Below are 72,089 nucleotides of genomic sequence, written 5' to 3'. Positions count from 1 at the left end.
CCTTCGGGTCCATAGTTAGTAGCTAGATGGCTTCTTCTCTCTTTTTGGATCTCAATACAAAGTTCTCCCCCTCTCTTGTGGAGATCTATTCGATTTAATCTTCTTTTTGCGGTGTGTTTGTTGAGACCGATGAATTGTGGGTTTATGATCAAGTCTATCTATGAATAATATTTGAATCTTCTCTGGATTATTTTATGTATGATTGGTTATCTTTGCAAGTCTCTTCTAATTATCCGTTTGGTTTGGCCAACTAGATTGGTAGTTCTTGCCATGGGAGAAGTGCTTAGCTTTGGGTTCGATCTTGCGGTGTCATTTCCCAGTGACAGAAGGGGCAGCAAGGCACGTATTGTATCGTTGCCATCGAGGATAACAAGATGGGGTTTATTTCATATTGCATGAATTTATCTCTCTACATCATGTCATCTTTCTTAAGGCGTTACTCTGTTTTTAACTTAATACTCTAGATGCATGCTGGATAGCGGTCGATGAGTGGAGTAATAGTAGTAGATGCAGAATCGTTTCGGTCTACTTGTCACGAACGTGATGCCTATATACATGATCATGCCTAGATATTCTCATAACTATGCTCAATTCTGTCAATTGCTCAACAGTAATTTGTTCACCCACCGTAGAATACTTATGCTCTTGAGAGAAGCCACTAGTGAAACCTATGGCCCCCGGGTCTATTCTCATCATATCAATCTCCATCACTTTAATCTTGCTTTGCTTTTTTACTTTGCCTTTACTTTTTACTTTGCATTTTTATACCAAAAATACCAAAAATATTATATCTATCAGATCTCACTCTTGTAAGTGACCGTGAAGGGATTGACAACCCCTAATCGTGTTGGTTGCGAGTAGCTATCGTTTTGTGCAGGTACGAGGGACTTGAGTGTGGCCTCCTACTGGATTGATACCTTGGTTCTCAAAAACTGAGGGAAATACTTACGCTACTCTGCTGCATCATCCCTTCCTCTTCGGGGAAAACCAATGCAAGCTCAAGACGTAGCAGTGCTCGCAATACCCTAACTTTGGAGTAATAAACAGAGACCCACGGCACTCGGACCACAGACCGGTTGTGGTACACACAGAGCAAGGAGATGAAGAAGGGATGGTTCGGGATACCGGTTTTCGGTTTGAGGCCTGGTGGATGCAGGAGGAGGGATATGATTAAGTAATAAAGCAGGCATGGGAGGAGAGCTGGACGAAGGGAGGAGGGGAGGTGTCTAGGGCATTGGCAAGAGTGGCGAGGAGGTTGACGAAGTGGAATAAGGAGGTCGTGGGACAGTTGGGGACAAGGTTGAAGAAGGCAAACTGTGAACTGGAGAAGTGGAGATGTAGAGACATCATAGAAGAGAAGGTAAAAGAGGAGGCATGGTGGAGAGGGGAGGTAGCAAGGCTGGAAGAACTAATGCATATTAAGTGGAGGCAAAGAGCACATGTCTGGTGGCTCAAGGAGTGGGGGAGGAATATGAAATTTCTGCACAAGTGCGCTACAGCAAGAAAGAAGAATAACAAGATAAAGGAGTTGAGGAGAGAGGATGACTCGGTGGTGAAGGAGGGACATGAGATGACTAATTACGTATGTTCGTTTTTTCAGGATTTGTTCACCACCAAACAAAGTAGAAGGATGGAGGAACTAGCACAAAAAGTCCAGGCACGGGTTACACCACAAATGAATGAGTTCCTGGAGAGGGAATTCACACGTGAGGAGGTCAAAGCTGCTCTGGATCACATTGGCAACTTGAAGGCACCAGGGCCGGATGGCATGCCATCGTTGGTGTATAAAAAACATTGGTGCATGATGGGAGATAAGATTGCTGATGAGGTGCTGCACGTGCTCAATGGTGGACCGATGCCGGAGGGCTGGAATGATACTTATGTGGTCTTGATACCGAAGGTGAAAAACCCAAACAGAATAAAAGATCAAAGGCCCATAAGCATGTGTAATGTGTTGTACAAACTTGTCTCCAAGGTGCTGGCCAACAGGCTGAAACTTATCTTGCTTGAAGTGATCTCAGAGAACCAAAGCGCATTTGTACCCGGACGCTTGATCACAGATAATGTCTTGATTGTGTATGAGCTCTCACACATGCTGCTGAACAAGAAGAAGGGGAAGGAGAGCTATGCAGCGATCAAAGCGGACATGAGCAAAGCATATGATAGGGTGGAATGGGGCTTCCTCAAGGTGATGCTGGAGAGGTTGGGGTTCTCTGATGCTTGGGTTGGACTGCTAATGAAGTGTGTCACTACCGTACGTTATCAGATAAAGGTCAATGGTGTTCTTACGGAGCAGTTTATACCGACCTGGGGCTTACGGCAAGGGGATCCACTCTCGCCGTACCTATTTGTTATCTGTGCCGAGGGGCTATCAGCGCTGCTGCATGCTTCTGAGAGGGAGGGGAGGCTCTCGGGTGTCCGAGTGTGCCAAGGGGCACCCACTATCACCCACCTCTTCTTCGCAGATGACTCTGTCCTAATGATCAAAGCAGATAGTGGTGAAGCCGGTGAGCTGAAGAGAATTCTGGACCTATATGAGGAATGCTCTGGACAATGCATTAAGAAAGAGAATAGTGCAATAATTTTCAGTGCCAATACCCGGGCGGAGCAGAAGGAAATTGTGAAACAAGGTACGGGAATCTCATGTGAAACATGGAATGAACGATACCTTGGACTACCTGTGTATGTGGGAAGATCGCGCAAACAGATTTTTGCATATATCAAAGACGCCATCTGGCGACGTATGCAAGGCTGGAAGGAGAGACTCCTAGACAAGGTTGGGAAGGAAGTGCTTGTTAAGGCAGTAGCACAAGCCATCCCGACATATGCCATGGCATGCTTCTATCTCACAAAAACTCTATGTGAGGAGATAAGATCACTCATTGCAAAATTTTGGTGGAGCCAGCAGGATAATGAGTCCAAGATACATTGGATTGGTTGGCCAAAACTGACACAGTCTGAGGTGCATGGAAGTTTAGGGTTTAGAGATATCCACTCCTTCAACATTGCGATGCTGTCACGACAGATATGGCGTCTGATCCAAAGGTCGGAGAGCCTATGTGCACAGTTGCTGAAGGCCAAGTACTATCCCGGCGGCAATATATTGAACGCAGCACCGAAGGACGGCATCTCTTACACTTGGAGGAGCTTGCTCCATGGACTAGAGTTGGTAAAATAAGGCTATATATGGCGCATTGGTGATGGGCAACAAGTTAACATATGGGAGGACCCTTGGCTGCCTAGAGCTTGGTCGCGCCAAGTCCAAACACCGAGGAACGGGATCCTACTAGACAAGGTTCATGAGCTCATAAACCCTCTAACTGGGCAATGGGATGAAGACCTGGTTAGGGACATCTTCGTTCCCCAAGATGCAAGCATGATCCTTGGGATTCCGTTGAGAGACGGCATGCAAGATTTCATCGCATAACATTTTGACGAGAAGGGTGTGCATTCAGTGAAACAGGCATATAAACTGCATGTCAAAATGAATGAGATCACGAGTGAGCTGGAGGCCGGTAGGAGCGGAGATGTGCATGGGTCGCTTGATGCTTCTGAAAGCACGTATTGGAGCCGAATTTGGAAGATGTCGTGCCAAAGCAAGATCAAAGTGTTCACATGGCGGCTAGCACACAACTCGCTTGCTATGCGTACCAACCTTGCGGTGAGGGGGATGGAGATTGAGGGCACTAGTTGTCCTCTATGTGCCAGGAACGCCGAGGATGGTGGGCACCTGTTTATAAGATGAAAAGAAGTGAAAAAGGTCTGCCGTGCAATGGGCATGGAAGCTGTGAGAAGTGACTTAGAAAGATACAACGCAGTGGGAGATGTCATGGATCACATATGGACGCTCAAAATGGAGGACAAAGTGCAGATTTTGTACTTCTGGTGGGAGTGGTGGAATGAGCGGAACAGGGCTAGGACGAATGAGAAGAGAATGCGGCTAGAGGACTTCGTGCACCGGACCAAGCTTGCCACCATGGAATATTGGGATATTGTGGGAAAGCAGAAACAACAAAGTCCTAAAGAGAAGGTTAAATGGTGGGTACCAGATGATGGGATCCTCAAGTTCAATATTGATGGAGCACACATGCCGAGGAGCACCTATTCTGCCTGGGGGTCATTGCCCGTGACCATACAGGGGACGTGGCAGCTTGCATGGCTGGGAAGAGCGAGCATGTCTATGATGCCTTCGCAGCTCAACTGCAAGCAGCCGCGGCTGCGATGGAGCTCGCCACACATCTTGGAGCGATCAAGATCTGTATAGAAACGGACTCACAACTATCGCAGGCGGCACTCATGCATAAGGAGTCAAGCTTCACGGCGTATGCATCCGTCCTGGAAGACCTGAAGATCCAAATGAGGCTATGGTTCTCAAGATGTGAAGTTATTGCATGTAGAAGAGAGGCCAACTGTGTTGCGCATGAACTACCTAAACTTGGCTATGAATCTAATGTGAATGAACCTACTGTGTGGGAGGTTGATGTCCCGCCATCTGTGGCTGGTCCTGTACTAGGCGATTTGCCTAACATGGTTGAGTAATAAAGCAATTGCTTTGACCCTCAAAAAAAAAAAGCTTTGCGATTGTTAAGAACTAGACGATACCTCACATATTATAATAGAATTAAATATTTGATTTCTAAATGTTGTATAGAATATAAGTTTAATCCCTAAGATTCTAAATATGTGAGATTCTTTCCCAGAAATATAAAGACAAAATCTTAACTGAAAAGGTTAAACATATCACAATTAAGTATGATGGGATTTAAAATCCATTTACAACACAACCGTGCATGTTGCATGGTAGGTAGACACTTGTAATTATTTTAAAAATCAAACAGCATTTTTTTTCAAAAATAATTATAATAACTTTGATGATGTGAAAAAAACAAAAATACAGTAAAATACCTATTTGATGGTTATATATAGACCTGCTCACGAAAGATGCCCTGCAACTAGCACTACGTGTCTTCTCTCAAGAAAGAAAGAAAAAAACTAGCACTATTTGTACGTCACTGGCTCATTGGTCAGTGGTCACTAGAAGCATATGCAAGGGTGGCAGCCTATATTACTACAGTAGCAATATGCTCTTCACACTAGTATTGTTGAATGCATGCACGGAAGCATTCTTATTTTTCCCAAAAAAATTAGTGCACTGTAAAAAGTGTACGCATGGTAATATTGCTGTTTGTTGAGAGAAATATTCAAACAACCAGTAGAAAATTTACCTACAAAAAGATAGTAGAACATTTAGATTTAGATTTTACTTTATTTTTCTTAACAGGGCGATAAGTTTTTTAAAACATTGTGCGGTCCAAAACACACAAATGACATAGAATTTTTAAGAAAACGCCGACTTAAAGGTTTCGAGAGGTGAAAATTATAATATCAAACTAACTTTATCTGTATTTCAAGTTTGATTTAAAAAAAACTAGAAGATTTCCCAAACACGTCAATAACATTTCATTTGGAATAAAAGTATATGATTTTTCTAATGCATTCTTCATATAGAAATTCATTGCGCTGCCATGGTTTGATACAAATAGTAGAAAAAGTTCCACAAGTTCTCACTAGAAATGTTTCGCAAAAAGAAAAGGAAAAAGTTCCCACTAGAAAGTCGAATGTACTTTTGAAAATTACATGATAATTTTATTATAACATAGGATATGTACTTTTAATTTAAACGATTTAGTATTGTAATCGCACTCACACATAAAAATCTAACGTGCAAAGCACATAGAAATTACTGGTACAGTAAAATACCTATTTGATGGTTATATATAAACTTGCTCACCAAAGATGCCCTGCAACTAGCACTACGTGTCTTCTCTCAAGAAAGAAAGAAATAAACTAGCACTATGTATCACTGACGAGACTTGCCTGCTTCCTCAGTGTGCGCCCATCCGTGCTCCCGCATACGTGACATGATTTGATTAAAACAAAATAAGGCCCGGCCCCATCCTTTTAAAATCAGGGGGAAGATGATTAGATTAGAAAGAAAAAAAAGAAAAATACAGTCGTAGGATGAAGTGAGAGCACGGATGGAAACATGAGAAGGGAGTAGGCAAGCCGGATCCATGTATCATCCGTATCCGTATGCATGTAACACGTCAGTGGCTCACTGGTCGTGGTCACTACGGCTAGACTGATCAATACATGCATGCATGCATGTCATCCCTGGTCCAGCTGCATTAGTGTGTAGTGCGAGCTAGGTTCAGCGCAACGAGATTGCGGTTGGATCTTCGGTGTAACTGCTCGCCCGCTGCTCATCTGAAGCCGGCCTACATCAAATCCGTATGTATGCAGCTGGCAGAAGCACGAGGAGAGGAATCAGTTGAGCTCAAGGACACGCAACCTAGGTGCTTGCTTCATGTTAAACAAACTTTAGGCATGTAATCTTCATGCTTGGTCATTTGCATAATGAAAGCGTGTGAATAGCTTATATGTTGGGCCCTATAAATTGAGCTGGTGTCCAACCTCAGGCCCAAGATAAGCTTTGTCTTTTGCAAAAAAAAAAAGGTGAGCTTTGTCCGTGGAGTGATATAGAAAATGACATGTTTTATATGTGTCATCTTCTGTATGAGTTGGGATGTTAGAGGATAACTGATATGTCACACCAAGTCCACACGTACACCTTTGAACATATTACTCCTCCATCGGGTTACTGTTGTGATGGGTGTGTCTCTATCACCCCTAAGGCCGGCCAACGAGCCACCAAAGAAATAGCTCATGACATATGTGTTGAAGTCGCCATCGTCGGTGAAGTGTGATGTGAGGCGTCAGGAGAAATTATTATCACCGAGCTTAGAAACCAATGATAGCGCACGTGTACCAAGCCCGATAACGCCGGACATGCCCCTGACCGGCCCGACAACGTCAAACGCGCTTCCAAGGTCATGTAGGTAGATGTATTCGGTCTCTGTGATGCACCCAATGTGGATGATTGCGTTCGCCGTGCCGAACATGAGTACATCGACTCCAAGTGAACTGGCTAACTTCTCTGATTCTGAGGCTACCAACTAAGTCTTCAACCACGCCTAGCACTCTCGAGTGGCGCTTTGCTTTTTTTTTGAGGATCAACGCTGCTGCATGTTTATTTAACCAGCGTAGCTGGGAATGTCGTCAGCGATTACAGGTAGAACAAAGTCAGGGGGAGACCCCAGCCACACCTTACACAACTCATCACCCACACCTACCTTAGCAAGCTTATGCGCAGCAACATTTGCAGAACGACGAACCCAGTCGACACGATACTCCAAGCGGGTATTGAGCAAAGCTTTTATGTCTTGAATCCACGGCCCCACAACGCTCAAGCACCTCTCAGGTTTCAATAGCTGCTGGACAACAGCTTGGCAGTCGAGCTCAAGATGAACACGTTGAATACCTAGCTCAACAGCGAGCTGCACACCCCGTTGGCAAGCAAGGATTTCAGATACTGCAGGATCCGCCGTGTTGGGGAAAAAGTGGCATACCCCAGCCCTGAAAGCACCATCATGGTCCCGGAGGACAGCGCCGCCGCCACCTGAATTTCTCAGCTTGGAAACAGCCCCGTCAGAGTTCACTTTTACCCACCCTTGCGCTGGCGGTTCCCAGGCCTGAACATGTGGAAACTTCGGAGCTTTGGCCACTGCAGCATTGATGTCGCGCCACTCCACCAAGTGCGCATGGACCCTATCGACCACCTCCCTGGGGTGAGCGATCTTAACGCCCTCACGAGCTTCATTATGGGCAAGCCACAAGCCGTAGGTAGCATGAATGAAAGCTTGTTTCTCCTCCTCAACAGCGTTTGCGAAGAAGCTCAGAAGCCAGGCTGACAATGCCTTCTGGGAGTCAATGGGAACCGGTGGTACTGCCACCGCGACGCCCTTCTCTGAAGACAGGATTTGCCAAAACTGAGAGGAGTGGGGACACAGCCAGAACCTGTGAAGAACTGTTTCCTCCCTCCCGCAAGCAGTACAAAAAATACCAGGCTTGATCCGGCGACGATGAAGCTCATGACCGACCGCCAAACCATTCTGAATCATCCTCCAAACGTGGATCTTAGCCTTCCCCGGCGCATTTGAACTCCATAAACCAAGATATCCCTTATGATCATGAACCGAAGACGATGAGGCCGGCTGTCCGGACCTCACTCTTCCTAGAGAAACAGCCAAGTGATATGCCGATCGCACACTAAACACGCCATTCTTGGTGCCATTCCAAGCCAAGTACTCATCAGTTCCTACACCCCCACTGCAACTTGCTTGATATCCTCAGCATCAGAAGGAGTGAACATGGCCCCAACCTTGTGCAAATCCCAGCTAGACCCTTCCTCATCCAGCAGATCAACTACCTTAGTAATCCCCGGCAGATATGTTTGGCCCAGTGGCCGTAAAGAGCCCTGCCGTGGGATCCAATTATCATGATGAATATTGACACTGCTGCCATCCCCAATACGCCATATCAACCCCTCTTTCAGGAGATTTCGACCATGCAAAATACTTCTAAAAGTGAATGGCGCATTAGAAGGACATGTAGCGGACAAGATAGAACATTCCTTGAAATATCTGGCCTTCAGAACACTTGCCACCAAGCTGTTTGGAGCAGTCAAGAGGTGCCAAGCTTGTTTCTCCAAGAGAGCTTGGTTGAACTTTTCAGGGTCCCGGAAACCCATTCCACCCGTACGCTTCGAGTCACACATCTTCTCCCACGAGACCCAATGCACCTTCCTTTCACCATTTATCACACCCCACCAGAATTTGGAAGAATTCCGGCATGTTTTCTTTGTGAGGTGGAAACAACTCATAGTGAAAGTTGGAGTAGCTTGGAGTCCTGATTTGACAAGGACCTCTCTGGCCTTCTTTGACATGCCTTGCCCTTTCCAGCCCGTAACCTTGCCCTTTGAGCACTCGGTGACATATTTGAAGGTACCTTCCTTGGATCTTCCCACCTGAGTAGGAAGCCCAAGATATCTCTCACTCAAGGCTTCATAAGAAATCCCAATCTCATCCTTGAGCACAGTCTTGAGCTGCTCCCCACATCCCTTGCCAAAGTAGATGGAGGACTTCTGCATATTCACCTGTTGGCACGACGCCTTCTCATATTTCAGCAGGATCGCCCATAACGTGTGCATGTTCTCGCTCGACCCCTCCAGAAAAACAATGCTATCATCGGCAAAAAGAAGATGTGTAACATGGGGGCCAGTGCTCCCAAACGTAACACCCTTGATCTTCCCCTCCCCTTGAGCTCGCTGTAGCATGGCAGAAAAACCCTCCACACAAAAAAGGAACAAGTAGGGGGAGAGAGGGTCACCCTGTCGAAGGCCTCGAGAGGGAAGGAAAACCCTGGACCGACCACCATTGAGCTTGACACAAAACTTGGTAGATTTGACACATCTCATGATTATCTGCACCCACTGGTCAGCAAAACCAACTTTGTGTAACATTTGCTCCAGAAAACACCACTCCACCCTGTCGTAGGCTTTCATCATATCCAATTTAACCGCACGGAGAGGTTTCTTGCGCTTCCTGGTACGGATCGCATGCACGCACTCGTAGGCCACAAGAACATTATCAGTAATCAGCCAGCCCGACACAAAAGCACTTTGTTCCTCTGAGATAAGTAAAGGCAGAATGTTCTTGAGCCTATTTGCCAAGACCTTGGTAGCTATCTTGTACAGCACGTTACAGAGGCTTATGGGCCTAAACTGAGAGAGAAGCTCCGGTGAGCTAATCTTAGGAATCATAACAATAACAGTGTCATTAAAAGCATCCGGCGTGGCTGCCCCTGCCAGGAACTCTTTAACCGCACGACACACATCCTCCTTAATCAGAGCCCAGTGGCGCTGATAGAAGAGGGCCGGAAGGCCATCGGGGCCCGGGGCCTTGGTCGGACCCATCTGGAATAGGGCCGCCTGTATCTCCTCATCTGTGATCACTGAAGTTAGCCTCTCATTCATCGCCCCATCCACCACCGAAACAATATTGTCCAGAATATCGTTAGCCCCTTGAGAGCCATCCGACGTGAATAGCCGCTCATAAAAGGAAGAGGCTAGTTCCCTCATCTCATCGTTAACAGTACATCTGGAACCATCCTCCCGCCTCAGAGCTTTAACAGTGCTCTTCCTCTTCCGATGAGTTGCCCGGTTTTGGAAAAACTTTATGTTCGAATCCCCCGCTTTGAGCTAGTCCACATGCGAGCGTTGTCTGTACATGATCTCCTCCTGCTCGTAAAGCTCCCGAAGCTGCGACTCAATATCCTGGACCTCCAGTGAGTGTCCGGGCATGCCGCCCCTCGCCTTTGCCTCCACCAGCTGAGATTTTAGCTTGGAAATCTTCCTTCGAATGGATCCAAAGACCTCCCGCGCCCATTTTTGCATACTACCCGAGAGGTCACCAAGTTTCTTCCACACCCCCATAAGACTCTGGTCTCCCGAGCTCACCGCCAACCAAGCCGTCTCCACCATGCCTTCGTATTGATCATGCCTCGTCCAGGCCTCCTCATATTGGAATGGCCTCAGGCCCCTTACATTCTGGCCCGGATCAGTCTTCAAAGCACGCACCACAATAGCTTGGTGGTCGGACTCCTCCGTCATCACATGCTCAACTTCTGTAGCTGGGAAAAGATTCAGAAACTCACCGGTGCAAGTAGCTCTATCAAGACGCACCTGGATGTTCTCGGCACCATCCCTCTTATTGTCCCACGTAAATGGGTAGCCCGAGAAGCCCAAATCTGCCAGACCACATTCTGTTAAACAATCCCGAAAATCCTCCATTTGAGAGAAGTTGCGAGGGTTCCCTCCTTTCTGGTCGGAATGGAAGAGGGCCTCATTGAAATCACCCAAGCAAATTCATGGTAGATCATCCTGAGCACAGAGAAAACGAATTGCATCCCATGACTTCTTTCGGTTGTCCGTTTTTGGTTCCCCATAGAATCCAGTGACTCTATAGGATTTTCCTTGCCACATCATTTTAGTATCTATGAAGTATTGGCACCATGGTCTGATAGTCACCTGAACATCGTCCCTCCACCACATAGCCATCCCACCACTCCTCCCCACACAGTCTACCGCAACACCATGCTTGAAACCCAAGCTGCATTTCAATCTATCCATAGCTCTAGCCGTTTTGAGAGTCTCACATAAAAACACAACGGCGGGATTGTAGGATCGGATGAGATTCCTAAGCTCGCCTACTGTCGAGGTCAATCCCAACCCCCGACAGTTCCAGGCCAAGAGATTCATGGCGTCCGGCGGCCCCGCCTCGCATGGTCCGCCGATGTGTCATCACGGTCAGAGATGCGTTCAAACACACTAACCGTCTTCCGCCTAGTATTGCGAATGAAACCATCCCGGGAAGCAAACCTGTCCATATCCTCCTTAGCAAACCAAACCTGCTTAGGGCCTCGCTTCTTACTGCCATCTTCAGCTCGCTGGTATGAACCACCCCGCAGCACTTCCTCATGGTCTTGCCTTAATTTTCTGACATAAGTACCCTGCCTCCTCTCCCTCCTATCACCCCAAAACCCTCTGCGCCCATCTGAGGCCCAATCTTGCTCAGCACAGCTTCTGCATGGCCCATGCACATCGGCCTTTCCCTTCCGTTCCCAGTCCTTCTGTCGCTGCCGATGTTCTTCGGCTTCATAGCGCTGTTTAAGGAGACTATCCCGCTTCTCCCGCTCTCTGCGGCTTTCAAGTCCCTGGCGCAAATCCACATCCCTCCTCGGTTCCATGCCCCCAGTGCGCGCCCCTGGGCTGTTGACTTCTACCGCGCTCAACCGTTGACCCACACCAGTGTGCAAGCCCGCAGACCTCGAGAACTCAGAATTCAAGTTGTGCCGGGTATGGGGGTCACTCCTGCCAGAGGACCCCAGTCGGCCAGCTTCGAAAACACCAACACGGCCAGTGCCTGAAAAACTGTTACTGCTCGCCGTAGCCCCCTTCGAGTGCTCTTTCCCCAAATTGTTCCTGCCGGGAGATGCCCGAAGCCAATCCCCCATTGAGAGGGTGGGCCTGGTGGGGGGTCACAGACACCTCCGACATGAGCCAGCCGACCACATTCGAAGTAGAAATGGGGTATCTTCTCATAAAAGAAGTCAAACCAGTCCCCTACCTTATCCTCCAGGGAGGTTTTGAGGTAGAAACCCCGCACAAGAGGCCCAAACACAGATATCTTTGTTCTAACTCGCAGGCAATTACCACGGGCAAAGCCATCCCTGTCCACATCCACCCTCACCGTCGACCCCAACCAGTTGCCAAGAGCCTTACCAAATTCCTCATTCCTCTTGTCCGGAGGGAGATCGGTGACCCGGACCCAGATATCCACCCTGTCAAAGATCATCTCAGATGGCCTAATATCTCCCTCATACTCCTTAATGATGATCACATTCAAATCAAACTACCAAGGTCCACTGAACATTGCCTGTTTCCAATCTCCCTCGCTTCCAAAGTGAACCACAAAAATATTGTCACCCATATTCTTGAACTGGGCTTCCTTGTGCAATCCCCATGCCCTCCTCATAGCACGTTCCATGGAAGAGTAGTTCATCGGGCGGGGAGAGCAAACCTTACCAGCTATTGACCACTTTAGGTTTTGTGTCATCGGCTTCTTCGAATCCAGGAAGAGAAAACCTTCTGCCTCCTTATCCATCAGAGCCATTCCGCCCAACCTCACCGAGAGGCTCGCGGTAGGGTCCAGCGTCTTGCATCCAGCCGGTGACCGGGCCGCACCCCCCGCAGCCTGAGAACTTGTCTTCGGCGGAGGAGAAACCACCGCCGTCTGCACCCCAGCCTCGGGCCGCGGCGTCCCCTTTGAGTTGACCCCGGCTGCCGCAGAAGAAGCCGGGTGGCCCTCAGACCTTGACGCAGCCGCCGCCCCTCTCTCAGATGCGATCTTGTTGATTAATTTCCGTTCTGGCAAATTTCAGGCGCTCAATATGTCCTGTTTTAGCAAAGGTCATGCCGGAATTTTCCGTGAATTTTGGCATGACCTGTGCTAGAATATGTAGGAAATATCGAGTGGCCTGGATAGTCAACCCGTGATGAATAATGAAACCGTGATGAATAATGAACAAGCTGAGAGTTTTAATTGTACAAGTTTAATCTTTGAATTATGAACATAGGAAATGCCGTCGGACGAAGAATGTCCCGGGGAGTGCTCCTGGTGCGGCGACAACCGGGGTTTCTGCGACAGGCCTCACCTGGACGAAGGTCGGCGCTTCAGCATTAAGCTCAAGGAGGCCTTCGATTGTGATACGGTAAGCTACGACGCAAAGTGTTTTTTCATAATTAAGCTCACTTCTACTACTTCAACGTTTAATTTTCGTCTTTTACAATTCGACTAGCTTATCCCATGCCATGCAAGATGCTATGTATTGAAGAGGATGGGTTTTGAAGATCATGAGAGGAATGAAACAAAGAAAATTAACCTAAGGACCCATCATGGTATGTATTTTGAGGTAAATCTATACAATTCTGAGAGCGTATCCCATTTTGGTTGCCCGGGTTGGGAAGCACTTTGCAAGATGTATGATTTTCAAGAGGGTATGTTTGTCACCATGGATCTTGGTGATCCTGACATCGACCAAGACAATTTGGACATTTGGGTCCTTGTTGATACGTTTCCAATTCTACCGATATGTGAGTTCCTCAAACATAGTTATTAAGTAATTTATATTGTTTATTTCAAAATAGTTGACAACTTATTTCCATTGATACTTACTTTCATTCTTCAAAGAATGTGCGGAAGATGGTAGACAAAACCAACCACACCGATGGCTCTGAGTTAACTTATCAGGAGAAAAGTCATCTGGTCGCATATTGTACTGATCTTGAGAATTACAATGCCTTTTATCGAACTCCTCCAAATTATGGTCAATACGTGCCACTAGTGCACGTGTTGAACCACGATAACTTCCATGGAGATATCCTAGTAAGATTTTTTATTATTACGACATCTGTGCATCTTTTGCATACTTCTAAAACTGAACTACATTGCTAACTATGAAGTTATTACTATGTTTTTCAACAGAAAATCCCGATGGATTGTGTGCCTCATTTGATGTATCAGAATGGTTGCCTTGATGTTTTGAACATACAGCCAGGTCGTCCTACGAATCTCACATGTCCATACCGTATTTCTAAAACCGGTTTACACATGATAATCAAAGAATGGAAAAAAGTATGGACAGTCGTAAGGAGGTTCTTGGAAGCAACATTGTGTGAAAGGCAAGAATTGGAGACAGGATAATCTCCATTCTCCATAATGGAGAGTCAGGGGCTATCTTGTTTTATGCTATTTCACCTAAGATAATATAGTAGGTCCTAAGAGAATGTAGTAGGTCCTATGAGGTACAATATGTTCATGAGAGTTGATGATGATGAGTAGTTGTGATTATGTCTAGTGACCAACTTGTAGGTGATGTCTCATTGATGAAAATGATGATCATGAGGAGGTGTTATATGACAATGATTTATTATGATGATAAGTTGTTAATGATATGATGATGATGATGATATATTATATCATTGGGTGAAAGAACCGCGGATTAGTTTCAAGTGGATGTCCATCCACTTGAAACTAGTCCACGGTTCTTTCTCCCAGTGATGTAATAACTCATTATGATGTAAAATCATTCTCTAAATTGCTGCGCTATGAAAACTTGTATAAAGGTGTATGAATACAACATGCAATAAAAAAGAATTACGGAATAATAGTAGTAGCGCGTGCTAGGAGAAGCGCTACTACTAATTACCAGTAGCGCTTATAGTACAAAGAGCTGCTACTAAGTCGATATAGCAGTAGCGTGGTCCAAACCACACTACTGCTAACCTTTAGCTGTAGCGCCTTACTAGTAGCGCTGCACCCCGCGCTACTGATAGGCTTTAGACACGCGCTACTGCTAGCGTTTTCCCTAGTAGTAAGGCATGATCATGGTAGCGTCATAAACAATCATTAGGTTTTGTGATAATGCCATCAACCACGCCCTAAAATTTATGATCGTTTTACGTCGTCTGATGTTTGGCATGTTCAAAATTTTAATTTTAATTTGAACTATGTCATTTGCAAAGGGAATTTTAGAATGTTGTTAGAATTATTTATCTTTGCATTATCGTGGTGGCAATGTAATTATAAAGTATATTAACATTGTAGAGCATGTACTAGAAAAGAGAATAATGGAAAAATGGGGTGACAGGCTTCCATTGGATACTCTCGCGGTTTACCCATCCAACACGCACGCACGCGCGCACACACATACACACATTATTTTTTGGGAGACTCACAAATGAGGGAGTTGACCTTACACCGAGGGTGCGTTCTAGTCAATGCTTCCCTCGCGCTACCACATCGTTGGCAAGACCACGCTCATGTGAAGCACATTGCTTGACCATAGTAAAAGCTGATCCAAGCCAGTTTCGACCTTGGTCTGGACGCAGTACACTAGTTGCCCCTTGCTACCGTCGGAACTTGTCCTACTACAATTCATGCAGCCGCGCACCGCCCACGACGTGCCGTGCAACTACTGTAGCTTGTGAGCCACCGATCACATCAACCGTGCCATCTATGAGTTAAGGATATTAGAGGACAACTGATATGTTACTCCCTGCTCGCATGTGACATCAACAAAGTTACAAATATGTTTGATGTGCCCAGTCGTGGTAGAACCATGAATCCACATACTGGTTCTTATGCAATAGGGCATCTCATGAGGTACAATCCACATGCTGATCAACATACCGGTGACGTCGCGGTGCTTCAAACATGTCTGGCGTACGCAAACGGCGTCGCTATCAGCACCGACCTAACGCATCTCATTGTCGCGTATACGGGGTCGTACAAGCTGCTAAGGCATTGGATCAAAGGGTCCAAGGCAGGGAAGTCCGAGCCTTTTGTATAGATCTCCCTGGCTAGACATGTGGCAATAAGTGAACAGTAATTGTACTTATTAACTAAGTATGAACTAGCACATATGCTTGTGCGTTGCAACGGGAGAGATATTTTTTTACGAGAAGTATCGGAGAGATAATTGATGTGTCCATCAAAACGGTCTTCATAATGATGGGGCTACAGAGCGAGGAGCTGCGATGTTCTCACGGGTCATGTTTGGCCCACGAGATCTTAATAGTGATGGGGTTGGTCGGAGTGGTGGCCACCACTCAACTTGTGCCTTTTTTTTTCTTTGTGTCCGCCACCGTGTCTAGGTTGTGGTTGCCTCCTCATTTTGTGGCAGCACGGCGACCTTCAGGGCATAGTTGCTTTGACCACTCTCTCCTACAATGGCGTAACAGATATAGTACAAATTGCAGTGAATCCCGTTTCATTGGTATAATCAACACATAACCAGGTAGTCCCTACTTTACCAGGGTTTATACTCTGTAATTGTTTCAGCAATCACTTGCCCAAATATTTTTAGTCAGAGCCAAACCAACATATCATCTTTTATTGCCATGTGTCCACAATTTCTTCTAATTATATTCAACAAAAATATTCTTTTTTATTGTCAAATAGCACGTCGGATGCACAACAGCTCAAGTCTGGTCATGCAAGTGGCAGGCATCAAAACGACATGTGTTTGTAAGGCGCGAACGAAAATCCAAAACAACCACTGAGTTGAAGGATCAAACTCACGACCTCAAAAACTCGACCACGTGCTGCTAGCCACTCGAACAAACAACTCCTGCTAACAAATGGCCAGTGCGAATATTTAATAATATACTGTAGCGTACCATTCAAAACATTTTTTCTCATCTTATTGAACTTATCAAAAAATAAATTAATAATTATGATATCTCGAATATTCTTCGAAACATGAAAATTTATTGAAATTCACAAAATTTTTAAAAATATGAACCTTTTATAAGAAAACGACCAACTTTTGAATATGTGAACAATTTTTGAAAATTAAATATGTTTTCAACATTGAAACAATTTTGAAAAACATGTTTTCTAACACAAGCATTACTTTGAATTTGTGAATGTTTCAACAAAAATGAATATTTTTTTAATTTGTATCATTTTCAAAATGCAATTTATTTTGAAAATATCGAACAATTTTTGAAAACATAAAAAACAATTAAAATGCAAAAAAATTCTATAGTTTTCAATAAAGCCTGGAATGGGAATAAAAATCAAAAATTTGGAAAAAAAATTCAAAATGGTAAAAATATAATAAATTCTGGAATTTTACGAAAATTAATCAAAAACTGAAATTCTGAAAAATTGAATTTATGAAAAAAGGAAAAAACAAAAAGAAACTTGGAAGAGAAAAAAGAAAAAGGAAAGATAAAAAAAGGGAAAAAGAAGCAGAACAGAGGAAAAATAAAAACGGGCCGTCCCAATACTGGGCGCCATATGCGAAACTTCGTCCATTTTGTACCCAGTACGGTAAATAATGGTTCTTAGCTGCATGGACAGGAAATAAATGGGCTGTGCCTCAGCGCGCGCGGCCACGTACGAAATTTTGGATAAAACTGTTTCTTTTATGGCAGATGGACATACAAAAAATTAGTACCACTTTGGATAAAACAAAAAAAATCGGTGGTGAACAGATGAAAAAATCAAGGAAACGCACCTTGCTTTATTAGTAGGTATAGATATTCAACAAAAATATTCTTTTTATCGTCAAATAGCACATTGGATGCACAGTAGCTCAAATCTGGCCAGGCAAGTGGCAGGCACCCAAACGACATGTGTTTGTAAGGCGCGAACGAAAATCCAAAACAACCACTGAGTTGAAGGATCAAACTCACGACCTCAAAAACTTGACCACGTGCTGCTAGCCACTTGAACAAACAACTCCTGCTAACAAATGACGAGCGCGAATGTTTAATAATATACTATAGCATACCATTCAAAACATTTTTTTCTCATCTTATTAAACTTATCAAAAAATAAATTAATAATTATGATATCTCAAATATTCTTTGAAACATGAAAATTTATTGAAATTCACCAAAAAATAAAATAAAAATATGAACCTTTTATAAGAAAACGACCATTTTTTGAATATGTGAACAATTTTTGAAAATTAAATATGTTTTCAACATTGAAACAATTTGGAAAACATGTTTTCTAACACAAGCATTACTTTGAATTTGTGAACGTTTCAATAAAAATGAATATTTTTTAATTTGTATCATTTTCAAAATGCAATTTATTTTGAAAATATCGAATAATTTTTGAAAACATAAAAGACAATTAAAATGCGAAAGTTTTCTATAGTTTTCAATAAATTCTGGAATGGGAATAAAAATCTAAAATTTAGAGAAAAAATTTCCAAATGGTAAAAATATAATAAATTCTGGAGATTTTACGAAAATTAATCAAAAACTAAAATTCTAAAAAATTGAATTTATGAAAAAAGGAAAAAACAAAAAGAAACTTAGAAGAGAAAAAAGAAAAAGGAAAGATAAAATAAAAGGGAAAAAGAAAAAGGAAAAAGAAGCAGAAACAGAGAAAAACTAAAAACGGGCCGTCCAAATACTGGGCGCCATATGCGAAACTTCATCTATTTTGTGCCCAGTGCGGTAAATAATGGTTCTCAGCTGCATGGGCAGGAAATAAATGGGCTGGGCCTCAGCGCGCGCGGCCATGTACGAAATTTTGGATAAAACTGTTTCTTTTATGGCAGATGGACATACAAAAAATTAGTACCACCTTGGATAGAACAAAAAAATCGGTGGTGAACGGATGAAAAAATCGACAAAACGCATCTTGCTTTATTAGTAGGTATAGATAGTGATCTCATGTGAACAGTAATCTTTCCCATGAACATTACTATGGGTGAACAGTGCTCTACCTGACAAGTGTTTCTAGAAAATACAAACACACTTTCTTTCTTGAGCAAATGCAGATACACTTACAAAATGATGGACGTGCGCGCTCGTTGCCTTCCTCACTATCATAGCAGACGATGTGCGCGCTCGATGCCTTCCTCACTATCATGGGGCAGCATGTTAGGTTGAACGTCGACGAGCTCGATGGCGTGGGCTGATGGACGGGGGTCACTTGCGAGGACACATGCATAGAGGTGCCGCAGTTCGCTTGGAGGCCCATGGCCTACCTCAAGGACTGATGTCGCATTGGAGATCAATATTTGCAAAAAGGTTTTCTCGGTTTTGGTAACCTCGACTTCCCAGCCATTTTTTCCGGTTTTGGGACGTTCTCGGAGGTCGTGAACCGTGATTTTTTTGTTTTCTATTTTATCTTTTCTCTTGTTCATTTTTTTGTCTTCTCTGACTTTTAGTTTATTTTGTCTATTGTTTCTATTTCTAATAAATGTAATTTTTTCAGAATTCAAATTTTGTTCATAACTTACTGGAATTCCAAATTTGTTACTGATCTTCAAAAAATGTTCATGTTTAAAATTTTGTTCTTTTACAAAAAAAATTGTTCGTGTTTTGACATTCTCAGCAAGTTTGAAAGGTATGAACATTTTTTCTGAAATTTATGTACAATTATTTTAAAAAAATATTAGTAGTTTAGAACAAAACAGGAAAACTAGAAACCATAACGAAAACCGTGCAAAAAAAAGAAACATAAACCAAAGAGTGAAGGTGTCGAACAGGAAGAAGAAAACAAGGTTGGTAGGCAAATCAGATATGCTTGCCCAACGGTTTTTGTGGCCACACACATAGTGCGTGACGGCTGTAGTTCGAATCCAGCCGAGGAGATCCATTTTTTGATGATTAAAAGCAAAAAACTTAAATGGGCTGAGCCCATGTGGGAAGGCTGTTCGCTGGGTATTATACGAACCTACAGCATATACATAAAAAAGTGAGTACAATTTGTGAAAAGTTCATACTATCCTTTATACATTTTGTGCGGGGGTGTACCAAAGCATTGCTCGTATTTTATAGAGTATAAATTCAACCCTTGATATTAACTATGTGAGAATTTTATTTAGAAACACAAACAAAAGTATCCTAATATAAAAAGTTAACACATATCACAATTAAATATGTTGCGATTTAGAATCCATTTACAATGCACTAATGCTTGTTGCATGGTAGATATATAGAGACTCATGCCTAGGTTTGGCAGGTGTTAGTAGACCAAGATAACAAATCCATGACTACAATAATTTTCATTTCCATTTTAAATCAATAAATTCCACATTTTATCCAAAATGCAATCCGAGCAGCAAAATTGTGTTTGGATCTTCAGTATAAGAGAGAATTCCTTATTTAACACTACCATAAAATAAGATGCCCTATTTGACACTGAAAAAATATTTCTGCCCTATCTAACTCCAACTTTAAATTTTGTTCCCAATATAACACTTTCATCTATTTTCTGAGGTAACGGTGTTAAATGGCACATGAAATGACATTTTTGCCTTCAAACATATATATGATCATTAATTGGGTGCGCCCTCTCCTTTCTCTTGTTTCTCCCTGGGTGAGCCCTCTCCTTTCCCTTGTATCTCCTGATGCTTGTGTGTGATGAGTTCCCTGTATGCTTCGTGTGTGAATGATGGGTGTGTGAGTTCGAGAAGTACATGGATGAACCCGGGTACATATGAACCCATTTTGAAAAACACATTTCTAAATTCTAAAAAAATCTAAAAAAAATTTGCATGGGTACGTCTCCTTGTTTTATATGCGTGCATAAAGTTTCACAGAAAAATAACTTTTTTTATGGCCTGTGCAAAAAAGACAAAACATTATGTCGTGAAACACTATTTAGTAGCACTGAAATTTGTCTTTTTTGCAGAGGCAAAACAAAAAGACATTTTTTCATAAAACTTTGTGCGACGCACACACATTTGCGAACTTGTATGCGCGATATTTTCTTTTGATTTTTTTGACATTTTAAAACGTGCTTAAAATGCATTTTATGAAAAGTGGGTGCATATGCCCATGGATTCAGATGGTGCCCTCTCGTGTGAGTTCCCCTTTGCGATGCCTGCAAATAAAACAATCACCTATCTTCTTTTTAATAGAAGTATCTTGCCGGGCTCTACGTGGACTTGTTTTTTTCCCTTTAACATACATACACGGGTGTATGAGTATTCGGGTATGTATGTGTGCTTGCCTGTACGCGCGTGAGTAGTCGAGTATGTATACGTGTGTCTTCGGCCGCCGCAGGTATTCATGTATGTACATGCAGTAAGTATCGGATGGTCATGATCATGTCATCACCGTGTACTTGCCCACAATGCATGAATGAATCACTAGCATTATTTTTTGAGGGGAGAATGAATCACTAGCTAATGTGCTAGTACACGTGTGTATGCTTGACGTTGTATTTTTCTTTCGTCTTCTTTTTCTACAATGCCAAGTATAAGTATTCTGACATAGCTTCATACAAAACCACTTCAAACAAAATAAAACACAGAGGCATCGGAAAGAGGAGTAAAAAATGTCATATATTAGCTATAGGGGTAATATTGTCATTTCATGTGCAAGTTAACACCGTTAGCTCACAAAACGGATGGAAGTGTTATATTGGGAATAAAATTTAAAGTCGATGTTAGATAGGGAAGAAATATTTTATCAGTGTTAAATAGGGAAGATGATTTTAAAGTAGTGTTATATAAAGAATTCTTTCTCAGTATAACTGCATGCCTGCAGACGCAGTTACGGTTCTATGTATGCAGCAGCCGGTAGCATGAGGAGATGAATCGGTTGAGATCAGTGACACACAACCTAGCAGCTTGCTTCATGGTAAACGGACTTCGTCACTTTAAGCAGGCAACGTTCATGAATGTCCATTTACATAAAGCATAATAAAAGCGTGAATAACTCATTTGTTAGGCCTATAAATTGAGCTGGTGTCCAGCCTTAGTCCAGAGATAAGCTTCGTTCATGTAGTCATATAGAAAGCGTAATGTTTTATTCATGTCATCTATGAGTTGGAATTTCTCACAAAAAAACCCATATAAGTTAGGATATTAGAGGACAACTGATATGTTGCATCCTGTCCACTCGTACAACCTTTGATCTATGACTTCTCCATCGGTTTATTGTTGCCAGGGGTGTGTCTTCGCCACCGCCTAAGCCGTCCAACGAGCTGACAAAGAAGGAGCTCGTCCAGCCGATGGTAAACTTGCCATCGTCGATGAAGTGTGGCATGGGGCCATAGGAGAACTTGCTATGGTCGAGCCAAGAAGGCAACGACAACACACCCCTTCTGAGCACAATAGTGCTAGATGAGCCCTTGATCAAGCTGATAATGTCGGAAGCGACTCGAAGCTCTTGCGGCAAGATATACACGGTCTTTGTGATAAGCTTGGAGACGATACGGACCTTCTCCGACCTGAACGTGAGTGCGTTGGCCCGTCGTGTTAGAGATATCTGTATCTGTTTAAACTCTTTCTTCCTCCTTACTCTTTCTCTCTCGATCATCATGTATCTGGACTTATCCTTGCAATAGTCCAAGACTTGTACGCCACGGCAAGCTTTGCCCTCTATCAATATAAACCACACGCGGCCCTACGGGGTAGAAACGCTTCCACAATTTCTTACATGGTAATCAGAGCCCTTCCTCTCGTACATCTAGCCTACCTCGAATAAAATCGATCTAGTTGATCCCAAAAGAAAGAAGAGAGCCGCCGAGAGAAACCCATGGCAGGCACCGCCGCCAGCATCGCTGCTTCCACCACCGCTTCCACCGTTGCCTCCATAATAGCCTCCACCATGGCGCCCTATCCTTCCAATCCGCAGGCCTCACTTTTGTGGCGTTCTCCAGCTCCATCAACAGCCCTACCTCTCTCGGCGCACCTCCATCAGAGAAGCTCACGAGGACAAACTTCCTTCTCTGGAAGGCCATCGTGCTACCCCAGATTAAGGGAGCACAGATGGAACACTTCTTGGACGCCACAAGCCCGGCGCCTCCTGCCACTCTCACCGTCACCAAGGACGGGAAAGAAGAGCAGATCTTCAACTACGCCCGCACAATCTGGTACGCTCAGCAGCAACAGTTACAAGGTTATCTGATGGCATCTCTCTCTCGTGAGGTTCTTGCCCAGGTGGTGACTCTTCAGACACCGGCGGAAGTGTGGACGGCGATCCATGCTACCTTCGTTGCTCACACACAGGCGCAAGAAATCAACAACAGAATCGAGCTTGCTAATCTCCATAAGGGGAACTCCACTATGGCGGAGTATCTCGCCAAGATCAAGGCCCTGGCGGATGAGATCGCCACCATCAACGCACCCCTCACCGATCGGGAGATGACCTCCTATGTTCTAAAGGGACTGGACCTCGAGTACAACACCGTGGTGTCAGCCCTTCAAGCCCGCGTCGAGCCCATCACCACCCCAGAACTCTACAGCCAGCTCCTTAGCTTCGAGGCACGCATCAATCTTCTGCAAGGTACGCATCATCGCCAGTCTTCTGTCAACAGCGCCTTTTGTGGGCGCGGCAATGGTGGTCACGGCCATGGTCACCAAGGCCGTGGTCGTGGTGGCGGTCATGGCAAGCGCAGCAACAACCAGGGTTCGCCCCGCTCTGGTGGTGGTGACCGTGGGGGTGGCTACAACAACAACAACACCCACGGCTCCTCCTCCAACTCTCGCCGAATCAGGTGCCAGCTTTGCAAGAAACAGGGCCATGAAGTCATTGACTGTTGGCACCGGTATGACGAGGACTACGTGCCTGATGCACGTCTTGTAGCCGCTGCCATCCGGGAGCAAGGAGGAGGTGATGGTGATACGGTCTGGTATGCGGACTCCGGCGCTACGGACCATGTCACAAACGAGCTAGAAAAGCTTGCTCTTCATGAAAGATATCATGGCAATGATCAGATTCACACCGCAAGTGGTGGAGGTATGGAAATTCGTCACATTGGTCAAGCTTCTATTAATTCCCCTAGCCTTAAACATGATCTACTTCTAAATCATGTCCTTCATGTTCCTCAAGCCGGCAAAAATCTAGCATCTATGTCTCGTTTAACTTCTGACAATAATGTTTTCTTTGAGACTCATCCCACCTATTTTTTCATAAAGGATCGGGCAACGAGGGAGCTCATTCATCACGGTAGATGCATTGGAGGACTTTACCCCATCACATCAAGAGTCTTTAGTCGCAATCATCATTGTCAAGCTTATTCTGCCATCAAGCCCTCACTGGCAAGGTGGCATCAAAGATTAGGACATCCCTCGTCAATAGTAGTCAAGCAAGTAGTCAATAAAGGCAATCTTTCATTGTCGAATAGTTCAAATAATGAGTCTGTGTGTGAAGCTTGTCAATGTGCCAAGAGTCACCAACTTTCCTATCCTATTTCGAATAGTGTGTCTCATGCTCCTTTGGAGCTTATTTTTAGTGATGTATGGGGTCATGCAAGAGATTTTTTGGAAGAAAAAAAATACTATGTCATTTTTATCGATGATTATAGCAAATTTACTTGGATATATTTGCTTAAGTTCAAATCTGAAGTTTTTTCTGTTTTCCAAGAATTTCAAAAACTTGTTGAGAGATACTTCGACAAAAAAATTCTTGTAGTCCAAAGTGACTGGGGAGGAGAGTATGAGAAACTCAACTCTTTCTTTCGCAACATAGGCATTGTTCATCATGTGTATTGTCCCCATGCACATCAACAGAATGGCTCGGCTGAAAGAAAGCATCGTCACATTGTTGAAGTTGGTTTATCTACTTTAGCTCATGCATCCATGCCACTCAAATATTGGGATAAAGCCTTCATTACGGCTACTTATCATATCAACCGTCTCCCTAGTCGAGTCATTGGCAACACCACTCCGTTAGAACGATTGTTTCATCAAAAACCATATTACAACTCCCTCAAAAAATTTGGGTGTGCATGTTATCCAAACTTGCATCCATATAATCACCACAAACTTGAGTTTCGCTCCACTCAGTGTGTTTTGCTCGGACATGGTAACCTTCACAAAGGATATAAGTGTCTAGAGATTGCAACGGGTCGTATCTATATTTCTCGGGATGTTGTTTTTGATGAAACACTCTTTCCTTTTGCCAAACTTCACCCCAATGCCAGAGCTTTACTACGTGCTGAAATTTCCCTTCTTCCAGACTCCATGTCAAATTCTGATCACGGGGGTGAATTAATTAGATCTGATCATGTGCAAAAATCCATGGAAAATTTTGATTCTGATGACACTTGTGCAGAAGCAGGGCATGATTTTATGTATGCAGATGTTGCCAAACCGGACGCTGGATCCCAGGAAGATGCTGCATGCAGTCCTATCAGCCGATCGGCACGATCCGAGGCAGATCTACCTGCAGGGGCGGGATACCAGGCGCAGTCTGTTGCTGCAGAGGGGCGGGTGGCCAACAGCCCACCAGGTGCTGAGCCCACCAGCCTAATCAATGCGGGTGTGGATGACTTGTCCGTTGCCACGCGGTCGCTTGTTGGGTCCAGCGGGGCGTGCACACCCGACCGCGTCCCCGGCGCTACGCGGAGCAACGCTCTTGGACGGGGAAGCCCGAGACTGATCTCACCTGTCGCATATGCGGCCTTGGATCTGGCGCTGGATGCTGCGGCTGATGCGTCCCGATCTTTTGTGGCGGGATCTCCAGCTACAGAACCTAGCTCTCCTAGATCTTCTGTGGAGAGGTCTAAAACAGCACAAACAGCAACACCCGTGCTCCCTCTTCGACATACAAGATCTCAGTCAGGCATTATAAAGGAAAAAAGTACACCGATGGTACGGTCAGGTATGATAAAATCAAGCATGCATTTTTTACTAGCACCGGTGAGCCAACTCATTTGCATGATGCCCTTGCTCATAAAGATTGGAAGAAGGCTATGGATAGTGAATATGATGCACTTGTTAAAAATAGAACTTGGCACTTAGTTCCACCAAGAAAGGATGATAATGTGATTGATTGTAAGTGGGTTTATAAAATCAAAAGAAAGGCTGATGGCAGTATAGACAGATACAAGGCTAGACTAGTTGCAAAGGGTTTTAAGCAAAGGTTTAGTATTGACTATGAGGATACTTTTAGTCCTATTATTAAAGAAGCTACTATTAGACTTATTCTGTCTATTGTTGTTTCCAGAGGATGGAGTTTGCGACGGCTAGATGTTCAGAACGCGTTTCTTCATGGTGTTCTTGAGGAAGAAGTGTTCATGCGGCAGCCACCAGGATATGTAAACAAAAGCACACCACATTATGTTTGCAAGTTGGATAAAACTTTGTATGGGTTAAAACAGGCCCCAAGAGCCTGGTACTCAAGGTTGAATACACAGTTACAGAAGCTTGGGTTTACACCATCAAAGGCAGATACCTCATTATTCTTTTACAGTAAGAACAATATTACCATGTTTGTTCTTGTTTATGTTGATGATATAATTGTTGCCAGCTCCAGTCCAGATGCCACTACTTGTCTACTCAAGGATCTGAAACTAGAGTTTTCTCTTAAGGACTTGGGAGATCTTCATTACTTTCCTGGAATTGAGGTCAAGAAGGTAAAAGATGGGATACTTCTTACACAAGAAAAATATACCACGGATATTCTCAGGAGGGTAGGTATGGAGAAGTGTAAGTCTGTTAGTACACCCATCTCTACTTTAGAAAAACTTACTGTTGAAACTGGAGAAGTACTTGGATCAGAGGATGCAACAAATTATAGAAGTATTGTAGGTGCATTACAGTATCTGACTCTTACACGTCCTGATATTTCCTACTATGTGAACAAAGTATGTCAGTATTTACATGCTCCAACTATAGCTCATTGGACTACGGTAAAAAGGATTCTAAGGTATCTCGAATTTACAGAGGGACTTGGTCTTCAGATTGTCAATTCTCCGTCTCTTCTTGTATCTGCCTATTCTGATGCAGACTGGGCAGGGTGTGCTGATGACAGGAGGTCCACAGGTGGCTTTGCTGTGTTTCTGGGAACAAATCTTGTGTCGTGGAGTGCAGGAAAACAGGCTACAGTCTCAAGGTCAAGTACGGAGGCAGAGTATAAAGCTTTAGCAAATGCTACAGCTGAAGTGATGTGGATCCAGACATTGCTTCATGAACTTGGGATCAAAGTCCCACAAGCTGCAAGATTATGGTGTGACAACATTAGTGCAACCTATCTCTTAGCTAATCTTGTTTTTCATGCACGTACAAAGCATATGAGGTCGATTTTCATTTTGTCAGAGAAAGAGTGGCACGTAAATTGCTTGATATCAGGTTTATACCAACATGAGATCAACTTGCTGATGGATTTGCAAAACCTCTCACGATGAGAAGGTTAGATGACTTCAAGTACAATCTCAACCTTGGTAAAATTCATGGGGTTTATATTGAGGGGGAGTGTTAGAGATATATGTATCTGTTTAAACTCTTTGTTCCTCCTTACTCTTTCTCTCTCGATCATCATGTATCTGGATGCATCCTTGCGATAGTCCAAGACTTGTATGCCACGGCAGGCTTTGCCCTCTATCAATATAAACCACACGCGGCCCTATGGGGTAGAAATGCTTCCACAATTCCTTACACGTCAGCGACTTCTTCGATTGCGAGGCCTCCGACTAAGTCTTCAACCATGTCGTAGCACCCTCGGATCGTGCAGGTGTTGGGGCTCATGCACTGCTTGATGGATTTTTTGTCGAAAGAGACCACCTGCGTGAACGAATTGCCAAAAGAACAACATGCAGATGAATTTAACAAAAAAGACCTCCTCGTCCGTGGCGGCAGGCGCGGCAGGCGACACGTGGCACCTGCCGCCACGCCAGGAGGCGGCGGATTTCCCCGTCGCCACACCTGCAGGCGGCCAGCCGGCTAAAATGCATTAGGTATAGTGCAGCCATCGGAGCAGGCGTCCACTGCTGCAACTATCGCTCGCAGGCTGACAACAGCAGCTGCACGGAAGGTGAGGTGCGGGCCAAGCCGCCACCGCAGCTGGCGGCACCGCTAGCCGACATTACCACTGTGGTAGATGGCGCTCATTCCCATGCTCTCGAAAATTGTTGTTGCAACTGAGGTGACAACACCCAAGAGCGTGATTTCCGCTTAGTTTTACTTTCTACAGTGGAGGTGACACCGATGCCTTGTGATTTGGAATCGAATTCCCGCCTGCGTGATTTCCGCTTCCTGCCGCACACCCCAAGAGCGTTGATATTTGCCGCGTGTGATGAGACACCACGATGCTGGAATCCGATGCCGCGATAGGTGAGTTCTAGCTTGTTCTGCCGACAATACAGTGCTCCTCTCCTTTTTATATGCACAACCGCGGCTCCGTGCGCATAGACTCTCTATCAAATATCTCTGGTTGCCTTCACTGCCTCTCTACTCTCTCTAAGTCTACAAGAATACACAGAAAGGAAAACTTGGTAGCCACTTTCACTCGTGATTTTGGCCGATTTAGAGTTGGATTTAGAAGATGGTGAAGTTGAAGAAAAGTTAGATTAAGGTAAGATATATCCATTTTTGTTGGTTTCGTTCGCATGCATGATGTTTTTGTTCTGTTTGATTAGTTCCTAAGTGTGTATTCTATGTTGTTTTAGGCATTATTTCAACACTTGGAGGAGTCATTTGGAGTTTCTGGAGTAGGATTTGTCGTGCAAAGTGAAGTACGAAGGGGAAGAGCGAGGTATGAGCTTTTCAATATATGAATTTGTTTTGTGCATGCACGGTGGTAATTAGTTAATCTTTTAGCTCGTCATTAGCTATGCGATGTTAGTGCTTAGAGGTTAAAAAATTCCAGACGACAAATACAACATTTATACTATTTTTTACGAAGAGTAGGTTGAAGATGTTGTATCAATGTTAGTTGCGTCCATTGGTATTGACATGCGATCAGATCTTAATACGGTAATTAATAAAAAAATTGTAATGCAATTGTTCATTGCATGTGGTATGTTTATTAATAAGTCTATAGATAGGAAACCGTAGGTCTACTTTGTTATGTCGCAATAATCTAAATGTTCTATGTTAATATTACGTGCTAATGTACTTAATGATGTATGTAATTAGGTAAAATAATTCATCTTAGTAGCAAATAAGGAGGAGATGCCGTGATTGAAGAAATTGGGTTTCCATCTTCGCTGTCCCTTTTGAGGTGATGGCCACATGCATGCATGCAAGTGCTATTTTCATACTTTTGATAGCAGAAAGAAAAATCCGTGTGTAATATTGATGTTCATGTGATAATAGGTTGACTCCGTTCATATAATACTAGTGACGGATATTTATTCGAACTATTTTGATGCTTAATTGCATTCGCAAGCACATCCATATTGGAGCTGAGGTATAAATGACGCCGTAATTTTGTTAATATTTTTTATATTGACGTACTATTTTAAATAATGTGCATGCCGCTGCGAATATTATTATTTGTAAATAAATGGTTGTTATTGTATGATATGAAAAAACTATATATAAAGCCAGAAGAAATTAAATGTTTTACTCATATGATATTAAAATGTTATTATTGTATTGTTATGTTTAGTGGTTATTTGGATAGCGAGTAATTACCCTCGATTTTGTCGAAACCTGTTGTAAGAAATTTTGTAGAAAACCAGTTTTTACTAATAGTCGTTTTTCCAAAAGCTCAGTTTTTGCATGTTATGAGAACCAGTTTAGGATATTTTTGGGGTAGTTAGAGAAAAGCAAATAGAGTTTTAGTTTGTGACGCTCGTAGACAAGTTTGAGAATACTGTGCAACCATTGCCCATCTTAGACATTGAAAAAAATATTTTCACGCAACCCTTTCCCCTCAATATTTTTCCGCCAACTCTTTCCCTCCATATGTTCCCGCCACCCGTTTCCCGCCAACCCCTTCCCGCCATATCTTCCCGCCACTCGTTTCCCGCCAACCCCTTCCCGCCATATGTTCCTACCAACCCTTTCCCGCCATACCACAGTCGTTCTTTCCTGTCATTTTCTCCTCTCTACCTATAAAACCCCCTTCAGACGGAGGTGGATAATCATTCCAGTGTAGTGTAGTCGAGATGTCCCATTATCCTTTCGATCGTAGTTTTCACCCTGGGATGAGCAGGACTCTTCTGAGGCTAGCTACCGATTTCAGGATGGACGATAGGATAGTTCCATGGGACGAACTCGCTGGTAGTGACACCATAATGAATGAGTTGGCTCACGAATTACGTAGGTCTGGGTGGCCTGAAAGGACCTATAAGGAGGTATGTAAAGAACTTCTTAGGTTGCATGCAAGGTGGAAGAAGGTAGTGGAGCCGAAGAGTGAAACTTTCAGAAGGACAGCAGCAAAGCATCCATTTTTATGGACTGGCGACAGTGAAGACGAAGATGATATCTTCATGCCGCCGCTTCCACCTTTCTGCATCGTCAAAGGGCAAGAGTTGCATCGTCCAAGGGCAAGAGTACTGCATCCTCTAAGGGCAAGAGTTCTACATCGTCCATGGGTAAGAGTTCTGCATCCTCGAAGGGCAAGAGTTCTGCATTGACGGAGGATGACGATGATGCCTTCATGTAGTTTTTAAGCTGTATTCCAGTTCTACCGTTTAATTCAGATGTACTTGCATTATTAGTTTGTACTCTTTTATTGTAGGGCATTATGGTATATCTTAATTTCATTTTGTAGTTGTTGCACGATGTTCGATAATTAGTGGAGGGAAAGAAAATGCCACTAATTTATTCTAAAACTATATTTTTTTCATTATGACACGGTACAACTGAAAATAAGATACATCGTACTATTGAAATAAAGCTACATTTAACTACTGAAATAAATCTACATTAAACTGCAGAAATTAAGATACAAACGATTGCGAAATTTAAAATACTAACATAGGAATCTACTGAGTCCAACGTGGATATTTTCCTTTTCCATCGCCAGCTTCTTCTGATGTCTTAGCCTCACGAGCCCTTTCTTTCTCTCTCTGTCTCTCCGCCTCACGAGCCTCCTTTCGCTATCCACTAGTAGAAAAAGGGCCATTTGTCCCGGTTCGTAAGGCCCATTTGTCCCGGTTGGGGAACCGGGACTAAAGGGTCGGTACTAAAGCCCTACACCTTTAGTCCCGGTTCTTACACCAACTGGGACAGATGGGGCTCCACGTGGCCGCTGCAGCTTGCCCTGGTAGGGGGGCTTTTGTCCCGGCTGGTAGCACCAACCGGGACCAATAAGCTACCACGCGTCAGCATTTCAGGGGCTAGGGTTTTTATTTTTTTCTGAATGGGGGGAGGGTTGGGGGTTTTGTATGGTTAATTTTGGGGGGTTTCATATATTGTGTTAGGTAGCTAATTAATTAATAGAGAGAAGTGTCCTCTCTTATCTCCATGCTTGGTCGACGCTACGTACTATACGTATAGAGAGGCCCTCGACACGCTAGCTAGTAAGCAAATGAAGGAAACCATTAAGTACAGAAGTTCGTCATGAACATATTCATACAGAGAGAAGTGATATAGACCTCTCCTTCTCCGAGAGATTGGTCGAACAACAAGTTTTCATATATCTATCCGGGGCTACTGGCTACATATATACAATATGAAGATCTCTTACAATATAATCCCCTAATTATATATGAAGCCAGCTTCCAGATGGTATTCTCCGGCTTTATTGATGACGTGGTCAAGAAAGAATCCCGCCAATTCCTCTTGAATTGCTTTGATGCAATCTTGTGGTAGGAGTTCATCCTGCATCTGCCACATCTAATTTGAATAAGGGGGTCAATACACAAAATGATGGCAATATAATGAAATTGTGAATATTATTGCTTACGCACATCAAATTGTCTTTAGAGTAGCCCCGGTTTTTTTTTCAAGTCGCGTTGTAGATGAAATCGCAAACGTAGTATCCATAGTAATCATTCCCTTGTTCCCGCCACAAGCACTTTACGAGAAATAGAGGTCAATCAAACTGATAATGAAGCATTGTAAATGGCATCGATGAAAGTAGCTAGAATCAACGGGATCGAGATGCGCGGAACTAGCTAGCTAGTACTACTTACTTTCGGGTGTGTCCATCTCAGCTCCCCCGGCAGTCCCGGAGCTTGTGCAGTGAATACTTTCCAAACCCTGCGAGACAAAGAAAACAATTACTTGATATCAGGAAATGAACAAAAAGTTGCCGATATGGTGCGATAATGATTGATTGAACTTACTTCTCGAGCATTTTAGTCATGTCTGCATAGGTCTCGGGAGATTTTTGTCTCGAGTCTAAGATGGTTACTAGTCCCTGCTCAAGCTTAATCTCCAGGAGAATATAGTGGAAGCTGCGCACGCATGCATAACTCATCAATTACATTACTATAACCTCGAGTAATAAGGAAAACCGAGTATGCACAAGACAGTAACACTTACTTGAAGTTGTAAGGAAGGAGTATTTTATCTTTGTTTAGATTTTGAAGCAACGATTTGAGCAAGTTGGCCTCGGTTTCATTAGCATCAAATTTAACCATATATTCATCTATGAGATTTGTGTTAATGAACTCAATATCATAGATTTCTGCTTTTCTTCATTCGACGATCTTCAATCTGCATAATATAGTGAGGATAATTATATATACATGCAATGAAAGAGCTGAGCTATATATATATATAGAGAGAGAGAGACTTAATGACAGAAGTAGTACTTACAGACAGTAGCAAGTGACCATTAATTTATCAAGGGCCTTTTGATTGAACCACTGGAAGAACTCCTCAAATGGAACAGACAACAGTTCAATTTCAACGAGGTCGTGCTCCTATTTAACTCTCAGCGTCAAAGTATCCTTCCCCCATACTCGCTGCATGTTTTCATGTACCAATCATGGAATCTTCGCATCATCGTTGTCAGAGTAGTTCCATCTCTGATGAGAGGCTTCCTGTACTGTTATTTGTGTTCGTCCACCTCCATTATATCGTAATGTGCATTGTCGGGTAGGTAATCTCCAAGATTGGTATAACCGGGCACCATCCTCGGATCATTAGCGATGATATCACTAGACACCTTGAGCGGGGGGGAGGGGGGACGATTGGTTCGCTTGTTCGCCGAGCTGGTCAATTTTTTTCCCAGCTCGTCGTTCTGCTAACCTTCGATCACTGGTAGTACCTCCCGATCGCTCCGCTTCGATAAATGACTTTCCAATAATGCGCTCATAGTTAGTTTTCGGCGGAGACGGTGGTGGTTACTTCAGGTCATCGAGTGTGCACTTTGCTTTCACCGGATCTATCTTCTCATCCGGAGGTGTATGTTTCTTTGCTTTCATTGCTTCAAAGAAGTCCCTCACTTCGACTTCCACGATCTTCTTGTTTTCCTCCACGGACCTCTCGTATGGTAACGTCTCTAGAGGCTTTAGATATGGGCCGAATCTGAATTGCCTCCCGCCTCTGGCTGTACTACTAGATGTCGGAGCAGACGGAGCGGCTGTGGCTGTCTTCTTTGCTTGCTTACGAGGCAGAGGCGAACGAGTACGATGCACCGGAGTAGCCGGAGAGGCGGTGGGTCTCTTTCGCCCTTGCTGACGAGGCGGAGAAGGAGGAGGCTGGCTGCTCGCGCGCGCCGGCGCAGGCAGAGAAGGAGGCGGAGTGCCACCACGCGTCGGAGAAGGAGGCAGAGTGCCCTGATCACTCGCCGGAGGAGGGGGCGGAGTGCCCTGACTCGCCAGAGGAGGAGGAGGCGGAGGCGTCCAGTTCGGAAGATTGATGAGCTCCTTTCGCCATAGGCATGTGATGACCCACAAGTGTAGGGGATCTATCATAGCCTTTTTGATAAGTAAGAGTGTCGAACCCAACGAGGAGCAGAAGGAAATGATAAGCAGTTTTTAGTAAGGTATTCTGTGCAAGCACTGAAATTATCGGTAACAGATAGTTTTGTGATAAGGTAATTTGTAACGGGTAACAAGTAATGCAAGTAAATAAGGTGCAGCAAGATCCCAATCCTTTTTGTAGCAAAGGACAAGCCTGGACAAACTCTTATATAAAGGAAAGCACTCCAGAGGACACATGGGAATTATCGTCAATCTAGTTTTCATCACGTTCATATGATTCGCGTTCGGTACTTTGATAATTTGATATGTGGGTGGACCGGTGCTTGGGTACTGCCCTTACTTGGACAAGCATCCCACTTATGATTAACCCTATTGCAAGCATCCGCAACTACAACAGAAGTATTAAGGTAAACCTAACCATAGCATGAAACATATGGATCCAAATCAGCCCCTTACGAAGCAACGCATAAACTAGGGTTTAAGCTTCTGTCACTCTAGCAACCCATCATCTACTTATTACTTCCCAATGCCTCCCTCTAGGCCCAAACAATGGTGAAGTGTCATGTATTCGACGTTCACATGACACCACTAGAGGGATGACAACATACATCTCATCAAAATATCGAACGAATACCAAATTCACATGACTACTTATAGCAAGACTTCTCCCATGTCCTCAGGAACAAGCGTAACTACTCACAAATCATATTCATCTTCATAATCAGAGGGGTATTAATATGCATAATGGATCTGAACGTATGATCTTCCACCAAGTAAACCAACTAGCATCAACTACAAGGAGTAATCAACACTACTAGCAACCCACAGGTACCAATCTGAGGTTTGGATACAAAGATTGGATACAAGAGATGAACTAGGGTTTGAGATGAGATGGTGCTAGTGAAGATGTTGATGGAGATTGAACCCCTCCCGATGAGAGGATCGTTGGTGATGACGATGGTGATGATTTCCCCCTCTTGGAGGGAAGTTTCCTCGGCAGAACAGCTCTGCTAGAGCCCTAGATTGGTTCCGCCTCGTGGCGGCGGAGTTTCGTCCCATGAGCTTGCTTATGATTTTTCCCCGACAAAAGACTCCATATAGCCAAAGATGAGCATCAGAGGGCCACCAGGGGGCCGACGAGGCAGGGGGAGCGCGCCCAGGGGGTAGGGCACGCCTCCCACCCTCGTGGACGGTGGGTGGCCCCCCTCTGGTACTTCTTTCGCCCAATATTTTTTTATATTCTGAAAATAATTCCCGTGGAGTTTCAGGACTTTTGGAGATGTGCAGAATAGGTCTCTAATATTTGCTCCTTTTCCAGCCCAGAATTCCAGCTGCCGGCATTCCCCCTCTTAATGTAAACCTTGTAAAATAAGAGAGAATAGGCATAAGTATTGTGACATAATGTGTAATAACAACCCATAATGCAATAAATATCGATATAAAAGCATGATACAAAATGGACGTATCAATTCCCCCAAGCTTAGACCTTGCTTGTCCTCAAGCGAAAGCCGAAATCGAAAAATATGTCCACATGTTTAGAGATAGAGGTGTTGATAAAATAAAATACGAACATGAGGGCATCATGATCATTCTTAGAACATCAACATATATATATATATTGTCATATGATCTCTTATGCTAAAGTAACAATTCAATCACAATTAGTATGAATCAGAAACTTCATTGAGAACCAACAAACTATAATCTCAGTCACTGAGGCAATTGTAATTTATCATAACATCAAAAAGAGTCAATAAGAGCTTTTTAGCAAGTCCACATACTCAACCATCATTTAGTCTTTCACAATTGCTAACACTCACGCGATATTTATGGTTATGAAGTTTTAATCGGACACAAAGAAAGATAGGGGCTTATAGTTTTGCCTCCCAACCTTTTACCTCAATGGTAATGTCAACAATAATAGTTCATGAAAACTCACATCAAATTAGCTATATATATATATCAGGATCTTTCCAACACACTGTGCTTGCCAAAGAATAAAATGTAAAAAGGAAAGGTGAAGATCACCGTGACTCTTTGCATGAAGTATAAGACAAGAATAAAAGATAGGCCCTTCACGGAAGGAAGCAGAGGTTGTCATGTGCTTTTATGGTTGGATGCACAAAATCTTAATGCGAAAGAACGTCACTTTGTATTGCCACTTGTGATATGGACCTTTATTATGAAGTCCGTCGCTTTTATTTCTTCCACATCACAAGATCGTATAAAGCTTATTTTCTCCACACTAATAAATCATACATATTTAGAGAGCAATTTTTATTGCTTGCAACAATGACAACTTACTTGAAGGATCTTACTCAATCCATAGGTAGATATGGTGGACTATCATGGCAAAACTAGGTTTAAGGATATTTGGAAGCACAAGTAGTATCTCTACCTGGTGCAAAGAATTTGGCTAGCATGAGAGGGAAAGGCAAGCTCAACATGTTGGACGATCCATGACAATATAATTTATCTTAGATGTAAGAAAACATAACCCATTACGTTGTCTTCCTTGTCCAACATCAACTCTTTAGCATGTCATATTTTAATGAGTGCTCACAATCATAAAAGATGTCCAAGATAGTATATTTATATGTGAAAACCTCTCTTCCTGTTGGGTTTCGTAGTAATTTCAAAAAAAATTCCTACGCACACGCAAGATCATGGTGATGCATAGAAACGAGAGGGGGAGAGTGTGATCTACGTACCCTTGCAGATCGACAACGGAAGCGTTAACTTAGTTGATGTAGTCGTACGTCTCCACGGCCCGACCGATCAAGCACCGAAACTATGGCACCTCCGAGTTTTAGCACACGTTCAGCTTGATGACGATCCCCGGACTCCGATCCAGCAAAGTGTCGGGGAAGAGTTCCGTCAGCACGACGGCGTGGTGACGATCTTGATGTTCTACTGTCGCAGGGCTTCGCCTAAGCACCGCTACAATATTATCGAGGACTATGGTGGAAGGGGGCACCGCACACGGCTAAGAATATGATCACATGGATCAACTTGTGTGTCAAGGGGTGCCCCCTGCCCCCGTATATAAAGGATCAAGGGGAGGAGGCCGGCCGGCCTCTATGGCGCGCCAAGGAGGAGTCCTCCTCCTAGTAGGAGTAGGACTCCTACTAGGAGGGGGAAAGAAGTGGGGAGGGAGAAGGAAAGGGGGGCGCCGCCCCCCTCTCCTAGTCCAATTCGGACCAGGGGGGAGGAGGCGCGCGGCCCACCTTTGGCTGCCCCTCTCTCTCTCTCCACTAAGGCCCATATGGCCCATTACTTCTCCCGGGGGGGTTCCGGTAACCCTCCGGCTCTCCGGTTTTCTCCGAAATCACCCGGAACACTTCCGTGTCCGAATATAGCTGTCCAATATATCAATCATTATGTCTCGACCATTTCGAGACTCCTCGTCATGTCCATGATCACATCCGGGACTCCGAACTAGCTTCGGTACATCAAAACTCATAAACTCATAATGTAACTGTCATCGAAACCTTAAGCGTGCGGACCCTACGGGTTCGAGAACAATGTAGACATGACCGAGACACGTCTCCGGTCAATAACCAATAGCGGAACCTGGATGCTCATATTGGCTCCTACATATTCTACGAAGATCTTTATCGGTCAGACCGCATAACAACATACGTTGTTCCCTTTGTCATCGGTATGTTACTTGCCCGATATTCGATCGTCGGTATCTCAATACCTAGTTCAATCTCGTTACCGGCAAGTCTCTTTACTCGTTCCGTAATACATCATCTCGCAACTAACTCATTAGTTGCAATGCTTGCAAGGCTTATGTGATGTGCATTACCGAGAGCGCCCAGAGATACCTCTCCGACAATCGGAGTGACAAATCCTAATCTCAAAATACGCCAACCCAACATGTACCTTTGGAGACACCTGTAGAGTACCTTTATAATCACCCATTTACGTTGTGACGTTTGGTAGCACACAAAGTGTTCCTCCGGCAAATGGGAGTTGCATAATCTCATAGTCATAGGAACATGTATAAGTCATGAAGAAAGCAATAGCAACATACTAAACGATCGGGTGCTAAGCTAATGGAATGGGTCATGTCAATCAGATCATTCAACTAATGATGTGATCCCGTTAATCAAATGACAACTCTTTGTCCATGGTTAGGAAACATAACCATCTTTGATTAATGAGCTAGTCAAGTAGAGGCATACTAGTGACACTCTGTTTGTCTATGTATTCACACATGTATTATGTTTCCGGTTAATACAATTCTAGCATGAATAATAAACATTTATCATGATATAAGGAAATAAATAATAACTTTATTATTGCCTCTAGGGCATATTTCACTTCCCTTATTATTTCCTATTAATTACAATGATGACCAAAACTACGTTTGTCAACTCTCAACAATTTTTATTCATCATACTCTTTATATGTGAAGTCATTACTTTCCATAAGATCCATATGATCTCTTTATTTATTTTTATTTCTTCTCTTTTATTTTATTACCTTAAGATCATAGTAAGATAATCAAGCCCTTGACTCAACACTAATCTTTATTATAGATAGCTCACGGACTCGATTACACAAAAGGATCATAAAGCAAAACTAAAGAACTAGATCATACTAAAACTTTATTCTACTAGATCAAGATGTTACCAAAATGATCGAACTAAGAAAAACGGTAAAGATAAAAGTGATTGTGATACGATACCGGGGCACTCCCCCAAGCTTGGCAGTTGCCAAGGGGAGTGCCCATAACCATGTGTTTATGTCTCCTTCGGGGGTGGTGATGTGATATTCTTGGCGATGATGCCCCTCAGGATACGATTCTCTTCCTCGAGCTTATTGACTTGCTGCTTGAGGTCCATTATTTCCTTACAAAGCTTGCCCGTGACGGCTAAAGCTCCTTTCACCCAAGGATGTTGCATAGCTGTAGGAGAACAAGTAACACTCTTTTTCATATTTTCATAAGAAAGAAAATCTAACATTGGAAGGGATGACCGCGTTTGGAATAGCCAAGCTCTGTAGTTCCCCCATAGTGAATCCTGCCCGAAAACGGAAATTAACTTCTTCATCCTCCTCCATGGCATCTATCCTTTTCAAATCAGCCTCCATCTCTTCCTTAGCTGATGGCCCAAAGTGGTCAGCATTGTTGTTTGCTCTTGGCCCTGGTGTCGGATGAGACACCGGACTCTCCCCGGCTGACTCTTGAGAAGACATCTTGCCCTAAATCTGCAGCAGAAACAACTCGAAACAAAAACAGAGTATATTTGCGTGATACGGTGGTCAAAATCTTCTCGAGATTATATAGTGAATTTTTACCGACCAAAAGAAGTATCGTGCAAGAAAACGGAGTCCGGAGGGCACACGAGTGACCACGAGGCAGGGGGCGCACCCAGGGGGTAGGGCGCGCTCTCCACCCTCGTGGAAGCCTCGTGTCCTTCCCGTACTACTTCTTATTTTCCTATTTTCTTAAATATTCCAAAACGGAGAAAAATTTCCATTAGAACTGTTTTGGAGTCGGTTTACTTACCGTACCACGTACCTATTCCTTTTCGGAGTCTGAAACATTCTGGAAAGTGTCCCTTATGTATTCCTCCGGGGTTACGGTTTCAATAACATTAGTTTCAACATTTATAGGATTACCTGAGATATAATGTTTGATTCTTTGACCATTCACCACCCTCGGATTTGTGCCTTCAAAGTTGTTGATTTTTATGGCACCGAAGCGATAGACCTCCTCTATGATGTAAGGACCTTCCCATTTAGAGAGGAGTTTGCCTGCAAAATATCTTAAACGAGAGTTGTAAAATAATACATAATCACCTACATTAAACTCACGTTTTTGTATCCTTTTGTCATGCCATCTTTGAACTTTTTGTTTAAACAATTTAACATTCTCGTAGGCCTGGGTTCTCCATTCATCAAGTGAGCTAATGTCAAAAAGCCTCTTCTCACCGGCAAGTTTAAAGTCATAGTTGAGCTCTTTAATAGCCCAATATGCCTTATGTTCTAATTCAAGAGGTAAGTGACATGCTTTACCATAAACCATTTTATATGGAGACATACCCATAGGATTTTTATATGCAGTTCTATAAGCCCATAATGCATCATCAAGTTTCTTGGACCAATTCTTTCTATATCTATTAACGGTCTTTTGCAAAATTAATTTAAGCTCTCTATTGCTAAGTTCTACTTGACCACTAGACTGTGGATGATATGGAGATGCAATTCTATGATTAACATCATACTTAGCAAGCATTTTACGAAAGGCATCATGGATAAAATGTGAACCACCATCAGTCATTAAGTATCTAGGGATTCCAAACCTTAGAAAAATAACTTCTTTAAGCATCTTAATAGAAGTGTTATGATCAACACTACTAGTTGGAATAGCTTCTACCCACTTAGTAACGTAATCAACATCAACTAAAATATGTGTATACCCATTAGAGGAAGGAAACTGTCCCATATAATCAAAGCCCCAAACATCAAATGGTTCAATAACAAGTGAATAATTCATAGGTAGTTCTTGACGTCTACTAATATTACCAATTCTCTAACATTCATCACAAGACAAAACAAACTTATGGGCATCCTTGAAGAGAGTAGGCCAATAAAAACCGGATTGCAATACCTTGTGTGCAGTTCTATATCCAGCATGGTGTCCTCCATAAGCCTCGGAGTGGACTTGCATAGGATCTCTTCCAGTTCATGCTCAGGTACACAACGTCTAATAACACCATCTACTCCTTCTTTATAAAGATGTGGGTCATCCCAAAAGTAATGTCTTAAATCATAGGTGGTATAAATTTAGCAACAACGTAATTAGCATAATCAGCATACCATGGAGCAGTACGAGAAGCATTTATGGCATCTAATTGTTCATCAGGAAAGCTATCATCAATATGTAGTGGGTCATCAAGAACATTCTCTAACCTAGACAAGTTGTCTGCAACGGGGTTCTCAGCTCCCTTTCTATCAATGATATGCAAATCAAATTCTTGTAGAAAGAGAACCCATCTAATAAGTCTAGGTTTAGCATCTTTCTTTTCCATAAGATATTTAATAGCAGCATGATCAGTGTGAACAGTTACTTTAGAATCAACAATATAAGGTCTGAACTTATCACAAACAAATACAACTGCTAAAAATTCTTTTTCAGTAGTAGCATAATTTCTCTGAGCACTGTCTAGAGTTCTACTAGCATATTGGATAACATTTAATTTCTTATCAACTCTTTATCCTAGAACAACCCCTACAACATAATCACTAGCATCACACATAATTTCAAATGGTAAATTCCAATCAGGAGGCTGAATAAATAGGTGCAGAAATCAAAGCTTTCTTAAGTATTTCAAATGCTTCTACACAATCATCATCAAAGATAAAAGGGACATCTTTTTGTAAGAGATTAGTCAGTGGCCAAGAAATTTTAGAGAAGTCCTTAATGAACCTCCTATAAAAACCGACATGACCAAGGAAACTTCTTATACCTTTAATGTCCTTAGGACACGACATCTTTTCAATAGCATCAACTTTAGCTTTATCAACTTCAATACCTCTTTCAGAAATTTTATGCCCCAAGACAATACCTTCATTAACCATAGAGTGGCACTTCTCCCAATTCATGACAAGATTAGTTTCTTCACATCTCTGCAAAACTAGATCAAGGTTGCTTAAGAAATCATCAAAAGAAGTCCCATAAACACAGAAATCATCCATGAATACCTCAACAATCTTTTCACAAAAGTCAGATAATATAGCAGTCATACATCTTTGAAAGGTAGCAGGTGCATTACATAAACCAAAAGGCATACGTCTATAAGCAAAGGTACCGAAAGGGAAAGTAAAAGTTGTCTTTTCTTGATCCTCTTTTGACACAGGTATTTGAGAGAAACTAGAATAATCATCTAGAAAGCAAAAATGTGTATGCTTGGATAATCTTTCTAGCATTTGATCAATAAAAGGTAAAGGGTAATGATCCTTTTTAGTAGCTTTATTTAATTTGCAGAAATCAATCATCATTCTATAACCTGTAACAATTCTTTGTGGATCAATTCATCTTTATCATTAGGAACAACAGTAATACCTCCCTTCTTAGGGACACAATGGACAGGACTTACCCACTGACTATCAGCAACGGGATAAATTATACCTGCCTCCAGAAGCTTTAGTATTTCTTTTCCTACCACTTCTTTCATCTTAGGATTTAACCGTCGATAGTGATCAACAACCGGTTTAGCATCTTTCTCCAGTTTTTTTTGTGCTGGCATAGAGTGGGACTAATGCCCTTAAGATCATCAAGAGTATATCCAATAGCAGCATGATGCTTCTTCAGAGTTTTTAATAATTTCTTTTCTTCATGCTCTAAAAGTTTAGCACTAATAATAACAGGATATATCTCTTTCTCATCAAGATAAGCATATTTAAGAGTATCAGGTAAAGGTTTCAGCTCAAACACGGGATCACCCTTGGGTGGAGGAGGATCCCCTAAGATTTCAACAGGCAAGTTGTGCTTCAAAATAGGTCCCTGTTTAAAGAATACTTCATCTATTTTCCTTCTTTCATTCATAAACATATCATTTTCATGGTCTAGCAAATATTGTTCTAAAGGATCACTAGGAGGCACGGCAATAGAAGCAAGACCAATAATTTCATCTTTACTAGGAAATTCTTTATCATGGGGTTGTCTATGAAATTTAGCAAAATTAAACTCATGAGACATATCCCCTGAACCAACAGAAACAATATCCTTATTGCAGTCTATCTTAGCATTAACAGTATTCAAGAAGGGTCTACCAAATATAATGGGACAAAAGTCATTTTGTGGGGAACCAAGAATAAGAAAATCGGCAGGATATTTAACTTTCCCACACAAGACTTCAACATCTCTAACAATCCCAATGGGTGAAATAGTATCTCTATTAGCAAGCTTAATTGTAACATCAATTTCTTCTATCTCAACAGGTGCAATATCATGCATAATTTCTTTGTATAAGGAATGAGGTACTGCACTTGCACTAGCACCCATATCACATAAGCCTTGATAGCAATGATCTCCTATTTTAACAGAAATAACAGGCATGCCTACAACATGTCTATGTTTATTTTTAGTATCAGGTCTAGCAATTCTAGCAGCTTCATTACAGAAGTAAATAACATGCCCATCAATATTATCGGCCAAGAGATCTTTAACCATAGCAACACTAGGTTCAACTTTAATTTGCTCAGAGGGAGTAGGTGTTCTAGTATTTCTCTTACGAACCATAGTTGAAGCTTTAGCATGATCATTTATTCTAACAGGGAAAGGTGGTTTCTCAATATAAGCAGTAGGAACAACAGGATCATTATAAGTGATAGTCTTTTCTTCAACTTTAATAGATGCAACTATTTTTACTTCAATGGGGGGATTATATTTAAACCACTTCTCCTTAGGGAGATCAACATGAGTAGCAAAGGATTCACAGAAAGAAGCTACTATCTCAGAGTCAAGTCCATATTTAGTCCTAAATTCACGGAAAGCATCGGTATCCATAAAAGATTTAACACAATCAAACTTAGGTTTTATACCTGACTCCTTACCTTCGCCGACGTCCCAATCTTCAGAGTTGCGTTTAATTCTTTCCAATAAATCCCATTTGAATTCAATAGTCTTCATCATGAAAGATCCAGTACAAGAAGTATCGAGCATGGAGTGATTACTGAGAGAAAGCCGAGCATAATTTTTTTGAATAATCATTTCTTTTGAGAGCTCATGATTGGGGCATGAATATAACATTGACTTAAGCCTCCCCCAATCTTGAGCGATGCTTTCTCCTTCGCGAGGCCAAAAATTATATATATAATTACGATCACAATGAACAAGATGCATAGGATAAAACTTCTGATGAAATTCCAATTTCAATCGTTGGTAGTTCCATCATCCAATATCATCACATAGCCTAAACCATGTCAAGGCATCTCCCTTCAAAGATAAAGGGAAGACCATCTTATTGATAACATCCTTGGGCATACCTGCAAGCTTAAATAATCCACAAACTTCATCCACATAGATTAGGTGCAAATCGGGAAGCAATGTTCCGTCACCTGTGAAAGGATTAGCTAGCAGTTTCTCTATCATACCCGAAGGAATTTCAAAGTAAACATTTTCAGTAGGTTGAGGAGCAACTCTTTGCTCTACTGGTCGGGGTGAAGATACCCCGAACAAGCCCCTCAAAGGATTATGTTCCATAGTAACAAGTGACAGTAAATTTCAGCACACTATATAAATTTTTTCCTTACCAAATTCCACCTACCAAAGGCGCTTCACTCCCCGGCAATGGTGCCAGAAAAGAGTCTTGATGACCCACAAGTGTAGGGGTCTATTGTAGCCTTTTCGATAAGTAAGAGTGTCGAACCCAACGAGGAGCAAAAGGAAATGATAAGCAGTTTTCAGTAAGGTATTCTCTGCATGCATTGAAATTATCGGTAACAGATAGTTTCGTGATAAGGTAATTTGTAACGGGTAACAAGTAATGCAAGTAAATAAGGTGCATAAAGATGGCCCAATCCTTTTTGTAGCAAAGGAAAAGCCTGGACACATATGATTCGCGTTCGATACTTTGATAATTTGATATGTTGGTGGACCGGTGCTTGGGTACTGCCCTTACTTGGACAAGCATCCCACTTATGATTAACCCCTATTGCAAGAATCCACAACTACAACAGAAGTATTAAGGTAAACCTAACCATAGCATGAAACATATGGATCCAAATCATCCCCTTACGAAGCAACGCATAAACTAGGGTTTAAGCTTCTGTCACTCTAGCAACCCATCATCTACTTATTACTTCACAATGCCTCCCTCTAGGCCCAAACAATGGTGAAGTGTCATGTAGTCGACGTTCACATGAAACCACTAGACGGATGACAACATACATCTCATCAAAATATTGAACAAATACCAAATTCACATGACTACTTATAGCAAGACTTCTCCCATGTCCTTGGGAACAAATGTAACTACTCACAAATCATATTCATGTTCATAATCAGAGGGGTATTAATATGCATAATGGATCTGGACATATGATATTCCACCAAGTAAACCAACTAGCATCAACTACAAGGAGTAATCAACACTACTAGCAACCCACAGGTACCAATCTGAGGTTTGGATACAAAGATTGGATACAAGAGATGAACTAGGGTTTGAGATGAGATGGTGCTGATGAAGATGTTGATGGAGATTGACCCCCTCCCGATGAGAGGATCGTTGGTGATGACGATGGTGATGATTTCCCCCTCCCGGAGGGAAGTTTCCCCGGCAGAACAGCTCCGCCGGAGCCCTAGATTGGTTCCGCCAAGGTTTCGCCTCGTGGCGGCGGAGTTTCGTCCCGTGAGCTTGCTTATGACTTTTCCACGACAAAAGACTCCATATAGCCAAAGATGGGCATCAGAGGGCCACCAGGGGGCCGACGAGGCAGGGGGACGTGCCCAGGGGGTAGGGCGCGCCTCCCACCCTCATGGACGGTGGGTGGCCCCCCTCTGGTACTTATTTCTCCTAATATTTTTTATATATTCTGAAAATAATTTCTGTGGAGTTTCAGGACTTTTGGAGATGTGCAGAATAGGTCTCTAATATTTGCTCCTTTTCCATCCTAGAATTCCAGCTGTCGGCATTCCCCCTCTTCATGTAAACCTTGTAAAATAAGAGAGAATAGGCATAAGTATTGTGACATAATGTGTAATAACAGCCCATAATGCAATAAATATCGATATAAAAGCATGATGCAAAATGGACGTATCAGCATGGAGTCTTCAGAGCAGAACCCAGCCGAGTCTCCCCTTCACCGGTAGGGTGGTCAAGCTGGAGGTCCTCAAATCCCTCCATTATTTCGTCCACCGTCACCCTAGCATATCCTTCTGGAATTGGACGGCATTGAAAAGTTGCGTCGGGTTCAGGAGGTCAAACAGAGCCGAAAGAAGCCTTGACTTTGAAGTTCTGCCATTCCGTCATAAGGTGGCAATGTTGAGACTCCGTGATAGCATCCATGGGGTAGCTAGCAGGAGCCGTGAAGACGGGCTCCAGCGAATCAACTCGGTGGAAGCCACGCTGCTTCTCCGCTGAGATGGCATGGTAGCTTCCGGGGTAGCTTCGGCAGGTCGCTTGCTGTGAAATACTTCTCGTTCCTCAAGCGCTTGCACCCTTGCGTGCAGCTTCTGCAGTTTGGTTTGCTCCACTTTCTTCCTCCTCTCCTAGCATTTGTAACCGCCTGCGTCCCGAAACCCGGCCTTCCATGAAACGGAGCCTGGCGTGCCTCGTGTCCGTCCAAGGTGCTTAGGATTCCCGAGGTCTATTGTGAGCTCGTCGTTCTCTCTGTCTAGAACAAACGTCCCTTGCTGCGCTGCGGCGATATACTCCTGAATCTTCGTGACGGGTATTCGCATTTGCTCACTCGTCCAAACGCACTTCCCTGTTACAGGGTCGAAGCTTCCGCCAACCCCGAAGAACCAAGTCCGGCAACGGTCTGGCTAGTGCAATGTCTCTGGTTTGACCCCTTTATCAAGCAGGTCATTCTCAGCCTTGGCCCACAATGACCGGGCTTTGAGGTAGCCACCCGACCCCGTGCGATGGTGATGCTCCTTCTTCGCAGAATTTATCTTCTTTGTCGCTGACATCTTCTGATTCTTGTCCGATGTCTTGTGGGCCACAAATGCGTCCCAGTGATCTCTGATCTTCTCATACCGGCCGGTGAATTCTAGTGTCTCTTCTTTGTCGACAAACATTGTTTTCAGCTCATTGTTCCACCTCCTGAATAGTTCTGCCATCTTCTTAAGAGCATGAGACTTGATCAATGGCTCTTTAACTGGCTTCTCCGGATCCTCCTCTGGCGGTAGGGTGAAATTTTCCTTCAACGTGGTCCAAAGATCATCTTTCTGCATATCGTTGACATAAGACACCTCTGGGTCTTCCTTCTTAGGCTTACACCATTGGTGGATGCTGATCGGGATCTTGTCCCTAACAAGAACCCTGCACCGAGCAGCAAATGCTTCCTTGGTCCGGATGGGATTAATCGGTTAGCCATCGCGCGCGATTGCTGTGATCGTGAACCTTTCATCCAGGCACAACTTTTTCTTCAGGCCTCGTTTATTTACCGAAGTTGTGCTCGATCCGGAGGGCTAGAAAAAAGAAGAAAGACGAGAATTAATATGTGTACATACCAAAACAATGAATGCATCAATTAGCTAGTCAGCACAGGCTTAATTAATATATATACCTGGCCGGACTCTATTCGGTTACCGGAGCCGTCATCACGGTCTCCTTCTTGCACCGACATTCGGTCACCGGAGCCATCATAATCATGTCCTTCCTCCTCCATTGTTCGATAACCATAGCTTGCTTCACCCTCTCCTTCCAGACCATCGGTGTCGTTGAGATACGACATGACATCACCTCCGGCTACGATTATGTCGCCCAAAACCTGTTCTGCGGCCTCGTCTCGGCCGTGCTCCATAGATTCTGCAAATATTACAACATGGCAATTATTATACAAACATGACAGATGGATATATTAGTGGCAAACGTAGACCTAGCTAGTAATCACAACAAGGGATCATATTGGTGGCCTCGACGCTTCTTTAGGGTTTGGGGTGGCCTCGGCAACGCTTCTAGGGTTCGGGGTGGCCTCGACGACAACGCTCTTTTAACTTGGTAAATTTTGGTGGCCTCGGCAGCGCTTCTAGGGTTTGGATCAACTTGTGCACATCCATAATGGGGGCATTCTTGATAAATCTGGACCCTCGACCCCTCGACGACCCCCAACCCTCGACCCCCTCATGTCACGTTTGTGTAGTGTCAAAGGATTCAACAAAATCATGTCTTCATCATTAGGCGAAAGTAACAGGTGCATGATGGTATGAAGTTCTGCAAAGTTGTTCTGGAACGGAGTCCCAGGTAGGATAATTCACTTTTTCATACAAAGTTCAGCAAGAGCCTTCTGAATATCGCTAGGCCTTTGCTAAAATTCATATAAAAGGCGAATTATTCTATGTGGAACTCCGTTCCAAAACAATGTTGCACAACTTTGTACCATCATGCCCCGGTTACTTCCGGCTAATGATGAAGCTATGGATTTCTTCAATACTTTGACACTAGGCAACCTCTCGACCGCTCGACGACCCTCGAACCCTCGGTGACCCTCGAATCTCTACCCTAGTTCCCGACCCTCGCCCCTCGAACCCTCGGTGACCCTCGAACCTCTACCCTAGTTCCCGACCCTTGCCCCTCGAACCCTCGGTGACCCTCGAACCTCTACCCGATAGTTCCTGACCCTCGCCACTCGAACCCTCGGCGACCGCCCGCCCTCATGTCAAAGTTATCGGGGAGGGGGTATATCGACCCCCCACCCTCATGTAAGAAGAGCAAAAAAAGATCGAAGAAGAAAAAAAGGAGAAGAAGAAAGGAATAGAGGAGAAGATCGAAGAAAAAAAGGAGAAGAAGAAAAAATAGAATAATTCTATTTTTTTTCTTCTTCTCCTCTATTCCTTTCTTCTTCTTCTCTTTTTTTTCTTTTTTTTCTCTTCTTATTTTTTCTCCTCTCCTATTCTTCTCATTTCTTCTTCTCCTTCTTCCTCTTCTTATTTTCCTTTTTCCACTGCTTCTTCTTCTTCTTCTTCTTCTTCTTCCTTCTTCCTTCTTCCTCTTTTCTTCCTTTTCCCTATTTTACTTTTTCCTCTACACTAACATAAAATCGATATCTACTAATTAACAACCTAAATAAAAAATTAATACATATATGAAAAAAATATCATATAAAAACATTTTTGACATATTTAGCATATTCTAAATTTTCCTAACTCTTTTACAACCAGAAAAATTAATCCAACTTCATGACAGTACCCAAAATCCATTTCACCAAAAACCTTCTGGTCCATAGTTCAAAATTTTCAAATTTCATTCAAATGAAATTTGAATCAGATTCAAATAACTTGCTGAAAACCTATTCTAAACCACTCCAAAAATTCTGAAATTTTGCCATCGCCTTTGTCTTGCATCAGTACCTCACCACAAAAAATTTCAGAAATTCCAAAAATTCCCAAAGCCATCTAGCATTTCATCAAACACCTTCTATATGGACAAAAAATTCAGAAATTCCAAAAATTTCAGAAAAGTGGACAACGCGTTGCTGCTGCTCCACTCCTTCTCCTCTCCTCTCATCTCCTTCTCCTCTCCTTCTGCTCTTCAATGTGTCAGGGCCTGCGGCGACCATGGAGCAGGGGCAGCGCAAGGGGCGCTCGGGCGCAAGAGCGGCGCTCGGGAGGGGGGGGCTCACTTTGAGGGGGCGGGGCGACTGGAGTCCGGCGACGAGGACGGCGGCTCGGGGCGGCACGCGGTGATGGGGACGGCGGCCTCGGGGCGGCACGCGGCGACGGGGACAAGGAGGCGGGCTCGGGGAGGCACGCGGCGACGGGGACGAGGACGACGGGCTCGGTGATGCCAGCGACGAGGACGGCGCGGGCTTAGGGAGCCGACGACGCGGTCCGAAGGGCTCGGCGGCGACGAGGACGAGGAGCAGCCTGGCGGCGTCGTCGGAGAAGAGGACGAGGAGATCGATTGAACTGAATCGAGAATTTCACAAGTGTTGGCTTGTATAGCCAAAGCATTGGTCCCGGTTCGTGGCACCAACCGGGACCAATGCCCCCCTTTAGTCCCGGTTGATGCCACCAACCGGGACCAAAGGCCTCTTTTCAGCAGCCCAAAGGTGGCACGAACCGGGACCAATGCACCCCTTTAGTCCCGGTTGGTGCCACCAACCGGGACCAAAGGCCTTGTGCAGCCCCGCGTCAAAAGTTTAGTCCCACCTCGCTAGCTGAGAGAGCTCGAGAGTGGTTTATAAGCGCTGTTGCGCCCACCCTCTCGAGCTCCTCTCAACTGTAGGCTTTCAGGCCTAATTTGTCACTTGTGCATGTGGGTCTACTGGGCCTGTTAAGTGCCTGAATCCTGGCCCATGGTTGGGTTTCTAGTCGTATTCAGTTCGTGCTGGCCCAGTAGGTGGCACTTTTTTGTTTTCTTTGTTGCTCTATTTATTTTATTTTGTTTCTACATACAACAAAATACTTACTGTTGATATTTTCATTTATTTTATTTAAAGTTTATTTATTTATATTAATTAAAGTTTATTTTGTTTGTACTTATTTAATTTATTTTGTTTATATTTATTTATTTTATTTGTTTCTACTTATTTTTTTGTTTCTACTTATCTATTTTATTAAAGTTTATTTTATTTTATTTTGTTTCTACTTATTTATTTTATTTTGTTTCTATTTATTTATTTTTATTTTGTTTCTACTTTTTTATTTTATTTTATTTTTTATGTTTCTACTTATCTATTTTATTAAAGTTTATTTTATTTTATTTTGTTTCTACTTATTTATTTTATTTCGTTTCTACTTATTTATTTTATTTTGTTTCTACTTATTTATTTTATTTTATTTTTGCTTATAATGTTTTGAACATAAAATACTTTGATAATTTTAGTTGCATAAATTTTATATAATTTTAGTTTCAATAATACTAGAGGTTTATAAAACTTTTTAGTTCATTCCTTTTGCTATTAGAGTTTCATTAAAGTTTTCTAGTTCATTCTTTTTTCTATTAGAGTTTCATTAAAGTTTTCTAGTTCATCCTTTTAGTTTATTATTTTTGCTATTAGAGTTTCATAAAAGTTTTCTAGATCATTTTTTTATATTAGTTCATACTTTGAGCTAAATGACCCTGAAATTGAAAAGCACTTCAGATGAACTCTGAAGAGGTTGAAAATTGGCATGGTATCATCATTTCACCCACATAGTATGTGCTAAAAAGTTGAGAGGGTTACCGAAAAAACTAGATGCACTTCGTGTACAAAATGGACAACCTCTTTCGAAGTATCAGGGTTTCGGACGAAAGCTCATTTGTTACAAAGCGATTTAATTTTTTGAACTTATTTGAACTCCAGACTTTTTGTGTGTTCAAAATGCACCATTCAAAGCCACAACATCAATTTTCAACCGTTTCTGACTTCATTTGTTATTTTTCATGCATTTATTGATTTTTTTGAGCTATATGACCCTGAAAATGAAAATCATTACAAATGAACTCTGAAAAAGTTGAAAGTTGGCATGGTATCATCATTTCACCCACATAGCATGTGCTAAAAAGTTGAGAGGGTTACGGAAAAAACTGGATGCACTTCGTGTACAAAATAGACAATCTCTTTCGAAGTATCAGGGTTTCATAAGGAAACTCCTCTACATGGATATTCTAGATCAAAGGCATCATCATAATAGTTGTGGAGAGAAAAGTCTTCAGTTTTTCTTCGCTTGTGTCATTTGCTTATTGCGCCATAACCATGGATAATCTTCATCGTTTATGAGGGTGCTTGGGTCAGCCTTGACTTTGAAGGGAGGAATTTCATGAAACTTTTCGTAATCTTCAGACATGTCTGTCTTGCCCTCCACTCCCACGATGTCTCTTTTTCCTGAAAGAACTATGTGGCGCTTTGGCTCATCGTACGATGTATTTGCTTCCTTATCTTTTCTTTTTCTCGGTTTGGTAGACATGACCTTCACATAGAAAACTTGCGCCACATCATTGGCTAGGACGAACGGTTCGTTAGTGTACCCAAGATTGTTCAGATCCACTGTTGTCATTCAGTACTGTGGGTCTACCTGTACCCCGCCTCCTGACAGATTGACCCATTTGCACTTAAACAAAGGGACATTAACATCATGTTCGTAGTCAAGTTCCCATATGTCCACTATGTAACCATAATATGTGTCCTTTACCCTATTGGTTGCTGCATCAAAGCGGACACCGCTGTTTTGGTTAGTGCTCTTTTGATCTTGGGTGATCGTGTAAAATGTATTCCCATTTATCTCGTATCCTTTGTAAGTCAATACAGTCGAAGATGGTCCCCTGGACAACGAGTATAGCTCATCACAAACAGTGTTGTCACCTCCGAGACGTGTTTCCAACCAACTGCTGAAAGTCCTGATGTGTTCACATGTAATCCAGTCGTCACACTACTCTGGGTGTTTGGAGCGCGGACTGTTCTTGTGTTCATCGACATACTGGGTCACCAAGGTAGAGTTCTGTAGAACTGTGTAGTGTGCTTAAGACCAAGAATGCCCATCCCTGCATATTATTGAGTCCCCTCCAAGCATGCCTTTTCCAGCCAGTCTCCCCTCATACCGCGATTTAGGGAGACCTATCTTCTTAAGGCCAGGAATTAAGTCAACACAAAACCCAATGACATCCTCTGTTTGATGGCCCATGGAGATGCTTCCTTCTGGCCTAGCGCGATTACGGACATATCTCTTTAGGACTCCCATGAACCTCTCAAAGGGGAACATATTGTGTAGAAATACGGGGCCCAGAATGACAATCTCGTCGACTAGATGAACTAGGACATGTGTCATGATATTGAAGAAGGATGGTGGGAACACCAGCTCGAACTGAAAAGACATTGCACCACATCACTCCTTAGCCTTGGTATGATTTCTGGATCGATTGCATTGAGGAATGCACATAGCTTCACAATGGCTAATCGGACGTTTTCCGGTAGAAGCCCCCTCAATGCAACCGGAAGCAGTTGCGTCATAATCACGTGGCAATCATGAGACTTTAGGTTCTGGAACTTTTTCTCTGGCATATTTATTATTTCCTTTATATTCGACGAGAAGCCAGACGGGACCTTCATACTGAGCAGGCACTCAAAGAAGATTTCCTTCTCTTCTTTGGTAAGAGCGTAGCTGGCAGGACCTTCATACTGCTTTGGAGGCATGTCGTCTTTTTTGTGCAATAGTTGCAGGTCCTCTCGTGCCTCTGATGTATCTTTTTTCTTCCCATACACACCCAAGAATCCTATCAGGTTCACGCAAAGGTTCTTCGTCACGTGCATCACGTCGATTGAAGAGCGGACCTCTAGCTATTTCCAATAGTGTAGGTCCCAAAATATAGATTTCTTCTTCCACATGGGTGCACGTCCCTCAGCGTCATTCGGAACAGATAGTCCGCTGGGACCCTTTCCAAAGATTACGTGTAAATCATTGACCATAGCAAGTACGTGATCACCGGTACGCATGGCGGCTTCTTCCGGTGATCTGCCTCGCCTTTGAAATGCTTGCCTTTCTTTCGACATTGATGGTTGGTCGGAAGAAATTGACATGGCCCAGGTACATATTCTTCCTGCATTTTTCCAAGTCTATACATTTGGTGTCAGCTAAACAGTGCATGCATGTGTGGTATCCCTTGTTTGTCTATCCTGAAAGGTTACTAAGAGCGGGCTAATCGTTGATGGTTACAAACAGCAATGTGTGCAGGTTAAATTCCTCCTGTTTGTGCTCATCCCACACACGTACACCGTTTCCATTCCACAGTTGTAAAATTTCTTCAACTAATGGCCTTAGGTACACATCAAAGGCGTTGCCGGGTTGCTTAGGGCCTTGGATGAGAACTGGCATCATAATGAACTTCCACTTCATGCACATCCAAGGAGGAAGGTTATACATAAATAGAGTCATGGGCCAGGTGTTGTGATTGCCGCTCTGCTCCCCGAAAGGATTAATGCCATCCGCGCTTAAACCAAACCATACGTTCCTTGGGTCACCTGCAAACTCAGCCCAGTACTTTCTCTCGATTTTTCTCCATTGTGACCCGTCAGCGGGTGCTCTCAACTTCCCGTCTTTCTTACGGTCCTCTCTGTGCCATCGCATCAACTTGGCATGCTCTTCGTTTGTGAACAGACATTTCAACCGTGGTATTATAGGAGCATACCACATCACCTTCGTAGGAACCCTCTTCCTGGGGGGCTCGCCGTCAACATCACCAGGGTCATCTCGTCTGATCTTATACCGCAATGCACCTCATACCGGGCACGCATTCAAATCCTCGTACGCACCGCGGTAGAGCATGCAGTCATTAGGGCATGCATGTATCTTCTGCACCTCCAATCCTAGAGGGCATACGATCTTCTTTGTTGCATAAGTACTGTCGGGCAATTCGTTATCATTTGGAAGCTTCTTCTTTAATATTTTCAGTAGCTTCTCAAATCCTTTGTCAGACACAGCATTCTCTGCCTTCCACTGCAACAATTCCAGTACGGTACCGAGCTTTGTGTTGCCATCTTCGCAATTGGGGTACAACTCTTTTTTGTGATGCTCTAACATGCGATCGAACTTCAGCTTCTTATTTTGACTTTTGCACAATGTCCTTGCATCAACAATGACCCGGCGGAGATCATCATCATCGGGCACATCGCCTGGTTCCTCTTGATCTTCAGCAGCTTCCCCCGTTGCAGCATCACCGTATTCAGGGGGCACATAGTTGTCATCGTCCTCTTCTTCTTCGCTATCTTCGATCATAACACTACAAAAAAAGACACATCCGTGACATTTTGGGCTGAACGAAATTTTTTCTGTCATACATATGACACTTCTATGACGATAATTGTGACAAAACCCGATATCATCATAGATGTGGTGGGCTCCTACTTCTATGACAAAAAAATCATGACAGAAAATGGGATTTTCGTCCTGGGCGGGCCGAAGACGCAGCTGCATGACATTCTTTGGGCCATCCATGACGGAAAAAACCATGGTAGAAGCGAGGGGGAGGAAAATTTCGGGGAGTTCCCGATTACGGTGGGAGGTCGGCGGTCGAGCGATGCGCGTTTCTCTCGTACACGTACGCGCGTGTGTGCGAGGCGTTGGCTCTAACTGAACCCGAGCGAGGCGTTGGGCTCTAACTGAACCCGAGCGATTGCACTGCAGGCTACACGTTACTAAACCCAAGCGATCGATCGATGGATATTAACTGAACCCGATCGAGCAATTCCTTCATTACTGCTGCTAACTGAAGCCGATCGATGGGATGAACAGTGAGTGTTGTGGGGGGTTTGGATGAACAGTGAGCCGTGCCGTTGCCTCTGGATGAACAGGACCCCGTGGTGTGGTGGAGGGCTGGATGAACAGTAGACGGTGGAGGGGTGCCCGTGGAGGGGTGGATGAACAGGACCCCGTGGTGTGGAGGGCTGGATGAACAGTAGACAGTGGAGGGGTGGTTGAACAGGACCCCATGGTGTGGAGGGATGGATGAACAGTAGACAGTGGAGGGGTGCCCGTGGAGGGGTGGTTGAACAGGACCCCGTGGTGTGGAGGGCTGGATGAACAGTAGACGATGGAGGGGTGGTTGAACAGTAGCCGGTGGAGTAGCACACGGTGGAGGCTGGATGAACAGGAGCCCATGGATGAACAGTCGCAGGTGGAGGCTGGAGGAGGTCGATGGTGGATGAACAGTAGCTCGTGGAGGCTGGAGGGGGTCGACGGTGGAGATGAACAGTATCCCATGGAGTCCCGTTTTGCGGTACGCCACACCCCTCCCGATGAACATGACCCCCGTTTTGACCGTAGCGCTCCAACACAAGTCCGTTTTGTCCGTTTTGCGGTACGCCACACCCCTCCCGATCAACAGGACCCCCGTTTCGACCGTAGGAGGTCCGTTTCCTCCATTTTGTGGTACGCCAGACCCCTCCCGATGAACAGTATCCCGTTTCGAACGTGGCCAGTCGAACACGAGGCCGTTTCCTCCGTTCTACGGTACGCCAGGCCTCGTTTCCATTGCCTGTTTCGTCCAAGCCCTCCCGATGAACACGACGCATTCCGTTGCCTCCCCATGAACACGACGCATTCTGTTGCCTCCCCATGAACACGACGACGACGTTGTTTCTCCGTTCCGACCCAGCCATGTACACGAGCCATGGCCATACGTATGCGCGAGTAGGCGTTCGAGACCCCGCCCGTATGTACACATACGTGGCCATATTTTCTTTCTTGCATGCTGGCCGCTGTACGTACGTGTAAATGCTACGTGCGCGCCTCTACTACGACACGTGCGCGCCTCTACATCGACCAATATGTACGTACACGTTCGCGACCAGAATGACAACGCTACGTACGCTTCGACCAGGTGGGTCCCAACTGTCAGGCACTTCCTTGCCTGCGAAGATGTAGCTGGTGGGTCCCAGCAGTCAGGGGGCGAATCGTTTTTTTTTGCCCGGACGCACTTCCTTGCGTGTGAAGATGTAGCTGGTGGGTCCCAGCAGTCAGGGGGAACGTTTTTTTCGCGAAATACAGTGGCCCGTCCAGTGGGTCCCAGTTGTCAGGTGGAGGAATCATTATTTTCCGTGTAATAAGGAGGCACTTCCTTGCTGCGGCCGTGGACCAGTTGTCACCCTCTCCATGTACAGTCCATGTCCGATGGAAGTCGTTCCTTGACCACATTGACCACGCCACGCCGAGAGCACCAGGGTGGTGGACGACGGCGAGGCCTAGGAAGGGGACGACACGGAGGCAGGGAAGACCCGGCAGTTGTTTCCCACGCGGAGGGGAGTACGACTGTATGAGGGTTTACTGGTTCGTCTGCCGTCGCCGGAGAATAATAGCAGGTGTGGGTGAGTAGAGGGATGGCTAGGCCAGCGATGGGAGTACGGTCGGGCGCTGAGGCTTGCGCGGCAGCACAGCTGGCCGCGAGGAGGAGGGAGCAGGAAGTCCCACCGGTGCTTGTTTGAGCGGCTGGAGCAGGAAGAGCAGAGATTGAAGAAGCACGACGGCTGTTGGATGGACATCCAACAGTCAGTGCTTGTGCGTCAACCTTTTTTAGGAAAGCCTCAAATCTGTGGAAAACAGCATACAACCCATCTGCCATTATTTCTAATAATTTACAGCCCATTTGCTAATTCTTAAGGTTTTTTTGGAGCCCATATTCTTTTTGTTAGCATTACAGCCCATATTGTGGCAACGGTTAAAAAATTATACAAAATTTTGCATATTTCGGTGCGGTCCAAACTGTTTTTAATCCCGAAGTTTCGACTCACATCCAAACTGATTTTAAAAATAAATGTATATCAATATAAAATCCAACAAATTCTCCACGCATAAAAATTAATGTAATTTAAAATCTTGAAATGAAAAAATAAATATTTGAAACTAATTGCCGGTTTGATGTGTTTTAAAAATGTACAACCCATTGCTCATTACTGATGGGCCATTTTCTTGGCCAGCCGAATGAAAGCTCTCCTCGTCTTGAAAGATTTGCAGCCCAACAGGCCTGACAAAGTGACTTACTTGGCAAATCACAAAAAAAACTGGGTTGTGGCCGTGGACCCAGCTGTCAGCCTCTACACGTACAGTACTCTTCCGATGGAAGTCGTTCCTTAACCACGTTGACCACGCTGCACGGAGAGCACCACGGTGGTGGACGACGGCGAGGCCTAGGAAGGGGACGACGCGGCAGTGGAAGCCCGCGCGGAGAGGACTACGAGGGTTCACTGGTTCGGCTGCGGTGTGAGGCTGCTATCGCCGCAGGGCCTGGCCAGCGGTGGGAATAGTAGGGGGGCGGTGAGGCCTCTGCGGCAGCACAGCCGACCACGGGAGGCAGGAGCATGCGGCACGACCGGCGCTGCTTTGGGCGGCTGGAGCAAGAAGACCAGAGGTTGAAGAAGCACTACGGCCGTTGGATGGACATCGTACGGTCACTGGAGCTAGAATCGTTCATATTGACTAAGTTGACAAAGCCCTTCGTCCCCGTCAACTTAGTAGGCCCACAAGTCAGTCTCCCAGCAAGGTGGGTCCTAGCTAGCCGGGGGAGTATTCATTTTTTTTGTGTGTAATAAGGAGGCACTTCCGGTGGGTCCGAGCTGACAGCGGGGGGAACGTTTTTTCGCGAAATACGGTGGCCCGTCCGGTGGGTCCCAGCAGTCAGGGGGAAATGATTTTTTCGCAAAATACTGGTGGCCCGTCTGGTGGGTCCCCGCTGTCAGGTGGAGGAATAATTATTTTCCGCGTAATAAGGAGGCACTTCCTTGCGGCTACCGTGGACCCAGCTGTCAGCCTCTCCACATACAGTACTCTTCCGATGGAAATCGGTCATTGACCACGTTGACCATGCCGCGCCGAGAGCACCAGGGCGGTGGACGACGGCGAGGACTAGGAAGGGGATGACTCGGAGCCGGGGAAGACGCAGCAGTGGATGCCCATGCGAAGAGGAGTACGAGGGTTCACTGGTTCGGCTGCGGTGTGAGGCTGTTGTCTCTGCAGAATAACAGGGGGTGTGGGTGAGTAGAGGGATGGCCTGGCCAGCGGTGGGAGTAGTAGGGGGCGGTGAGGCCTCCGCGGCATCACAGCCAGCCACGGGAGGCAGGAGCACGCGGCACGACCGGTGCTGGTTTGGGCGGCTGGAGCAAGAAGACCAGAGGTTGAAGAAGCATTACGGCCGTTGGATGAATATCGTCTGGTAACAGGAGCTAGAATCGTTCATATTGACTAAGTTGACAAAGCCCTCCGTCCCCATCAACTTGGTAGGCCCACAAGTCAGCCTCCCACTATGTTGGGTTCCAGCTGGCAGGGGGGATATTCATTTTTTGTGCGTAATAAGGAGGCACTTCCTTGCGTGCGAAGATAGCTGGTGGGTCCGACATGTCAGTGGGGCACTTTATTTCACGAAATACAGAGGCCCTTCTGGTGGGTCCCAGATGTCAGGTGGAGGAATCATTATTTTGCGCATAATAAGGAGGCATTTCCTTGTGTGCGGCTATGGACCCAGCTGTCAGCCTCTCCACGCGCAGTCTACTTCCGATGGTGTCGTTCGTTGACCACGCCGCGCCGAGCGCATCCAAGGTGGTGGACGACGGCGAGGCCCCGGACAGCAACGAGCCAGAGATGGGAAGACGCGGGAGTAGAGTCGCAGACAGAGAGGTGTACGAGGGTTAACTGGTTCTAGTGCGGTGTGGTTCGACAGTCGGTGGAGAGGAACAGGAGGTGTGGAGGGGTGGAGGGATGGCCTGGCCAACGGTGGAGTAGCGCTTCATAGCGAAGCGTGCTAAGCAGAGCTGCTAGCAGTAGGAGGCGGGAGGTGGTCCCGGCGGCGCTGGAGGAAGAAGACGAGAGATTGAAGATGGTTGTCGGTCATTGGATGTAAATCCAACGGCTAACATGTCAGAATCATTTGTTGACTAAATTGACAACGACTTGCATTGGCTTCGACCTATTGGCCCACATTTCAGCCTCCAAAAATGTGGCACGTATTCAACCCATTTTTTCAGAATTTACTGTCTTTTTTTGTGCGGTAGAATTTACAGTCAATTTGATCTTTTTTTTGAATTATAGCCATTAACTGGGCTGGGTGAACAAATAATGTAGCGTCCATGCGGCCCATTTATTTTATTTCCTACAAAATTACAGCCCATTTGCACTTTCTCAAAATACACGATTTTGCTGGGTTGATTCTAATTATAATGTTGGGTTGGGCCAACAATGTTATCAAAAAATAAAAGGGGCTAAGCATTTTGTTATAAATATATTTAAATAATAAGTGATATTATTACATTCGTCCTTAAATTTACAGTCTTACCAAGCTTTATATAATAACATATAAAATAATTTTTTTTAGAAAAACAGGGAGCATCTCCCCGGTTCCATTGCAGAGAACGAAACCACAACATATTCTGATACAGCAGCTCAAAGAGCAGTTGGAACGCAAAGGTAGAAAAGCTACAAACTAGGGGGTGGATGAACAAGTTCTCTGAATAACACAAATCACCCGAGCGGTGCCAAAGGCAGAGCGGATAGAGCACTCAAATGACACAAGGAGGGTCCAGCGAAGCCTTCATGGTCTTCAGCCGAGGGGCCGTGTCAGCCTGCGGCGACCAGTAAGCAAGCGGAGACACCAGGCTGGAAGGCGTAGCGTGGTGGATGTCCCTCTTTTTCGGCGCCAGGTGCCCATCATCTTCATTAGAGATCTTGAGACGAGCCCACGGGTCCAGCCCCAGAGCAGGTCGAGCCTTGTTCAGCCACAAGTGATCGCCAACGGTTTCTGGAGGGATCTTGTTAGGGTTTCCACGAAGCTCATCAACTTGTCCTTGTCCGATCCGGAGGAGAGAATCGCCCAGTTCCTCACCATGTTCTTGATCAACCTCAAGACCTGCGGAATGGAAATCCAGGAGATGTTACTGAAAATCATAGCATTTGTATATTTCCAGAGACACCAAAGGACAGCTGAGCTAACAGTGTTTAAAACTGAGCACTTTTTGGTAGCAATCTAGAATCTGGCGACAAATTCGAAGGATGAGCCAATCTGACTAGAGAAATATTCCTCAATGTGGGCCCAGAGATGTTTAGCAACTATACATTCAAAAAATAGGTGAGAACAAGACTCTTGTTCCAAGCAGTAAACACAATCAAGGGGTTTGATGATGTGTCTCTTCCTAAGGTTATCCCTAGTCATCAATTTGTTTTTGGAGAGAAGCCAGAGAAATACATGAATTTTAGGGGGAACTCTCAATTTCCAGACAGCAGGGATAAACACGGGTTGAACCCCTCTAAAGTTGATAACATGATAGAGGGAGCTGGAGGAATACTTCCCCTTATTGTTCAGCTGCCAAATCAGGGCATTCGGCTCAGCAGTAAAGGTAATGATTTTGGAAATTTCCTCCAACTGGAACCACTGTTCCATGAGACTATCACTAAAGTTCCTTCTAAAAGAGAGTTTTAGGCATTGACCGTCCCAAACTTCATTGACACTTTTGTTAAGCTCATTGCGGACAGAGTAAATAGGACAAAATTGGACTGCTAGGGAGGATGTGCCAAACCAAGTATCTTCCCAGAACCTGGTTCTGCTCCCATCCCCTATGTTCCATCTGTAGCCAAATTTCACAGCATACATAATAGATTTTAATCCTTTCCAGAATCTAGAGGTCTTAGGGTTGGAGGAAGGGACAAAAATATTAGGTTTATTTCCTAGGTATTTATGGGCAATAAGAAGCTTCCAGGGTTTCAGGTCTTCCTCATAGAATCTTTTAATCCAAGACCCTAGAAGACAGAAATTTAATTTCTTGGAGGTTAGGTATGCCTAGGCCTCCAAAATCTTTTTTCATAGAGACTAGGGCCCAATTAGCAAGGTGTAGCTTCCTATTTCCCTCAAAATCATTCCACAAGCAATGAGACATCTGAGAATTGATGAGGTTCACTGCCCATTTAGGGAACTTGAAGAAGGAGAGGAGATACACTGGAATGCTAGCCAAACAAGCTTGTATGAGGATCAATCTACCTCTGTAAGAGAGAAATTTGCCCCTCCACCCAGCAATCCTTTTAATGATTTTATCCAGAAGGGGTTGGATATCCTCTCTCCTCAGTTTATCATAGTGGAGAGGGATACCTAGGTACTTAATGGGGAAGTTACCTTTATTACAGAGTAGAATAGAGAGGAAGTCAGCTAACTCCTGATCATCCATGTTGATAGGGATGAGTTCACTTTTAGAATAGTTGATTCTCATGACTGAGACTTGTTCAAACTAGGTTAGAACAGTTCATGTCTGGAGTCATTGTCTAAGAAAAGGATGGTATCATCTGCATATTGAAGGCAGATGATGCCACCAGGGCAGACCTCAGGACAGAGCCCTGCAATCAGACTATGATCAGCAGCTTTGCTCAGCATTTTAGTAAGAACGTCCACTACTAAATTAATAAAAGCAGGGAGATGGGGTCACCTTGCCTAAGGCCTTTACCAGCAAGGAAAAAAATCACTTTCACAGTTATTTAACTTGACCCCAACAGACCCCCCATGAGTAAGTTGTTGGATCCAACTCTCCTCTATGAAAGGCTTGGAAAAGATCTAAGAGATCATTTTTCACCAAGTCCCAAAAATACTGGTAAAACAAGAAGGGAATCCCATCAGGACCAGGAGCCCCATCAGGATAAGAGCTAAAAATGGCTTCCTTCACCTCTGTCTTTGAAAAAGGGCTTCTAGCAGCTCATTTTTAGCAGGAGAGACTTTTTCAGAAGTAGAGAAAAAATTGTTTTGTAAAGAGAACCCAGAAGGGTTTTCTTTCTTAAACAGGTCTTTGTAGAAGTCACTAGCCACTTTCAGCATCTCATCTACCTCAGTAACAGGGCCATTGGGGCCATCAAGGGAGTGAATGAGGGTTTTCCTCCTCCTCTGATTAGCTACTGCATGGAAATAAGCAGTATTTCTATCACCCTCCTTAATGTTCCTATCTCTAGACCTTTGTTTGGCTTTGATTTCTTCTTGAAGCCAAATTTTCTTGAGCTCTTCATGGACAAAGTTTAATCTATTAGTCTCAGCCTAGAGAGGTCAGTGGTTTCTGCCTTAATATCTAGAGAATCAAACTCAAGGAGGAGAAGCCTTTTGTATCTTCTAAGATTAGCTTCCTCATTGGAGTTCCACCCTTTGATAGTTATTCTAAATCTCCTGATTTTGATCTGCCAATTTTCTAGGGGGCAGCTGCTCCCAGTAGGCGCATTCCAGATTTTCCTGACTAGCTCAGTAAAATCTTCTCTAAGCAACCACCACTTTTAAAATTTAAAACTATTGCTCTTTGGAGTTTGGTTAAGACCAGAGTCCCAGAGCAAAGGAGTGTGGTCACTACCACATCTGGGTAGAGCTCTACAATTAGAAAGGGGGAAAACTATCTACTTCTGTGTCACAGAAAATTCTGTCAATGGTGGACATAATCCTGGAGCAGCACTTCCAACATATCTAGCAGAACTGTGGGTTTTCCTTCTGACAGGGCAATTCTCAACTTTATGGGTAACCATTTTGCAGATAAAACAACTCTTGGGCTTCACACTAAAAGTGCGTTATATCGACTAGAGAGGGGTGGATAGGCGATTTTTATGAAAGTCTTCATTGCTTGGGAGTTATGAAGACAAACAGTGAAGATTATGCCTATTACTATGCAGCGGAAGTTAGATTACACTAGGCCAGCCATGGTCATGTATTCAATAGAGTGAAAGCACAGTGACAAACAGCTTCAGTGTAATAAGGATCAAGTAGGAAGAAGTTATGAAGCCAAACAGATCATGCATTCACGTTGTGAAGACAAATGATAAAGCAAGCACGCAATGACTTCACAATGAGTAACAGCAAGAGAAGGAAGTGAAGATGAAACCAGTGACTCGTTGAAGACAATGATATGTTGGACCAGTTCCAGTTGCTGTGACAACTGTACGTCTGGTTGGAGCAGCTAGGTATTTAAACCTTAGGACACACAGTCCCGGACACCCAGTCCTGAACACACAGTTCAGGACACCAAGTCCTCACCGTAATCTCCTTGAGCTAAGGTCACTTAGTCCTCGCCCAATCACTCTGGTAAGTCTTCAAGGTAGACTCCCAAACCTTCACAGACTTCATTCACTGGCAATCCATAATGTCTCTTGGATGCTCTGAACGCGACGCCTAACCGTCTGGAGGATTCACAGTCCTCAAGTGTAATAAGTCTTCAGATCACACAGACAAGAAGACTTAAGTGATGCCCAATTTACTCTGGCTCTGGGTGGTTAGGGCTTTTCTCCTCACTAGGAATTTTCTCTCAAAGGCTTCGAGGTGGGTTGCTCTCAAACGACAAAAGCCGTGCACTGAAATCTGAGCAGCCAACTATTTATGGTTGTGGGGGTGGGCTATTTATAGCCACTTGGCAACCCGACCTGATTTGTCCAAAATGACCCTGGGTCACTAAGGAACTGACACGTGTCTCAACGGTCAGATTTCGAACTCTCATGGCAACTTTACTTGGGCTACAAGCAAAGCTGACTTGTCCGGCTCTGGACAAGATTTGCTCTCATTGTCTTCACTCGAAGACATAGGTTTTTGATTTAGGCATCACTTAAGTCATTCTGACTTGTTCTCCTGGACCCCACTTAACAGTACGGTGGTTCCTATGACTCAACAAAAATAAAAAAGAACTACGAAAGATCTAAGTCTTCGAGTTCCATAGGCTTCATAACGTGTCTTCTGTTGTCATAGTCTTCAATGTGAATATCTTCATATACCACCTTTGACTTCAATGTCTTCATTCATTTTTAGGGGTCATCTCTGGTAGTAAACCGAATCAATGAGGGACTTCTACCTGTGTTTTCCTGCAATTCTAACAAACACATTAGTCCCTCAACTAGGTTTGTCGTCAATACTCCAAAACCAACTAGGGGTGGCACTAGATGCACTTACAATCTCCCCCTTTTTGGTGATTGATGACAAACTAGTTGAAGTTTTCAACGGGGAATATAAAGTGTGAAGTCTGTAAAGGAATTGTCATCATAAGTTGCAAGTGCTCCCCCTGAAAATGTGCATATAAGTTAATTTGCTTTTGGAATGCAAATGCACATGGCAGGTTGTACTTGTGGAGATCAGCTTCAGCTTATGATGACAATCTACTATGCATCGAGTTTTAGTGTTTACAACTCAAAAGAACCAAATGAAGCAAAACAAGAGTTGCAAACACGAAGCAAGTATAACAAAACAAGGCACCCACCCATATTGACCCGCTTGAAGACTATAAACATCATATGCTTCTCCCCCTTTTGTCAGGAATGACCAAAAAGGTTTGAAGACATAGAGTTTTCTACGCGTTCCCAGGCGCAGCAGGGTCGGTGGAGTTGTTTGGCGGTGCTGAGCTTTGAGGTGCTGAAGCGGGTGGTGGTGAAGTAGCATCATCATCTTCATCAATGATCCTCGCAGTGACGGTGGCAGCAGATGAGGAATACTCAGAGTCTTCAAGTGACGGTGTGTTGTGCATCACAGCCCTCCTAGGAGGTGTGATGTCAAATTTGAAGCGCTCTGTGAAGCCATCCTCTTCAAGTTCAGCTTCAGTGCAGATCATTGAGAGCCCTTTCCACGTACGACGGCAAGTCTCATGCGTAACGAAGGCATTCTTGGTGGCCAGGTTTCGAAGACTATTGACATCCACCAAGAGGCTCTTCATCTGACGTTTCAGCCAGTCGTGATGCCTATCTTGCTTTTGGTGAAGGGCCACAAGAAGCTCTCGGTCAGTGAGGACACGAGCACGCTTCTTGGGTCTTGGAGCGTTTGTGCTATCTGTGGCTTCAGTTGATGCTGGTGCACGTGTAGTGCCAGCCATAGGATAGACCCTGGACATGGCTTCAACACCTTCAACATTCTACGTGAAGCTCTGGTGTTCGGCATTCTGAAGATTTATTGGTTGCTTGGCAGGCTCAGGGTATATTGCTTCAGCAGAGATATCCACATCTGGCAGGAAGATGCGATGGTTTCGGGCTGAGGGCTGATACGAAATTGTAGAGTGCAGTTTGATCAGCCTCATCACCCAAGGGGCATAGATTTTTAGACCAAATAAGTCCGAGCCTGACGCAGCAAGTTGTCGTATGAAAAGATCCTGTGCATTGAAGCATTTGCCATGCATGATATAGAATATGAGAGTCTTCATTGCACCCTCAATCTTGGCATGTGGAGAGTGTCCCTTAATGGGCCAGAGAGTCCGCCGGATAATATGATATATGGTCCTGGGCAGGTACTCTAGGTCTTCAACTAAGAACTCAGTTGGATAGGGTGCATCTTGAGGCAATGGCTTCATCATTGAGAGCATCTGACTCATATTGGGTTCAGGTCTCTGAAATATGCTCTCAATAGCTTCAGAATGAAGTTGACACCCTTCCTCGAAGAATTCGCCTGGTGTGGGCAGGCCAGTGAGCTCAATGATATTGAATGCATTGGCTTCATGATGGACATTTCCGGTCATCCACTCCAGGATCCAAGTCTTAGGATCTCTGTTGTAGCCTTTGATGTGGAGAGTGGCATAAAACTGAAGCAGAAGCTCTTCGTTCCAGTGCTCTTCATCAGTCACGAACGGCAGCAGACCCACTTGCCTGAAGCAGTCCAAAGCTTCCTCAAGACATGGCAGACCAGCAATAGCTTCAACCTCAAGGCGCTTGTGTGGGAAGATGCGACCTTGGTTGTATAAGATGCAAGAATAATAGCTGCACTGTGAATAGCTCCAGAACCTGTCTGATACAATCATTTCCCTTGAATAGGGGTTCTTGGAGCTATCGAAAAATGTGTTGTCTGCCTTGAAGCTGTTTACATCAAAGGAGCCAGGTGCTGATGCAGGACCTGGGAACCTTGGAAGCCTTGGGACTGGCTTCTGGACATGAGGCCTGTGCTCTATGTGATAGTCAAATTGTGGACCTGCAGCAGACTCAGGAACTGAAGTGTCTGGCTTAGTGGCTTCGCTGTCCGCTGAAGCATTTGGTGGGGCGGGCTCCACATTGGCTTCAGTGTTAGTAGTTTGAGGGACATCTTCAGGCACGTTCTCTTGGGGAACTGCATCTTGATGGAGCGAGGGAGTGAGTTTCTGGAGGTGCTTCTTCACTGTCTTCGGCTGATGCAGCCGGAATTTCTGCAGACTGGACTTGAGGTCGTGGACCTTTGCGAAGCCTACGGAACGCAGACGACGCTTGTGGTGTCGGAGTGGGCTGGGCCTGAATGTCTTCTTCCTCCTGAGGGCGATCCGCCCATGACTCATCTTGTGCCATTGGCGTCAGAGGACGACCAATGCTGATGGGTTCGCTTGTTTCAAGCTGAGGAAGGGCTGCATCACCTTGCACATTGTCCTGATGACCAATGTCTTCAGCAGCTAGTGGGTCGGCTGCTGGAATGTCTTCAGCGTCAGGTGCCTCTGTGGGAGCAGGCTCATGAACTGTTAGTCTTCTTTCTGCATTGGGGTGAATGACAGAAAGGGGTTCAACCATCAAGGGCTCTGTGGGAGCAGCCCTAGATTTTTTAGTTTTGCGCTTCTTTTTACTGGGGGCAGAAGGAGAGGCTTCAGAGCTCTTCCTTTTTCTGGCTTCAGCTTCTGCAGCTCTTGTCTTCTTTAGCTCTGAAGCTGTTGACCGGCTCTTTGGCTTCGAGCCAGTCGTGGCGGTTGGGAAGACAATGGAAGTGGCTGCTTGTCTTGATGCCTCTGGTTCACTCACAGCAGGCTGCTTCTTCTTCTTTGCGGCCATCTTGGGGTCGATGCCTGGACGCCCAAGTGCCTTGCGCTTTTCAGCCTCGTTGTAGGCTTGAACACATTTGTCAGCCAATGACTTCATCCTTTCACGCAAGCCTTGAGCTTCAGCACGCTTCTTCAGAAAGTTTTCTTTGAGATCATGCAGCATGATTTTGAAGCTTCTCACTTCCTGCACGCTGAGACTGGCCATGTGCTTCTTGAACTGAGCTTTTTCGTGATCAATTTTCTGCTTTAGCTCAACAATGCGCTGAGCAATGGCCAATTCTGAAGCAATTGCCCCTTGGAAGGCGACGCTGAGTCCAACAGGCAGCTGCAGATCATTGAAGCTTATATCTGGTGTGTCAAACCATTCATCGATGAAGCTATGGATGATGGCGACATCAAAGAGAGGCAGATTGTTGAAGATTTCTGCTTCCTCCTTGCTTTCGATGAGCTGTTCTAGTGCGTCATCGCCCAGATCTTCATCGCTTGATAGATCAATGACTTCACTGCGCAGAATGGCAGCAGTAGTGAGCTCTTTGCCTGTGTGTTGCTGGGGCTCCTTATCCTTCAGGGGCTTGGAGATGCGGGATACATCTTCAGACTGCACACTGACTTCAGGAGGTGCAGTTTTCAATGGCTTCGCCCTTGAGATTTTTGAGGCAGGGGCCGGCTTCGAAGCTTTTGGTTTCTTTGTCTTTGGCTTCGGCACAGCAGGAGCTTCATCAGACTCAGAATCAGCTGGAGGGTCATTCACAGCAGTCCCTTGGACTAAGATGTGGGTGATCAGGCCCTCAAGATTGGCAAACGGACCGATGATATTGGGTTCCGCGTCGCGTGTGCCATCTGCCCTTGGTGAGGAGGGACCAGGATTGAAGTCAAGCCCAAATTTCTTCTTGTTTAGCTTCGCAGACTGTTGAGCAAACTGAAAGTTGCGTTTGAAGAGATTGTCGTCACGACACCAGAGAAGTGACGACGGATGTGCATCATCAGGATGTGGTCCTCGGACCATGCATGGGTAGAAGCCTTGAGCAATGGCTTCATCTCTGGTTCTGGGTACAAGGTTCTTGTATAAGATATCCCCCCATGGACACTTGATTGCATTCTTTTCAGCATACTCCTGGGTGACGAAGCGGCATTTGAACCACTGTTCTGCCCAATAGCGTCGAATCCATTAGATTCGGGTTTTGCGCTGCCCATAGCTCTCTTCTGGATCTGTTTTGTACATTTCTGCCAAGTCTTCAGGCAGGTCCTTGGAAGTTCCCTCACGTCTCTGTCTGCCCCCCTTTCTTGCTGCTGCAACTGAAGCCATAAACTTTAACTTGAAAGGCTTCAAAACTTTCAAAGGCTTCAAAGGCTCTCTTTTTCTGGACAAATAGGAACCGGCTTCAGGAGAGTTTATGTGATGCTGTAGGAATTCTGCAAATGAATGCAGACTATGAGAACCGAAGGATTCTCCCACGGACATGTACCTGTGACAGCATTAAGGTGCGAGGGAAGGGGAAGAGGTCATATGCATTCTCAGAAGGTTTTGAAGATTAATCAGTTTAGAAGACATTGACCTCATTGTGCCAAGACATTCACTTATAGATAAGAAGTTGGTTCCAGATTTGTACGAACCCATAGATCAGTACAAGTGAGAAATCTAACTACTTTATGAAGCACAAGTGAATATACTAGGCATGTTATGAGATGCAGCGAGAGATCTAACTGGTGTGAAGAGAAACTTCTTATGGTTGAAAGTGACAGAACCAAGAGATCAAAAGAGGCTGTAAAAAGACGTTTTATTTACCACACTGGAACTGCTAGACGGAAGGAAGTTGATGCCGAGCAGTTCAGTCCTCCGTGCCCTAACTTGGCGACGGAAAATACCTACGGCGACGGCGGAGAGGACGATGTCCGCGGTCGGCGTGAGAACGGCGTTGGAGAGGTTGCGGCAGCGAAGCGCTTCGTCTCCGGCGTCGTCAAGTGCTAGCGGTGGCGCTAGGGTTCGTGCGAGGATGGACGAAGGAGATAATGACTGTGGTAAGTGTGAATTTATAGACTCAGAGGCGGCACTGTGCTATTACGCAGGTGCCCCTGGCGGTTCGCATTTGAGGCACGCGTGGCCAGTTAGCGGAAGTTTGGGGTTTGTTCCACGTCCCACGCACGCCTAAATTGTCGGGCGGTCGTTCCTGCTTCTCCGGATCTTATGAGGAGGAATGAGCATTAAAAACGGACTTTTATGGTTGTCTCTATGTCTTCAGCTAACAAGGACACAGTGAAGACATTCGACAGTTTCAACATAATGCATATGACTTGGAGAGATAGAGTTTGAGATAGAAAGCATAGAGAGGTTAGGGTCCGATCACATTCACTTAGTTCAAAAGATTCAACCAAGACGACATAGCTATAAGTGAATGCTGTAGAGGACAGAACACTTAGAGCATATATATATATAATCATCATAGTGAAGATAATCATGAAGACATGTTAAGTTCGAAGCCAAACCAATGTGAAGATATTGCAAGGTAACGCCATGAGTTAAACATTTCAAAATGGAACGTTTGGTGGTGGCGTTACCCACCGTATAGGAAGTATTAGACCCAGACACGGCGCACAATTATTGTGGCGCTCCGAAGTCAGATTCCACATTAATGTATTCACACTTAGAATGTATGTCTTCATTGATTGAAGATATACTTTACTTTGTGCGTTGCACATCTAAGTCATCAATATGTATAAGTGTTAGGATGTGTGCCTGATCACAGGACATTTGAGGATTCCAAGATATTTAGCTCACACCGTAACTTGCAAAACCTCTTCTCATCCAAGGGCTTGGTGAAGATATCTGCCAATTGCTCTTCAGTGTTGACGTGTATGATATCAATGTCTTCCTTCACAACATGATCTCTGAGAAAGTGATGGCGAATTTCAATGTGCTTTGTCTTCGAGTGCTGAACTGGGTTGTTGGCAATCTTGATGGCGCTTTCGTTGTCGCAGTAAAGTGGCACTTGCTTCAGATGAATGCCATAATCCTTGAGTGTTTGCTTCATCCACAGAAGCTGAGCGTAGCAAGATCCAGCAGCAATGTATTCAGATTCAGCAGTGGAGAGAGATACACAATTCTGCTTCTTTGAAGACCAACATACAAGTGATCGTCCCAGAAAGTGACATGTGCCTGATGTAGACTTGCGATCAACTTTGTCACCAACATAATCAGCATCCGAAAATCCAACCAAATCAAACTCTGAGCCCTTTGGATACCATAATCCTAGAGTTAGGGTGTGAGCCAAATATCGAAGAATTCGCTTCACAGCTAAGTGATGCGACTCCTTTGGTGCCGCTTGAAATCGAGCACACATGCAAACACTAAGCATGATATCTGGCCTAGATGCACATAAATAAAGCAAAGACCCAATCATGGAGCGGTATACCTTTTGATCGAACTCTTTACCATTGTCGTCAGGACCTAGATGATGTTTGGCTGGCATTGGTGTTGTGAAGCCTTTGCAGTCTTGCATACCGAACTTCTTCAGGCAATCTTTGAGATACTTCTCTTGAGATATGAAGATGCCATTGCGCTATTGTCGGATTTGAAGACCAAGAAAGAACTTCAGCTCCCCCATCATGGACATCTAATATTGCTCTTGCATCATATATCCAAACTCTTCACTGTACTTCCGATTGGTGCAGCCGAAGATAATGTCATCCACATATATTTGGCACACAAACAGTTCACCATCGTATGTCTTCGTGAAAAGAGTGGGGTCCAGGGAACCAGGTATGAAGCCTTTGCTCTTTAGAAAGTACTTGAGTGTATCATACCAGGCCCTAGGGGCTTGTTTGAGGCCATACAGTGCCTTGTTGAGCTTGTATACCATATCAGGATGTTTTGGATTTTCAAAACCAGGTGGTTGTGCAACATACACTTCTTCTTCAATCTTTCCATTGAGAAAGGCACTTTTCACATCCATTTGATATAGAAGTATGTTATGATGATTTGCATAGGCCAGCAGTATGCGTATGGCTTCAAGCCTAGCCACAGGAGCAAAAGTTTCATCGAAGTCAATGCCCTCAACTTGAGTATATCCTTGAGCAACGAGACGAGCTTTGTTTCTGACAACTTGACCATGCTCATCTTGCTTGTTGCGGTATATCCATTTGGTGCCTATTATGTTGTGCTTCCGTGGATCGGGACGCTTAACCAGTTCTCATACATTATTCAGCTCAAACTGTTGAAGCTCTTCTTGCATAGCTTGAATCCATTCAGGTTCCATGAAGGCTTCTTCAACTTTCTTGGGTTCTGATATTGAGACGAATGCGAAATGCCCACAGAAGTTTGCTAGCTGAGTTGCCCTTGAACGAGTGAGTGGACCAGGTGCATTGATGCTGTCAAGTATTCTGTCAATCTGCACTTCATTTGCAACACGAGGATGTATAGGGCGAAGACTTTGCTCTTGCTGATCTGCGTTGTTGTTTGGAGGAATGTCTTCATGCTGAGCATTGTCTTCATGTTGATCAGGTGCTGAGATGATGAGTTCTTCTTCAGGATGAGCTTCAGAAGGCATAATCTCTCCAGTTCCCATAAGCTTGATTGATTCACTAGCTGGGACTTCATCTAGCACATTTGGCAGTTGCTCTCTTTGTGAACCATTTGTTTCATCAAACCGCACATCCACTGTTTCGACCACTTTGTAATGGAAGAGATTGAAGACTCTGTAGGAGTGTGAATCCTTTCCATATCCAAGCATAAAGCCCTCATGTGCTTTTGGTGCAAACTTTGAGGTATGATGTGGGTCCTTGATCCAGCACTTTGCGCCAAATACTCTGAAGTAACTGACATTTGGCTTCTTGCCAGTTAGGAGTTCATAAGATGTCTTGTTCAGAAGCTTGTGAAGATAAACACGATTGATTGTATGGCATGCAGTATCAATGGCTTCAGTCCAGAATTTTCTTGGAGTCTTGTATTCATCTAGCATTGTTCTGGCCATTTCAATGAGTGTTCTGTTCTTGCGTTCGACGACGCCATTCTGCTGTGGCGTGTACGGAGCTGAGAATTCATGTGTGATGCCCAAGGTATCAAGATATGTATCAAGGCCAGTGTTCTTGAATTCAGTGCCATTGTCACTTCTAATGTGCTTTATCTTGGCGCCAAAATTGTTCATAGCTCGATTGGCGAAGCGTCTGAAGACATCCTGCACTTCAGTCTTGTAAAGGATTATGTGTACCCAAGTATATCTAGAGTAATCATCAACAATGACGAAGCCATAGAGGCAAGCAGTAGTAGTAAAAGTTGAGTAGTGAGTGGGACAGAAAAGATCCATGTGGAGCAGTTCGAAGGGTTGTGTAGTAGTCATGATTGTCTTCGAAGGATGTTTTGCCCTTGTCATCTTCCCTGCTTCACAGGCACCGCATAAATGATCTTTCTTGAACTTGACGCCCTCGATGCCTATGACATGCTTCTTCTTCGCAAGGGTGTGGAGGTTCCTCATGCCAACATGCCCAAGCCTCCGATGCCAAAGCCAACCGCAAGTTGTGGTCCTGCTGAGAAATCTACCACGTACAAATCACCTTTCCGATACCCTTAAAACACTAGAGATTTGTCAGATTCCATTAGCACCAGGCAGCGATATTTTCCAAACATTACAATCATATTCAGATCACAAAGCATTGAGACATACATTAAGTTGAAGCCAAGGGATTCAACAAGCATGACTTTATCCATGTGTT

The 72,089-nt window shown here is 44.2% G+C and overlaps 1 protein-coding gene across 1 annotated transcript; it reads left to right on the top strand.

Moving 5' to 3' along the window:
• Positions 1 to 22,773: 22,773 nt before the first annotated feature.
• Positions 22,774 to 26,874, top strand: LOC147960536 (uncharacterized). Its single transcript, XM_087533400.1, has 5 exons — positions 22,774 to 23,743; positions 24,965 to 25,609; positions 25,750 to 25,870; positions 25,955 to 26,594; positions 26,737 to 26,874. The coding sequence occupies exons 1-5, from the start codon at positions 22,774 to 22,776 to the stop codon at positions 26,872 to 26,874; spliced, it is 2,514 nt and encodes an 837-aa protein (XP_087389526.1).
• The last annotated feature ends 45,215 nt before the right edge of the window (positions 26,875 to 72,089 follow it).

This window comes from Triticum urartu, chromosome 7A, assembly GCF_056163025.1.
Source record: "Triticum urartu cultivar PI428250 chromosome 7A, HENAU_Tu73, whole genome shotgun sequence".
In the NCBI taxonomy this organism is placed as follows: domain Eukaryota; kingdom Viridiplantae; phylum Streptophyta; class Magnoliopsida; order Poales; family Poaceae; genus Triticum; species Triticum urartu.
Note: the sequence above shows the minus strand (reverse complement) of the source record. Positions and strands in the feature narration are given on the sequence as shown.

What these genes read in the sequence shown, in the direction of transcription:
- LOC147960536 (XM_087533400.1), top strand. Translation starts at nt 22,774, where the DNA reads ATGGAACACTTCTTGGACGCCACAAGCCCGGCGCCTCCTGCCACTCTC. An exon ending in TCACACCGCAAGTGGTGGAG is followed by an intron (nt 23,744 to 24,964) that starts GTATGGAAATTC and finishes CCCTTCTTCCAG; the next exon opens with ACTCCATGTCAAATTCTGAT. An exon ending in TACACCGATGGTACGGTCAG is followed by an intron (nt 25,610 to 25,749) that starts GTATGATAAAAT and finishes CTTGGCACTTAG; the next exon opens with TTCCACCAAGAAAGGATGAT.